Here is a 71545-nt window from a genome sequence, read left to right as displayed (position 1 = left end):
GCTGAGCACAGCTCACCCGTTCATCTGTCTCTTCTGTAGGTGGTGGCCATGATCCATTGCTTGTCTTGGATGGTTATGAGGATGATGGTGTTCGACTGAAATGTTTCTCAGAGAGGTTGTTTTCTGAAGTTCAGCTGTTGTGGACAGATGGTAGAGGACACAATGTCACTGGGACTCCTCTCACCACTGGCACCATAGCTGCTAATACTGGCAGCTCCATCATTCTAAAACCAGGATCTGGAAGCTCTGTGTCCTGCAAAATAATTGATAAACTGCTGAAAACATCAACAGAATCTTCAGTTGTCATTGCGGGTGAGTATGAGCTTGTGTCCTTGTGGCCTGGGAGGAAAAACAGTGAGCTGATGCCTGCAGAGCAGATTGCCGCAGGACCTCAGATTTCTCGTGGAATAGAATAATCAGTTGTCACAGAAGTTTTCTTCTGTGATACTTCTTGGTCTTTGCACTGAACCACCATTCAGTTCCATGGGCAACTCCCAAGCACTGCCAAAATATTAGTAATAAAAACACCCTTCCATGGGTGTAATGCCATCTGGGGGAGATGAAATCTTGTTATCGAGTGGTGCTTATTCTACTTGCAAGAATGGAGGATGGTGTTCCATCTCTCTCTTTCTCTCTCTCTCTGTGTCTCATATATTTTCTTCTACTTCTGTTTCTATTTATATAACATCTAATATTCTATTCTATTCTATTCTAATGCAGTGATTTACACAAATCTCTGATGGTGCTTTATAAAATAGTCCAGGGATGTAAAAGTCCCAGTGAACTGCTCCTACAGGTGTCTAGGAATGAAATCTAGATCCAAATTAGGTTTTTTCCCCTTTAGGCATGTAATCCAAGTATAAAGTTGATAGTTCAAGGAAGGTTATAACTGATCATCTGAAATAATTTGCAGATGTCTTCTTTCCTACCACCTCCCCTTGGCTGGCGGCTCTTGTTGTGATCCTGCTCTTGAACATATTCCTGGTTATCGCTTCAGTGTGTGCATTCAGAAGTAAGTTCCACTCTTAACACTAAAGTGATGAATGTTTCATACAACCCAGTTGAAAGACAACATCACCATGTGCAGAATTATCTGCAGAGGAGGGTACAGGTTTATGAGCAATCACCTCCGTGATTCTTCAACCTTGTTTTTTTACTGTATTTTTGCTTTCTTTCCATATTAATTTTAAAGCACCTCTTAACTGCTCCAGCATCTTGGGGTATAAACCTGTACAATCCCATTTGCCAATATGAATTGACATATTGCTATAGTGAAATTATTGTTGCATTTTTGAAATAACACAAGGCTTGCAAATAACTGAAATATGTTAGTGTACCCAAATGTATCCACTGGCTCAATTTATTTCCAAGTCATTTTACTGCTTTGTAAGCTGGTTTCTAGCTAAGACAGTTGTACAACAAAAATCTGTGCCGAGAGAGCATACTGTCTGACTTTTTTTCTGCCTTAAACATCACTAGGTTTATTCATGAAATTCTGTATGATTTCTCATTATGTTAATGGCAGAGATCAGCACATGCAAACCAAGATGTTTTGAAAATAAGTTGCTTCCCTGCAAGCATGACCACCATGAAATAAGAAATCTCATTAAGATAACATTTTCCTTCTCCTTGCCTCTCTTTTCTCTCTCTCTCTCAGACTGCTGGAAGACAATTACTCGTGAAAGTAAGTCCTATTAATACCATATGTAAAAGTCCTATTAATACTATATTTCATCATGAACATCTTGAAAGATATGTGCAAGAGTAGAAATGTTGCCCAGTGGTATAAACCGTGGGGCTAATTAGTTGTATTCCCAAGGTTGTTTTTAATGAGAGACTTCAAAAGACTGGGACCTTGGTCGACCCTATCTACCTGTGGGCTCCAGCTCTGGTGCCTTTGGGCAGTAAGTCACCTTACGCACAGCCAACACAGAAAGACTGGTCCACTGCTGATTCCTGATGAGAAATGAGGAAACTCTGCATGCCATTTGAGCGTGGCTTTTCTTTTTCTCTCCCCCATCCCACTGGAGGGGAGTGAGCGAGCAGCTGCGTGGTGCTTAGTTGCCAGCTGGGGTTAAACCACGACAGTAAATGATGTTAGAAACCTCACACTTAACCAGTTAATGATACATAGTATGAGTCCTACTACTTTTATCTTTTTGAGGTATGATATAGTCCCTTCCTATAGCCATGAAGAATGTGAGCTTTTGACACATTTTTTTAATTTGTTTTCATAGTTTCCTCTTGTTTTGAACACCATCTTCAGGACTTCCTCTGCTGCCAAAAAAAAAGGTTTTTCCAAGACCAAAGCTTTTGGTATGAGTCACCTTTTGTGCAAAAACATTCACAGGTTTTCTTCCCCCGACCCTCTATCTATCTAACAGTTTACCATTTCCATAAAAATGGCTTTTGGACAGTTCCCCAAGCTGTCCTGTCCAGGCTCCTCACAGCATTAGAACATTTCCCAGTGCCCTTATGCAAAGCTGTGCTAAAAAGACCCCTCAGACACCCCAAATCCCATGTCGGAGTGGGGTTAAAGCTGCCACATAGATGTGATTAAGCAGGGGATAGGAGTGGCAACATGTTCTGGCCAGAAGGTGTGTCCAGACCAACTTTTGCCTGCCAAGACCCACTTCACCTTTCGGTAGGTGCAAAATTTTCATTACAAACTTTTGTTTCATGTGAAAACCCTCGTGGTTTAGCCCCAGCCAGCAGCTCAGCACCACGCAGCTGCTCGCTCACTCCCCCTACCCCGATGGGATGGGGGAGAGAATTGGAGGAGTAAGAGTGAGAAACACTCCTGGGGTGAGATAAGAACAGTTTAATAATTGAAATAAAATAAAGTAAAATAGTAGTAGTAATAAGAACAATATAATAATAAAAGTACTAATAATAATATATAAAGCAAGTGATGCACAATGCCATTGCTCACCACCCGCCGACCGATACCCAGACAGTTCCCGAGCAGCGATCGCTGCTCCCCCCCCCCGCCCCCCCCAGTTTCTATACTGAGCACGATGTCATATGGTATGGAATAGCCCCTGGGTCAGTTTGGATCAACTGTTCTGGCTGTGCCCCCTCCCAGTTTCTTGTGCCCCTGGCAGAGCATGGGAAGCTGAAAAGTCCTTGACTGGCATAAGCAGCACTGAGCAACAACTAAACCATCAGTGTGTTATCAACATTCTTCTCCTACTAAATCCAAACCACAGCACTGTGCCTGCTACTAGGAAGAAAATTAACTCTACCCCAGCTGAAACCAGGACAGTTACGTATAAAATGTTTTTCTCTGGAAATACTTTTGTATTCAAAAAAAAAATATTTTTAGGAAAAAGAGAAAACTATATAGCTTCTTTTAGAGAGCTTGCATCTTTCACCAGCAATAAAGAAAATCAGGATGCAGTTCAGAGGAGGAACCCAACTTATTCCTCTGAATTGTACATGGAGGTTTTTGACTCTCCAATGACTACAGAAACAAGTTAAAAAAAAAATTAATCTTTCTGGGCTAAAGGTAGCCTTTGTAAACTTCTGGAGAATCCAACATATTCTGCTTGAAAAATACCACATGGTAGAAAGTTATTGTCACTTTTTAAAATTAAAACCTGATTGTTTGTCTGAATATTTACTTCAATTTCTGAACAGTTTAATCTTCAGGATGAGATTTATTGTTTTTTGACTTACACAAGAAAAGCAGAATATATCTAGTGGCTGTTTTATACTCTAAAGGAAAGAAAATACCCCTTTGCCCTAATTAAGGGAGTGAACTGCTGCCCAGGGACTAATCTCAGAAATTTGCATACAAACCAAAATGTTTTGTAATTAAAAAAAAAAAAAAAAGAGAATGTGGGAACAAATCTATGGGGACTTTTATTAAAATTTGCATCCAGTCATCCCTGAAACACTTCTCGTCCCTTTTGCAGCATTTTGCCACCTGTCAGGTGATAAGTCAGTATGACTTGTGAAATAAAACCGAGTATGTACTAAATTATCAGAGAACAGGAAAAAGCCTTTTTACTGTGAAGATGTTTGAATATTGGCACAGGTCGCTCTGGAGAGGTTGCAGAGTCTCCCTCCTTGGAGACATTCAAACCCAACCGGACACAGCCGTGGGCCTACCCTGCTTGAGCAGGGTGGGTGGACTAGATGGGTCTCCAGAGGTGCCCTTCCAACCATGACCTTAGCTGCTGCTCCCTGAATGGCTGTGACTTTGAAACAGCAGAGAAAACGAGGCTAGATGTGACAATATGTTTTGTGCTTGATCTCTAGTATTTTTGTTTCAAATGTTGCGACAAACTGGCTTAACTTGAGGAAACAAAGATTTTATTTTTGTTTTGGTCAATGCCTGTACTGTACTTTTTTAAACCTAGTCTATAAAAAAATAACTTACTTTTGAAGTCTACTTACCTAGTATGCAAATGAACCCAATAATTTATGTGTATGTATATACACATTCAAATACATACACGGAACTATATATACATATATATAGGCCAATAGTATCCTGGTGTGTATCAGAAATAGTGTGACCAACACGACCAGGGAACTGATCGTCCCCCTGTACTCGGCACTGGTGAGGCCGCACCTCGAATACTGTGTTCAGTTTTGGGCCCCTCACTACAAGACACTGAGGTGCGGGAGCACATCCAAAGAAGAGCAATGGAGCTGGTGAAGGCTCTAGAGGACAAGTCCTTTGAGGAGTGGCTGAGGGAACTGGGGGTGTTCAGCCTGGAGGAAAGGAGGCTCGGGGGAGACCCTATCGCTCTCTACAACTGCCTGAAAGGAGGCTGTAGTGAGGTGGTGGTGGTCTCTTTTCCCAAGTAACAAGTGACAGGGTGAGAGGAAATGGCCTCAAGTTGCACCAGAGGAGGTTTAGATTGGATATTAGGAAAAAATTCTTTACTGAAAGGCTTCTCAAACATTAGAACAGGCTGCCCAGGGAAGTGGCTGAGTCCCCATCCCTGGACGTATTTGAAAGACTGGTAGACATGGCACTTAGGGACACGATTTAGTGGTGGGCTTGGCAGTGTTAGGTTAACAGTTCAACTTGATGATCTTAAAGGTCTTTTCCAAACTAAATGATTCTATGATTCTGTACAAATCGTTGTGACTTAATCACTTCTGAGTAGTCTTCAAAATGGAATTTTAAGTGCTTGAAGCATGATTTTTAGGATATAAAAATATTTCTCTGCTCACAGGAAATGCAAAAAAGGAAATTCAAAGAGGTAAGTGTAGCAGCTTTTCTTCAGTTTTTTCTGTCTATAAAACTCTCTGGTCCTTTAGAACAAGTTAAGCTGAGCTCAGGAAATATTAGTGACTGTTTTGGTTTTGTAAAATAAAATTTTAAAAAGTCATTGCAATACCTTTTATATTGAGCGTTAAAGATAATCGGTGCCCACTGCAAAGAAGTGGACTAATGCCATGGAGAAGTTTGATCTATGGCTGGTATTTTTTGCTGAGTATTTGAGCTTGCAAATTGCTCTGTTGGTTAATTTTTGTAAGTTAATGTGTTCTTAATGATATAGTTCATCTGATCTGCACCATGTTCTTTTTTTTTGCAGTACAGGTTAAGGCTTGGTGTTGGTTTGTGCACTTTGCCATGCTCTGCAGTGATAAATGATATTTTTATAAAGTCATGTTTATGATTATCTGGACATGGTTCAGTTGTTTCAACATAAGCACTAAGAACCGAAGAACCATCTGCAGGTGGGTGTGCCAATGCCATTCAATCACATCCTCGTTAAAGGACTAGATCTGGTTTTTCCCCTCTAGTTCCGTCATCGGAAGTACTTCAGTGTACCGAGGTGAATTTCTTGACCAGTCTTTTTGTTACCACCTTAAGGGAAGGTGCCATAATGAAGACAATAACTCCGACTGCCTTATAGCCTGGGAAAATCTGGTTGTTTTTATGAAGCTCAGATCATTTCATTTTATTTTACCTCTTGCTATACAGAACACAGTGGAACACATAGAAAAATTCAATGTATTTGGGTTTAAAAAAAAAGAGAGGAAAGGAAACGGTGGTTTAATATTTAAACATTATCTCTTTCAGAGATAGATCAACTCAACAATAAACTAGGTAAGAACATATTTTGACTTTTTTGTTATGTTGGTTTTGAGTAGGTCCTGTGTGTACCCGCAGGTGATTCAGCTCACCTAAGTAGTTATCTAAATTTTGGGCACTGAGGCTAAGGCAGTATTCTTGGCTCCCTCATTGAGAGATGAAGGCATCCAAGAGTAGTTTCAGATAGGTGGTTGAAACAGCAGAGAAGAAAAACTTTCTGATATGCCATTCTCTTTCTCCTGACTCTACACAGTGCCCAGGTGACTAGCTTGGTTTAGATAAACTCTAGCCCTCCAAAGTTAAGTTAGCATCAGTTCCCAAATGCTAGACCAGGTCATACTTAAGTAATGAAGTATGGGAAATACTCCTATTAGCAGAGAAACCCTACAGAAGAGTCCTGTCATGCATGAGGGTAATAGAACTTTCTCTACTTTTCACAAAAAGTCCAGAATGAACTGGGTAAGTGGAAGCTGAATACTAATTTTAACAAACCTACATGCCTCCAAGCCCATACTGTAATACAATGAGGTATATTAACATTCTACAATACTTTTAATTCATCACTCATTTCATCTCCACGACAGCTGCTGCTCCCTGGCTTGGGCTTGTGACGGCTCTGTGTTATTTTGCCCTTCAGTCAAGGGGAGAAGTGGTGGCCCGAGAAAGAGAGAATGGACCCCCGGGGAAAGGGAATAGCGTCCCCTGGGAAGTAGGAAACTGCCAGGGTGAATTCCCTTCTGTGCCACAAGGTGGGGCGGGAAGGGATGCCGAGAAATGGGACTGCGTGCAGTGCGGTGCCACTGTGGGTCTGTGCTGAGGGGAGCCCTGGCTGGGGACAGGTGCTGATGGAGGGTGAGTCTGCCTTGCCAAATGAGACCCAGGCTTTTGGACCTGTCTTCCTTGGAGTCGGGTGCTAAGCAACGTGTTCTCCCTTCCCCCCTCTCTTCTTGCAGAGAACCAGGAGAAGGAGATTGGTGAGTGTTGCTGTCTCCCTGGGGGTCGTGTGTGCAAGGAGATCGTGGGGTGTTGTGCCAGGGTGGGACAGTGGTGGGCAAGTCACTCCTGACTCCACAAGATAGCCAGGAGAGCCCGCAGTGTGAGCGTGAGGGCTGTGAGGAATGCTGAGAGACAGCTGGCTTGGAGGCAATCTCTGCCCACTTTGCCTCTGTTTCCTTGCACCAGACGTTCCCCGGGGAAAGGGCCTCTAGTGGCAGCCATGGCCCTTGCCACAAGTGAGGTTTGGGGTTGCCATGGCGGGGGTCTGGTGTTGTCCAGGCTGGTGGAGGCTTTGGTGCAGGCAGGAGCATGAGGGCAGGAGCTGTTGAGGCAAGAGCGTGGTGTGGCTGATGGGGTGGAAAGCCTGGGTCCGTGAGCAACCCTGGCTTGTGGTCGGGAAGTGGGTGTTTGTGGCTGGTGGCAAGAATGCCAAGGTGGAGGCCCGTGACGGTTAACTCCAAGGAGCACGAACCATCCCCCATGCCGGAGGAGTTTTTCATGCCTGCCTGGGGTGGGTGGTCCCACGGTGGACTGGCGTGCAAGGACCCCATGCCAGAGGAACCAGCCCCCATGCCCCCATCTCTTCTTGCAGAGATCTAGAAGAAGGAGTTTGGTGAGTGTCACTGTCTCCCTGGAGGCCTTATGTGCCAGCTAATAATGAGGTTTAGGGGACTTCATAGTGTGTTGCTTGTGGTGTTCTGGCTGGTGGAGTCTTTCATGTTGGTAGGAGAGTGAGCGAAGGGTGTGTTGAGGGAAGGCCATGATGGGGCTGGCAGGGCTGGAGAGCCTGTTACACCAACCAGCCATGGGACCTGGTGGGAAAGTGGTGATGATGGGGTACTGAAGAGCTCCCTGCTAGAGTCAGAAGTATGTGAGATGCAGCTCTAAGGAGCATGAGTCATCCGCCATGCCATTGTTTTTGTCGCTTCCTTGGGCAGAATGTCCCAGAGTGGACTGATTTGTAAGTTGTTGTTCTTGTCCCGACTTGGTGCCTTCTTCTCTTGCTGCCCCCGGTAACTTGGCAGAGAAACTGTGTGCAAAGGATAGTGAGTCTTTCTGGTTGCCTACAAGCTTTTGTGTTTAGTGTCACTGAAATTTGTATGTCCTTTCCTGTCCACTTTACTTGGATATATAGAATCATAGAATGGTTTGGGTTGGAAGGGATGTTAAAGATCATCTAGTTCCAACCCCCAAATGACACCTGAATCTTGAGGAAGCTGTTTCCCTTATGAAGGCAAACCTAATCCATGGGAATAACTCACAGTAGCTCAAATGGTCCTGTTTATAAATGCTGTACTCTTCCCATGCCCTTTAGTTACCTCCAGCTTTAACAACCTGGCTATACTTAGATGTCTGTTGCTCTCTGATGTGCAAAAGATTACCTCACATCACTTGTGCCTCTCAGCCTTTCCAGTTGGAAAAGGTCCTCCTTGTATACATAGGAAGAACAAGAGCTCCTTTAGGAATGACTGTGAATGTCACGTAGATCTGACTGCATGGAAACCTACGGTGACTTCAGAAATAGTGGGTTAAAGTATGGCATTTCAGGATATGGCTGAACTTTGGTGTTAATAGAGTTGTCTGTGTCCAGAGTCATCCTGTAGTGCTCCCAAGTACTGATGTCTAATCCATAGCAACGTTTTCTTTCTGTGCATTTATCTTATTTGCAGTGGATTGGAGGAAAGAAATTGGTAATTCTTGTCTCTGAAGTCCCTCAAACCTAGTGAAAGGGAAAGTCTGAAGAGAGGAAGGGATGGTTCTTGTATTAGAGGACAGTGGATTTAGAGCTTGTAACTTGACCTCCTGGGGCTTCAAAGCCTTTCCTGCATGCAGTTCCAGGTGCACATCTCACACCTGTCTGTTCACATGCTCAGACACTCAGCTAAAACTTGATGTTTTTCACATACAGACGCTTACCTTTGAGCTAATCCTTTCAGCTCACATCTCAGGACTTCATGATCCTACCTGCTGGGTGATCTTTTCATCCCTCACACATAAAAGCACACGCTCAGCTGATTCTGCCCTGGCAAATATTTACTCGTCTGTCTTGACTTCTCAGCAGCTTGGTTTGTATAGCAGACTCTCAGCCTGCCACATCTTCTCCACTCTCCTTCCCTGCCTCGCCACTATTGCATAAAGCTGTCATGGTTGCATGGACCCAGAAACTCACCAGAAAGAGCATTCCCCACTTCCTTTGGAGGACTAGGGAAAATTTACCCAGCCTGTTCCTTTGTATCCACCCCGCCTGAGAAATTCACAAAATGTGGCTGAAACTGATTTCCCTGAGTGTCACAAAGGGGACCGTCTCTTTTTGTGTCCCTGGAAATGCTGGGGTGCTGACCAGGGACCTCACATGGATTGAAATGTGGAGTGTGGCTGGCAGGGCATCCATGTAAAATGCTGGCAAGGCAGCGAACTGGGACCTGAGAGGGGAAGTAGTTCCCAAGCAGGAAACTCATCCCAGCTTCAGATCCTTCTTCAGCCCTCACAGGTAATCACAGGGCTTGAGAGAGCAAGGGGGAATTTGAGTATCAGTTGACCTGCATGGTTTAACCTTAGACTCAGTCTGAGATTTCCCAACTTGGAGTTGGAAACGTTTTTCAGTCAATGCTTGGAGTTTGCTTTTTCTTACCTTTTCTTCTTTTTCCCTCCCCCCTCCGACCCTCCCATTTTCTTTCAGAATTCAGAAAGGCTCGTGGCAATGCAGGTAAAATAATGTATTTACTTATGTCTGTACTTAATGGCTTAAAATCTGTGAATCTTCCAGAAGCAGTGCTGAGCATGGACTGCATTGTGAGTCTACAAATGCCTTTTATTCCAGTGATATGGAGATATTTCACTTGGCAGTGAAATATTTGAAAGTTAAAGTGTAATTTCTATGTCTGAGTGTAGTCCTCCTTCACTGCAGGCTTAGAGATCTTTCTAGGCCTGTTGTAGGGGGATATTTAGAACAAATGCAATACAGTACAGTTCCCTTCTCTTCTTGCATATTTGCTTTAGAGGCGTGTGTATAAAGCCCCAAATATCTCTCTGTTGTAGATGACATCAAACTTGATGGGGACACAGCGCATCCAAGTTTGTCTATTGCTGCCAACAAGAAGAGTTTTATGCATAAATCACAGGCCCAGAAAGTGACTCAAAATGAAGGGCGTTTTGATTCATCTGTCTGTGTGCTGGGCTCAGAAGGTTTCTCCTCTGGGAAGCATTACTGGGAGGTGGACATTGAAAAAAACAATGACTGGGACCTGGGAGTAGCCAGAAAATCGGCTCCAAGGAAAGGAATAATATCTCTGTCACCTAAAGAAGGATTCTGGGCTCTGGGCTTCAGTTCCAAACGTTACTGGGCAAGAACTGATCCATGGGCACGGTTAGAGGTGCAGAAAAGTCCCAGGAAAGTTGGAGTTTACCTTAATTGTGAAAAGAAAAGTTTGGCTTTTTTCAACGTTACTGACATGTGCGTGATGTTCACGTTTAAAGACTGTGCATTCTCAGAAGAGGTTTATCCGTTCTTTAAAAGCTCACATGAAGAATCAACTGTGAGAATTTCTTCAGTCAAGGAAGACTAATTTTTTTTTTTAAGTATGGTAATTTTGTTGTGACATGAAAGATCATATAATTTTCTTAGGGAAATTTCAGGCTTAATTGCAATGTATGTGATAACATGTTCTTGATCACATTCTGTGTTACACGTAGTTCGATACTTTGCTTAAAGTGTTTTCCTTTCCCCCAGCATTTTCTGCGTGTATTTTTGTCCAAGACTTGCAGCGTGCATGCAGGAGTGAGCTGTCCTATGCCATGATTTCATAAATGATCTCTTTATCTCAAGAAGAATGTCTGTGGAGTCTTTTTTCTGAAAGTAGTTTCAGTCCTTACGAGGCATGTCAGCGATCATCATTCTCTGAGGTTTTGATCATCTGGACTGCCGCACTGTGTACTTATGTACAAAGCCCAGATTCACATCAAATTCAAATACACCCCAACAAATGCACAGCGCCCCAAGAAGGCAACCTCTCTCCATCAATTTTCTGGGTGGAATTATCAGAATTTTGGAGGAAAAGGGAAAAAAAAATTAAACCAGAATAATTTAAAACATAGTAATGTGTCTACACTTCACTTCTTGGCTGGAGAGCATGTCATCTGTGCTCAAAGAGTCTGGGAGACAACAACTTCATGCAGTGCTGCATCTCTCTGTCATGCTTTGAACGCTTGTGGTAGAGTAATGTGCTCTTCTAGTGCACAAGTAGCCCCGACAGAGCTGTCTGCTCCACAATATCTTTTGAATCCTGACCTTTTGCCAGGTCAAATGCAATTTAGTTGCCCAAATGTAGACACCTGTTGTTCTTTAAGATTCTTCAGGGCATCCAACATGCCTACATGTCGCTGGTCATACAAGGGTTGTGGGAGATGTGCACCTTTCTGAAGTGGCAGCTGGAGACCTCCTGAGACAGAAATGACAGTGGATGCTGAAGGATCCTTGTTTCCAGGCTGTCATGGTTATTTTCTGGGAACAGTCCTTTCTTCCATGGAATTTAAGCTTACCAGTTTTTGTCTGGTGCATCATGGAGATGGAAGATAATTTATTCCTTTGTTTTTGCATCAGTGATCTCAGGGTTATAGCTACATTCATACAGGAGTGTAGACCTCAGTGGAGCCTGATTTAATACCCACCCTGTTTTTCAATGAGTGTCACTAGCAAATTGTGAGTCAATTTTTAAGCAGGATTTGGCTTGCATTAATATTACATCTCCACCATCTCTTCACACAAATGTCTCATGATCCAAGTCCACAGTCTTTTCATAAGGTGAGATTCAGTCTGAGACAAAGATCTGAATGTTGGTGTCCACATATGAACTAGGTGTCTGTGCTTAATTACAGTGAATGGAGTTCTAAGCTGCCTCAACACAGATGTCTAGGGCCAGTTCAGACCTGTCAATCTATCTGAGACTGGCAGAGGTGACATAAGACTCATGGAAGACCCATGTCCTTTTGGGTCCCTCTGGCATCATTTCCTGCAAATCTGTTTTTAGCTGAAGTAAGTTTGTAGTTTTATTCCTACTGAACAGAACTGAACTTTGACACACAAAATAGCTGTTGGACACAAAATCCAGATGACGAATGAGCAGACTGTTATCTAAGGAACACAGAACATGCCAATGCCCTTGAATCGACAGAGAACTCACTCAAAACCCATGGCATAAGAGACAGAGGAAAAGCAGCCTGATACCCAGCTAGGCTGAGTCTTTGTTCCACTCTCTAGTTATGGGAATGCCTCCAACTTCTTATTCTTTATCATAAATTCTATAACATTGTTTAGGGACGGGAGGCAGGCAGTGCTATAGTATCCAAGATCCTTTCTAGGATCTTCCAAGGTCTTTTCCTCTTTACAAATATGATTTACAATGCCAGCCTGCCACTTCTCCAGCGATGTAGTCCTTTGCAGTGACAGGTCACACTGCTCTTCTCCCTGTGACAATGTACCTTAATCCACCTCAAAAACAGCAAATACAGTTGGCCAGATTCTGGTAAAAACAAAGCTACCAAATTCATGGAGTGACAGAGTAAATGATCTTAGAAGAGATCTCTGGAGCACTCTACTGCAGTCCCTCACACAGAGAAAGACCAGATTGCATGGGGGCTGGACTGAACTAGCAGCAAATCTGAGTGCTCTGAACTGCCCTTCTAGTAAGCCCCCATGAAGCATCTGGTGATTTTGTAGGTGCTGTTGTACATCCGGCTGGCAGGCAACAGCCACGCCAGAAGTGGAGAGGTCTCCATCGGTCCTGTACCACATGTCAGGCTTGAATAGGCATTTCCAGCTCCCTAGGACATCTGGAATGCCTGTAGGTATCTACGGTTAGGCAGCTAAATTCTGCTAGATTCAACACAGTCAGCTGAGAGTAGGGAGTGATTCCCGACTGGCTTTATCTGTCTAAACCAAGGCATCACATTCTTGTGTTTGACATCACATACGGTGCCTCATCTCATCCCAAAGACAGACACAGCAGCCTGAGAGAACAGATGGAGACAGCAGCCTCATCATAGCCTGAGAAAACCAATCTTCCTCAGCTCCTTAATATTATATGTTCCTGAAGTCTACAGAGATGTGTCCAAGGGGTCACTCAGAACAAGCAACCAGCCTAACACTAGCAAATGCCTCTCTCGTTTCAGAGGCATATAGACCCGCCCCCCCCCATTGTGTCCCTCCCTGTTACATCCAGATGTTTCAATGAAAAATATTAATGAGATAGCCAAGTATCATGCTTTAACCCCAGGAGGCAGCTCAGCACCGCTCAGCTGCTCACTCACTCCTCCATGGTAGCATGGGGGAGAGAATCGGAAGGGTAAAAGTGAGAAAACTCGTGGGCTGAGATAAAGACAGCTTAAGAGGCAAAGCAAAAGTCGCACACACAAGCAAAGCAAAATAAGGAATTCATTCACTACATCCCATCGGCAGGCAGGTGTTCAGCCATCTCCAGGAAAGCAGGGCTCCATCACATGTAATGGTAACTTGGGAAGACAAATGCCATAGCTCTGAATGTCCCCCCTTCCTTCTTCTTGCCCCGGCTTTATATGCTGAGCATGATGTCATATGGTAGGGCATATCCCTTTGGTCAGTTGGGGTCAGCTCTCCCAGCTGTGTCCCCTTCCACCTTCTTGTGCACCCTCAGCCTACTCGCTGGTGGGGTGGGGTGAGAAGCAGAAAAGGCCTTGGCTCTGTGTAAGCACTGCTCAGCAGTAATGAAAACATGCCTGCGTCATCAACCCTGTTTTCATCGCAAATCCAAACCACAGCCCCATACAGGCTACTGTGAAGAAATTTCACTCTTATCCCAGCCCAGACGAGGACACTGAGTGAACAGAGACCCTGGAAATGGAGATGCCACAGATCACAGCTGTGCACAAGAGCTCCATAGCCCTGTTACCATGGGTTCCCATGACTTTGCAGGCCACTTCAGCTCTGTCCATTGTCCCAATCCTACGGAAGCAAAAGAATGAATGACTTAATGCAGTCACCACCCACAAAGTTGATCTAAACAGACCTTCCAGTGAACTCTCATGCTGACTGTGCTCAACTACTGTTTAGTGTTGATAGAGATACATTTTATTCAGCTCGCTGAAAAACAAATGAGCTTGTGCAGAGTATTTCTGGTTTGATTCACCTTGCAGGCATCCCTAAAGAAAACCTTGTCTCCTCTTCCTCAACACTCTTCTTCTCTTGGTGGGTATTTACTTGTGGTCTTGGCTGTTCTCTACTTTTCAGAGGTTTTTTTACTGCTCAGTGGTCCTTTCCTGTAACTATCAGGAGGGTGGCAATGACCCTTAAAACTGATTTAGTCACATACCCTAAATTGGCGGTGCTTCTCTTGTGCATTTGAATCTAGGAAAGCTGGAGATAGCTGGTCTTAGAACATAGAACACAGAATATAGAATGATTTGAGTTGGAAGGGACCTTAAAGACCATCTCATTCCAACCCCACTCATCATGGGGGCAGGGATAAAGGGATATGTGCTTGGAAAAGAAAAGCAGGATGTACCAAGTTGAAATCAACACTTAGAACAGCAAGGTGCTGATCTTAGCTGAGCTGCCTCTCAAGGTATTAAGCTACAGAAAATAACTTGGTATTTCAAAGAAGGTAATAACAGCATCCAAGGGAAACAAACAGTCATGTAACTGTTACCTCTGTGGCTAGCTGGAGGTCAGGCAGAAGCAAGCAACAGCCTTTACATCTTCTGTTTTCTGCAGATGAGGAACATGAGAGCTTATTTGAGACGCAAGAACTAAGCAATGAGAACTGACAAGACAATTTCATATCACATCCAGGTCAAAGGCTTCCTCGTGTGGTCTTTTCCTGAACATGCCAGACACATATAAATTCCAACATCAGAGACTTGGAAGTCTTTTAGCAGTAAAGACAAGGCCCCTCTGCTTGGTACCCATTGAAGAAGCTTTTGTTGAGCCCACTTCCTTTTGTTTTGAATCTTTTCCCCAGTGCTTCCATTGTAGGAGATGATCTGTATCGGTTCTGAAGGTCCGGAAAGCAACCATTCAGTAGAAATGTTTGCCAGAATGCCAGTGGCTGGTGGCCTGCATTCCAAAAGCACATCATTTCCAACAGCTCCCACAACACATGTGGGAGTGAGAGTGCTTGGAATAGCAACTGCACACAAAATATACATTGAGACATGTCAAGCCACAGTGATCCTGAGGGATACATGAAGCTGTACGGGGAATGAATTCATTTCATGCTTAGAAAAGTCTCAGGTTCTGACAGTACAAACACATTACCACAAGAGAAATTATAATGTCACCTGGTCAGGCTTTGGTTATTGTCAGGACTTGGATTCAAGTCAGAGAGACCTCAGTTGTCCCCCTCCTTTGCCAATCCAATGTATGGTTTTGTATCTTGGCCAATACCATGTAGTTACATTTCTCTCTGGAAAGTGGATAAACCTTCAGGCAAGGAAGTTGTCCAGCTAAATTTGTGCTTCCTGACCGCTGGCTCATGGAAACTGCCTATGGGCATGCTCTTACTTCAAGACTGATACTGTATGGATAGTTAAAGTACCCTGGCCTTCCTACTCCTCCATGTTGGTATCCTCCTCCTGTTTGCAGCTATCGTTCTTAACGGGTGTGTAACCAAGGGCAATGTAGCTCTGAATGAGCAGAGATGATTGTTCTCCCCAGCCATGTCATAGCAACACACTTGCCTTAAAGTGTCTAACTCTGTAAGCAGGTGCTGTGAGTGACACCTTTTCCCCCTCAAAATCCCCTCCCATCGCCAGTCCATCACCTGTGGGCATCTCTACCAACCCTTGCACTCCTGATGAAAGAAGAGATGACACTGACCTGTCACTTCTGGTTCAATGGCCACCTGATGGTGCCATTTTCCTGCTGTGACACTGCAAATGTATTTATTTCCCTTTGTCAGGGACCTGGACGTTCTTCACTTTTAGGGACAAGTTGCCTGTGCTCCACTGGCTGAGGAAGGGCTCTGTGCCTCCCCAGCGTCACTCCTCTAGCCAGCTATCTTTGATGGCTTCATTACAGATCTCCTTCGGTGTCTTGAAAGGCTGTAGAGCAGCCCACTGAACCGTGATGCTCCTGGGAAAAACAGTGAGTGACAACCGGGAAGGCAGAATGCCATCTTCCCCAGTGAGGCTGATGATTGGGTTGTTCAGAGGAAGGCTGTGGAACTGGCCTAATTTGAAGACAGCAACATTTAGAGGAGCTGCTCAAGAAGGCGGGAGAAGGCATCTGAGTGACTACAATGTGAGAGAAACAACTCTGCAGGCACCAAGGTCATTGAAGAAAGAGGAGGAAGAGGTGCTTCACGCACCAGAGCAGAGATTCTCCTGCAGCCCATGGAGGTCCATGGTGGAGCAGATATCCAGCTGCAGCCCGGAGAGGATCCCACACCAGAGCAAGTGGATGCGCCCAAAGAAGGCTATGACCCCATGGAGAGCCCACACTGGAGCAGGCTCCTGGCAGGATCTGTGACCCCGTGAAGAGAAGCCCACACTGGAGCAGGTTTTCTGGCAGGACTTGTGACCCTGTGGGGGACCCACGCTGGACCAGTCCATTCCTGCAGGACTGCACCCTGTGGAAAGAACCTATGTGTACCCACCATTTCATTGAAGCCACCAAAGTGAAGGGGTCTGGAGCGGAGGATCACGATGGGGGACCCTTCCTAAAGTGACAAATCGGTGGCAAAAAACACAAAGGCAAAAGCGCAGGGAGAGAGAGTCTACCCCATCCCCCCAACACCCAGAGTGGGAAAGAGTGTGCTCCTGGGGAGCAACAGCTCTGACTCAGTGTGGGCAGGGACAAGAGTGGCAGTGGCCAAACCCCCTCACATACAAGAGGAGCCCCCAGGGAGTGCAAGTGACCAGGAGCATGGCAAACAGGGTGGAAAACAGGGCATGGTGCATCAGAAGGGCATGGCACGGCAGTTCACGTGGCAGTTCGCATGGGTAGGGCATGCGGGCAGGGCACAGTCCCCCTCCTGGCTCTAAAGGGAAACTCAACTGGTGGTCATCGCCCTCCCAGGAGAGGACCTAGCTATGGTTTCCACTCGCCCAAAAGCCATCGCCAGAAGAAATGTGGTGACCCAGATGGAGCTCCTGCACAAACATACAGCCATCCAGGTCTCCGGCTGCAGGGAGTGCCTGAGCCTGTCACTCATACTGGAGGGCAGCACAGACAACAGCTGATTTCGGTGTGACCACACGAATGATCTGCTCAGCCTGGTGGCAGAGCTGAAAGAGGAAGTGGAAAGGCTAAGGAGCATCAGGGAGTGCGAGAGGGACATAGATTAGTGGAGCCACACCCGACCGTCCCTGGGGCCAAGGCAGCAGATGGAAGCTCCACAAGAAGCAGAGCATCCCCTACCCTCTTGCCAGCAAGCAGAAGGAGAGGACCTAAGAGACGGGGTGGAATGGAAACAGGTCCCTGCTTGGGGTGGCAGGCGAATCCCCTCCCGGCCTCCCTCACCTTCCCAGTTGCCCTTACACAACAGATAGGGTCTCTGGAACTTGAGGGCCAGGCACATGAGCATGCAGGTGAAGGTCAATCCAGGGGGTTGCCTCAGGTGAGTCAGTCAGCCCCAGGCATTATGACTGCCTCTGTTAAGAAAAAAAGGAGGGTAATTGTCATAGGCACTGCAATGGATGGCTATAAACTCTTCAGAAGGGATAAGCAAGGAAGGAGAGGCGGTGGGGTGGCTCTGTGTGTTAGAGAGTGTTTTGATTGTATAGAGCTCAATGATTGTGACGATAAGGTCAGGCGCTTATAGGTAAGGATGAGGGGGAAGGCCAACAAGGCAGACATCCTGCTGGGAGTCTGTTACAGACCACCCAACCAGGGTGCAGAGGTAGATGAATCATTCTGTAAGCGGCTGGCAAGAAGTTTCACAATTGCTAGCCCTTGTTCTCATGGGGGACTTCAACTTACAGGATGTCTGCTGGAAATACCACACAACAAACAGTCTAGGAGGTCCCTGGAGTGTGTGGAAGGTAACTTCCTGATGCAGCTGGTAAGTCAGCCTACCAGGGGAGGTGCTTTGCTTGACCTGCTCTTTGCAGACAGAGAAGGACTCGTGGGAGATGTCGTGGTCGGAGGCCATCTTGGACTTAGTGACTATGATATGATAGATGTCCTGATTCTTGGCAAATAAAGGAGGGGGGTCAGCAAAACCACTACCAGGAAAAGATTCTTTACTGAAAGACTAGTCAAGCATTGGAACAGGCTTCCCAGAGAGGTGGTGGAGTCACTGTCCTTGGAAGTGTTCAAAAAACGGGTAGATGTGGCACTTTGGGCATGGTTTAGTAGGCATGATGGTGTTGTGTTGACAGTTGGACTAGAAGACCTTAGAAGTCTTTTCCAACCTTAATGATTCTATTCTAGTTTTAGTTTCATTAAAAAATAATCCAGTCACCAAGCCAGGAAACATGAAGTTAATTATTACTCTACACTTAATTGTTTTAGTGGTGGACTTGGTAGTGTTAGCTTAATGGTTGGATTTGACGATCTTAAATGTCTTTTCCAACCTAAAAGATTCATTATGTAATTCTGTGCTGGAACAGTTCATGAAGAACTGCAGCCTGTAGGAAGGATAAGGACCCACGATGGAGAAGTTCATGAAGGACAGTCTCCCGTGGGAGGGACCCCACACTGGAGCAGGAGAAGAGTGTGAGGAGGAAGGAGTGGCTGAGACAATGCGTTATGAACTGACCGCAACCCCCATTCCCCATCCCCCTGCGTTGCTTGGGGGCAGGAGGTAGAGAAGTCAGGAGTGAAGCTGAGCCCAGGAAGAAGGGAGCGTTGGGGGAAGGTGTTTTAAGATTTGGTTTTATTTCTCGTTATCCTACTCTTATTTGATTGGTAATAAATTCAATTAATTTCCCCAAGCTGAGCCTGTTTTGCCCATGACAATAATTGCTGTGTGATCTCCCTGTCCTTGTCTCAACCCACGAGCCTTTGTCATATTTTCTCCCCCTGTCCATATGAGGAAGGAGAGTGATCGAGCAGCTTTGGTGGACACATGGCATCTAGCCAAGGTCAACCCACCACATCCAATCCAATTCATTCTCTTCTCTTCTCTTCTCTTCTCTTCTCTTCTCTTCTCTTCTCTTCTCTTCTCTTCTCTTCTCTTCTCTTCTCTTCTCTTCTCTTCTCTTCTCTTCTCTTCTATTCCATTCCATTCCATTCCATTCCATTCCATTCCATTCCATTCCAATCCATTCCATTCCAATCCATTCCAATCCATTCCATTCTGTACCTAGGCACGTATAGGCATCTATACTTAGGTATTTTAACCAGAAGCAGAGTGAAATTGTGTCAAGCTTACTGCATACACTCTTGTTCACAGGTTCAGTCCCTGCTTACTGCAGGGGGGTTGGGCTCGATGATCTCTCAAGGTCCCTTCCAACCCAAAGCATTCTATGATTCTATGATTCTATGATTCTCATTCTTACCACAGATGCATGGGATATCCAACATGCTCTGTGCTTACAAGCTGCGGACACATCCCATTTGGCCATATGTGCTCAACTCCTGGATACACTGAAAGTGAGATTAAGGGCTTTTTGGTTTGATTTGGGTTTGTCTGGATCAAGGGATATCTCTCTCTTGATAATCTCATGACAAATAAGTAACAATTTTTAACAAATACATAGATGTATGTGTATAAATCTGGATGAATATTTCCATATGGACACCTTACATAGCCCAGAGCATCTCACTCACATGGTGCCAGATGTGTCCTCAGGCAAACAAATCTTACACTTAGGCAGAGATTTAGCTCAAAGATTAAGTTCCCTACCTGTAGGTGCTGATATGCAAATGTCTCCACCTGAACTAACTGGCTTGGTGAAGTTAAAATTCTAAACCCTGGAGATCTGGAGTACAGCTCAGTAGCTGTACCACAGAAGCCTCCTGCCATTCAAGATGCCCGAGGGAATGTGAGCTATGCGTAGTGGGCCAGCAACAGGACATAGGGAATAGCCTTGCCCTTATGCAAAGGCAGCTGGAGGCCAGCTATGATCTCCTGAGACCTCTGAGGTGGCTCGAGATAACAACATTCGGAACTAAATCTCTTCTCTCTTTACTGTAAGGGGAGCATACCAAGGGGAGTCAGGGAGCTTAGATACCTTAGACACTTACTTGACTACATTTAGTTGTATCCAGTACGCTGTGAGCTAGTCTAGGTCATGCTTCCTTTCAGAGGGTTCCCTGAGGTCTTCCTTCCTCAGGGCCTGGGGTGTTTATGCCTGTCCTCTGATGATGCCTGAAATTCTCTAGGCTTTCTCAAACAGAAGTAGTGTCTAGGTGGGTACCTTTATCAAGCCCACCTCATCAATGCAAGTATCTCAAGTGATACATCTCACCCTATGGTAAGAAATACAGAATATGGAATCTAGTAGAATATAGTATATGTCTTCCTTAGAGACTTCATCAATAAACTTACTTCTGAGCTTAATGAGGCAGGTAACTTCCCATACAGTAAGCTCTATCTTCCAGAATTTGGAAGTCTACAATTTCTGCTGTGTATATTTATATGCATCTATATGCATATCAAAATCCAAAAATCTTTGCTGGTTACTTGGCTTTTTATAACTGTATGGCATAAATTCAGCTTACAACTAATCTTCTGAAGTATGTGCAGAACAATCAGGATATGTATGATTGCGTGCCACATGAAGAGGAAGGCCATTGCTCGAGAGTGGCAGAAGTTCAGACTCTCCAGACAACTGCACAACAGCCAAGCAAAGATCTCAAAGCACTTTCCAAAATGAAAAACAGAAGGTGAAAGCAGGAAGTTTAGATATTAGCTTAGATTATTAGAAACACAAAGGTAACTTCCAAAATGGGTTATCTGAAATGCTGCAAGGCCAGAGACCAGAAACAAGCTGTCTTTACAAGATGACTCACTGTGTGTAGCAGGGCAAACTTCCAGTCAGTGAGCATTAATGGTACTTAAACCACCAAAATGCCTGGGGATAGGAACCCCTTCAGTGAGTTAAATTACTTGCAAAGGAATCTAGATGTTGCATATCTTTTCCCCTCAAGTCTTGTCCTTTTGAAAATCTTTACATCTGTTTGCTTTTATCTAATGTCCACCAGGGAGCTTTAGAAATAATTTTCCAGGGAGAGAAGGATGGGGGAAGGGAAGTGATTTGTTCAAAGTACAATGGCATTAACTCAGGAAACCGTTTTATGGCACGGGATATTTAACAAAAAGCTCAGCTCTTTCAGGCATGGGTATATCACACCCATTCCTAGGGGTTATTGAGCTTCGGCAGGAGTCTGTTCTTCCATTTTAGAGAGTTCATTTAAGAGGAGCAGACCAAGCATGCCTAAGCTAAAGAAACGGAGGTTATGAGATCATTCATTTTTCAGATATGCATAAATACTCCCATCATGGTGAAAAAAGAAACAGAGGAATGGCCAGCACTGAGAGGTTTTATCTTACAAGTATATAAGTGGCTACTTATGGCATTCAAACTACAAGATAGCAGTGAAACAGTGAAAATAAAATGCAATACGTATTCCTAATACTGGCATTCCCCAAATTATTGGCAGATAGAAAAAAGAGAATTAAAAAAAAATCCCAACTCAAACAATTATTTCAGATGGCCTAAGACTTTTGGACCAGAAAATTGCGTGTTTCCCACCCAAAGTTGTTAGATCTTGCTGGTTTGTGTTTACCACATCAAACATGCAGAGAAGACAAGGTGGCCTCATGGCTACAGGCCAGGCCAGGCTGGAGAGCTTTAGTAGCTCAGGAACAGCAATAAGGTTTTCAGGCACTGACTGGGATCAGAAGCAATAAAACCCCTTTTGCATGATATGGCCTGTAAAGGAAACAGGTTCTGCAAAGACCTCGGGTGGATTTCACTGGACCTGTTTCAGACAAATGTGATGAATGTTATCGTTTAAGTATGTTTTTTCTTGCCATTCACTGTAAAGAAAAGCAAAATTACTCCCCATCATTGTGCCTGTCTAAGAATAGGGAAGATTGAAAAGGGGCTTTAGGGCGTAACTATAAAAGCGTGACTACGCTTATCTAACTATTGTGCAAGATGATTGAAGTGAGGAGTCTTGTAATCTCTCAACAAAGGACAGTTCCTGATAAGAACAGAAATTTATCTCAAGAACCAGCTAAAACCGACCCTGCTGAGTCAAGGAGCAACTGAGTCTGCGTCAGAACAAGGAGTTACTAGCAGTGACGGAAGAAGGAGTCATCCGCCTTCATCCCCCACGACCCCCGCGACCACCACCAGGAGACACTGTGCAAGCGCAGTTGGGAGGAGTTTATGGAAGCGACTTCTTGGGGCTAATTGTAATATGAAGCGGGGACAGGTCATGCATGTGTATAGGCGTATTGGGAAACCTCATGTATATGTAACACTCTGTTGTATAAATCCAAGACAAGCTACCATGTGGGCACGCACAACTTTGGTGGGTGGAATGACCCCCCCGTGCTGCCCAGCGCTGAATAAACATACCTACTTTACAACCTTACAGGTTGTGGAGTCTGTTTCCGCACGTCAAGATGACTCCTCTGTCCCTGGTCCCTGGTGGCACTGGTGTCAAGAAACAATTTGTGGTTTAGCTTCTCTCCAGAGTTCTGGGAAGTCCCAAACCAGCTCTCATTCCCTGATGATGATGAGCAGACAACTCCAAAATCAAAAAGCCTCAGTGGACATTGCAAAGCCTTGCCAGAAGCTGTTCTCTACACCAGCTCTGCTGCTATAACAGCTTTTGAGGAGACAACACGTGTGCAGCTCCCAACTGGGTACAGATTTCTCTTCATGGTCTGCAGTTTCCAGCCATACTGATTCTCGAGCCTCACTTAAACTTAAGAATCTTCGGACAGGAAAGTTACATTAAGAGCTTGTGGCATGCATGAGATGGATCCGGCTGTTCCTGGGGGTTAGTACTGATAACTTAACATAGTGGAGAAGCATTTTCACATTCTTGCATGACAGCAAACATTTTCCCTTCTCCAAAAAGAAAGAACTCATTCTGTGAGCATTTTTTAAAATGGTCAATATTATTGATGAAACAGTAGCAATTCAACTCAGGGCAGTACGTTAAATAGGCATAATGCCACTAAGTGTTCCCAAGGAGCAAATAGGCATAGCTATGACTTTTGGATATTTAAAAACAACCATTAACACAAAACGCGCTCTCAGCTAGAGGAAATCCTCATTGTTTTTTACACTTTTCTACTGAAGGCATGGCCTTGTGAGAGAAGACAACATCTCTTTCTATGTGCTGTAAACTCAAAACAGTTTCAAGGCAACATTGGTAGAGAAGAAGAAAGGAAGGAAATTCTCCCTTGTTCTCTTTCAGATGAGGCAGAATAATATAAAATTATCATACTTGCAGACCAGAGGTCTGTTCGTATCTTGCTGAAAATATGATCATTTGAATTTCTTAGCTTGAAGGTCGATTCTTATCTGGACAGCAGGAAGGAAAACAGCTACCACAAGCTTTCCTTGGGTTTGGGAGACCTGGACTTTTGTACTGAGAAATAGATTGGCATCATGACTCTTTGCTTATCTTGCTCTCATACCTTGCACAGTCATAGAGCAGTTGATTAACAGGAACTTGGGTAAGCAGGCATTACTGCAATAAAAGCAATACCTTCGTTGTCATAACCGTGACACAGGGCTCCATTCATCCCAGCTGAAATCTCAAGCTACAAGGGAACACAATCGCATGCTTTCGTATGATGCTCTTCCCCTGTACCTCAAGAGGTGGATTATTTGCTGTGTGAACATGTGGCTTCAACCAGAGCAAACAATACCACACTTTGTGTGAAAGGCACGTTATGAAAGGCAAGCACAAAAATATGACCTTGAATTTGCTGGCTGGAGGGAGAACTAAACTTCATCTCCCCTGTCCAAGGCGTATGTCTTGACTGTTGAGCTACTGTCTAAAGTGTGTCAGCTAGTGTTTGAAGGACTTTTAGGTGAAGTGTGTCATCATCCACTCACCCCCATCTCTTTGATGATTTTCAAATAGCAGAAGGAACTTTTCTTGGTTCTTTGAAACAAAGGCAAAGGACACTGACAAAGGAGGATGGATTGTATATCCCCTTCTTTCCATGCTGAAGCTACGAGCCTGCTTTCCCCAGGCCCCTGCCTGTAGTACTTCCTGTGAAGGGTTGTGTGGAAAAGCTAGTTGTCTTGTTTCCCTCTGGAGCTGATGGAGAAAGACAGGCATCTCCAGGGCATGATTCATCCCAGCAGGCTGAAAAGGGAACTCTGGACTCACTTTGAACACAAAGAAGAAGTGTATGGCAGGTGGAGAATGGTCGGGCAAGCCAGGAGGAATGAAGAAGCATTGTCTTGGCCTGCACAGCTGGAACTCTGTGGAAGGTTGGAACTCACCTGAAGTTAAAACTTGTGAAGAACAGTGTACCTTGGCAGTGAAAGGAAGACTCAGAAAAGTGTAGGATCACTGCCAAAAGGGGTGGGAAATTTTCAGGCCCTCAAAGGACCTTTTTCCCCAGTTCTGAGACAATCTATGCCAGACTGTGGTGTGAACCTTGTCAATGGCTGGGGGTGGTGGTTTGTTTTTTGGGTTTTTTTAATCCAGGGGGCATTCTACCCACTGGATTCCTTTTATCTACATGCTTATTGACAGCTTCAGGAAACTCCAGGCACTGCAGAGAGGTATGATTTCCCTTTACAGGAGCTGAGCAACTCTTCTCCAATAGATTGGATTCATCCCTGTGCCAAGGGTTCTTGTTTTTAAAAGAGCCTCTATAACCTCTTTAAGGTGAGAGTCAGATGGCTCAATAGTTTCCAATATCCTTATTTGTAAACAGAAATTCTACAGACAGCCCACCAGTCCTCCAGTGCATGGTCGTTAAGTAAACACTTGGCTGGCAGTTCTGCAGTTTCCTTCAGGATTTGTGTGTGACACCATGTAATTCAAGTGACTTACTGATATCTTATTTGCCCGCGTCCATTCCCAGCTGATGGGATTTTCACTATAGTCTTGAACATCCTTTGCAAGATTATCTTGATATTACTGCATTTCTGGATCTCAATTTTTAATATATATTTGACCTTACGGACTTTCCACTTGTTCTGATTTTTCCATTTCTTTTATGCCAATCTTTTCTGTGTGACACGCTCTTAATTTTTCTACTGAATCAGGGACTTTTTTTGGACAAGGTTTCTTTCTGCCTGAGTTGAGGCACACACTTTACGACAGCTTCCAAAGCAATATATCTCTTAGAGTCTCTGGGCAGCTTGTGGGCTCCTTTCTTTCTGCCCTGTACCTTTAATGGTTTTTATTTGCTGCTTTTTCTCAAGACATATGACTCACTTTTACATAGCTCCCTTCCTTCAAATGGAATATCTGTGTGCTGAACTTACCCGACTTGCTTTTCAACTACAGCGTTAAATCTAATTGTTTTATGGTCACAACTTCAGGGCAGCTCACAGGGTAGCACTTCTCCAGTTAGGTCCTGTTCCTCAGACATCTGCAGTCCCTTTTTTTTTTTTTTTTTTTGTGGGTTCTTGTGATATCCATACTGACTCCAGTGACAGGGTAAACACCTCACTGAAATAGAGACACCCTCGGAGACAGTTGCTGAAGGGTCATAATTCAAAGCTGAATTTCCCTCTACGCAGCCTTCCAGGGTGAGTCGCTGTCTCTCCCCTTTCAGCTTGGTTGCTAAGAAGTCATCTCACCAAATTATTTTGAGATTTTCCATCTCCACCTCTCAGATCCACCTCCTTTACATGAAGAGTAAGGTCATTCAATTAACAGCGCTTTCTTCCCATAGGAACAGGTTTGTAAATCAGGTTTTAAGTGGAAGATTTTTACAGAAAATTTGTTATGGGTGTAGTTAATTGGCTGTTGCAGTCCACCCCTGATTTGTCCACAGAAATTCACTTTTATTAAATAAAATCGGGAAACTGGGCATCATGAATTAAGAAAACAAACCCAAAAAAATAAAGGTTGTTTTTTGGTTTTGGTTTTGGGTTTGGGTTTTTTTTAAGAATTCTAATCATCATCAAAATTCTTAGAATTTTCTCCAAGATTGCCTTTTCTGGCAGAGAAAGTTTCAGAGAAGACAACCAGATTGCAATGGAGAGTCCAGATACACAAATGAGCTAGAAGCTCATAGTGAAAGTCAATGACCCCCTTTTACTCACAGACCAAGGTTTCAGGTGCATGCAACTGAAGGTAAAGATCAAGATTCCTTTCTCTCTAAAAAGTACTCATCTAAGTTTAAACTAGCTGTCTGTAGCCAATGAATTTGTAAGTGCTCTCTCATTGCCAACCTCCATCCTTTGGGCTGTAACAAGCATGGAAAGATGCCAATCTACAGCAAAAGTACATGGAGAAAAGAGCAGATTTTTCAGCTGCTGCCACAGGGGAGAACTGATCTCAGGAAACTATGGCTCCCAAAGGGATGAGGAGGATCACAGGGCTAGCAAGCAGATGTTAAATGATCCTTTAATCTGCTTTTTGGACAATTGATGGAGAGGGATGATTGCCCAGTGTGCCACTCTGGAGATATCCCTGGAAATGTTCCCAGGGTCCTGTGGCAGGAGACTTCAGAGAAGGAATGCATCCCACAGATCTGCAGCTCCTCCATGCACATGGTCCCAGCCATGACTTACTGTCCCCAGCCATTCTTCCTTCTGTTATAGCGCTTCTCATGGCTGGGCTAAATCCACACCTTTGTGTCCTGGCATGCACCACCACTCTTGTATGGCCTCATTTCCAAAACTATGTCTTTGCACCATTACCTTGCATCTGCAATCTACCTTATCGCCAACAATCTTGTCCTCTCATCCTCTCTCAACAAACACACACTTTTCTTGCCCAGTGGCCGTTACCTAAGAAATGCAGAACACCTTGGGTCATCTGGGTTAACAGAGGGAGTATTACCACTGTAAATGAGCCATTATGGATTATGCCATGGCTTGAAAGGATCCAGTATTTACTCTAAATGCATAGAGTACAAGAGGGAGGCAATATAAGCCTAGTACTGCAAAGCACCACACTCCTCAAAGGCAGGTTAGAAGATAACACAGTCACAGGTTGGTCCCCTCCTTTTGCTTTACTGTACATCTCCCATTTTGCTGTTGGTCATTTTTCAAGGCATTTGCCACTTTGAGTAATTGACACATCTCATGGCATTGAACCAGTGCCCTGATTGTCCTTTCAGTTATTTAAGCAATTTTTATTCATGAGAGTTTTAAACTCAGCTAAAGTGGTGGGATTCAGCTAACTTCATTTTTAATGGTGGCTTCAGCTCACCCTGAATTACAGGTGCTATTTGGCTTGCCAATTAAGTCACTCAATTCTAGGCAACTCTATGGGGTTTATATGGCAAGCTTCTGGTAGCACCGTAGGTTGCAGGGTGGGCTACAGGGTTGGCTTCTGTGAGAAGATGCCAGAAGCTGCCTCCATGTCCAAGAGAGCCAGTTCCAGCCAGCTCCTCGATGGACCCACCGCTGGCCAAAGCTGAGCCCATCAACAACATTGGTAGCACCTCTGTGATGACATTTAAGAAAGGTTAAAAATGTGTTGTGCAACATCAGCTGGGAGAGAGAGTGAGAAAATGTGAGAAAGAACCCCGCAGACACCAAAGTCAGTGATGAAGGAGGGGGAGGAGATGCTCCACGTGCCAGAACAGAGATTCCCCTGCAGCCCATGGAGAAGACCATGGTGAGGCAGGCTGTCCCCTGGAGGTCCATGGTGGAGCAGATATCCACCTGCAGCCTGGGAAGGACCCCACACCAGAGCAGGTGGATGCACCTGCAGGAGGCTGTGACACTGCGAGAAGCCCGTGCTGGAGCCAGCTCCTGGCAGGACCTGTGGCCTCACAGGGGACCCATGCTGGAGCAGTCCATTCCTGAAGGACTGTAGCCTATGGAAAGGACCCATGCTGGAGCAGTCCATTCCTGAAGGACTGTAGCCTATGGAAAGGACCCATGCTGGAGAAGTCCATTCCTGAAGAACTGTAGCCCATGGAAAGGACCCATGCTGGAGCAGTTCCTGAAGAACTGCAGCCCATAGGAAGGACCCACATTGGAGAAGTTCATGAAGGACAGTCTCCTGTGGGAGGGACCCCACACTGGAGCAGGGGAAGAGTGTGAGGAGGAAGGAGCGGCAGAGACAATGCGTTATGAACTGACCGCAACCCCCATTCCCCATCCCCCTGCGTTGCTTGCGGGGAGAAGGTAGAGAAGTCAGGAGTGAAGCTGAGCCCGGGAAGAAGGGAGGGGTGGGGGGAAGGTGTTTTAAGATTTGGATTTATTTCTCATTATCCTACTCTGATTTGATTGGTAATAAATTCAATTAATTTCCCCAAGCTGAGCCTGTTGTGTCCATGACAATAATTGCTGCATGATCTCCCTGTCCTCACCTTGACCCACAAGCCTTTTGTCCTGTTTTCTCCCCCTGTCCAGATGAGGAGGGAGAGTGATCGAGCGGCTTTGGTGGGCACCTGGCAGCCAGCCAAGGCCAACCTGCCACACTGCCTACATGTGAGCATGGGTTTTACGCTCCAGTTACAGGCAGTAGAGAATAAGACACCATTCACTTGCCTGAAGACAGACATGGGATAACTTTCTAATGCAGCTGGTAAGCGAGCCTACCAGGGGAGGTGCCCCGCTTGACCTGCTGTTTACCAACAGAGAAGGGCTTGTGGGAAATGTCGAGGTCGGAGGCCGTCTCGGGCTTAGCGACCACGACATGATAAAGTTCTCAATTTTGGGTGATGCTAAGCGGAGGGGCACCAAAACTATTACCATGGACTTCCGGAGGGCAGACTTTGCCCTCTTCAGGACCCTGGTTGGGAAAGTCCCTTGGGAGGCGGTCCTGAAGGGCAAAGGGGTCCAGGAAGGCTGGGCCCTCTTCAAGAAGGAAGTCTTAAGGGCGCAGGAGCGGGCTGTCCCCGTGTGTCGTAAGACCAACCAGCGGGGAAATCGACCGGCCTGGCTGAACAGGGAGCTTTTGCGGGGACTCAGGGAAAAAAGGAGAGTCTACCGCCTTTGGCAGAAGGGGCGGGCAGCTCAGGAGGAGTACAGGGATCTTGTTAGGTCCTGCAGGAAGGAAATTAGAAAGGCAAAAGCCCAGCTAGAACTCAATCTGGCCAGTGCTGTAAAAGACAATAAAAAATGCTTTTATAAGTACATCAGCAATAAAAGGAGAGCCAAGGAGGATCTCCATTCTTTGCTGGATGTGGGGGGGAACATTGTCACCGAGGACAAGGAAAAGGCTGAAGTACTTAACGCCTTCTTTGCCTCTGTGTTCAACAGCCAGACCGGTCATCCCCAGGGTACTCAGGCCCCTGAGCTAGATGATAGGGATAGGGACCAGAATGGAGCCCTCATAGTCCAGGAGGAAGCAGTTAATGACCTGCTATGCCACCTGGACGCTCACAAGTCTATGGGGCCGGATGGGATCCACCCAAGAGTACTGAGGGAGCTGGCAGAGGAGCTTGCCAAGCCACTTTCCATCATCTATCAGCAGTCCTGGTTAACAGGGGAGGTCCCTGATGACTGGAGGCTTGCCAATGTGACGCCCATCTACAAGAAGGGCCGGCAGGAGGACCCGGGGAACTACAGGCCTGTCAGCCTGACCTCGGTGCCGGGGAAGATTATGGAGAGGTTCATCTTGAGCGAACTCCACAGGCAAGTACAGGTCAACCAGGGGATCAGGCCCAGCCAGCATGGGTTCACAAAGGGCAGGTCCTGCTTGACCAACCTGATCTCCTTCTATGACCTGGTGACCCGCCTGGTAGATGATGGAAAGGCTGTGGATGTCATCTACCTCGACTTTAGCAAAGCTTTTGACACCGTCTCGCATAATATCCTCCTCGGGAAGCTGGCAGCTCACGGCTTAGACAGGCATACTCTTCGCTGGGTAAAGAACTGGTTGGGTGGCCGAGCCCAGAGAGTAGTGATAAATGGTGTTAAGTCCAGTTGGCGGCCGGTCACGAGCGGTGTTCCCCAGGGCTCTGTTTTAAGGCCAGTCTTGTTCAATATCTTTATCAATGATCTGGATGAGGGGATCGAGTGCACCCTCAGTAAGTTTGCAGACGACACCAAATTGGGTGGGAGTGTCGATCTGCTGGAGGGTAGGATGGCCGTGCAGAGGGACCTGGACAGACTGGATCGATGGGCCGTGGCCAACTGTATGAGGTTCAACAAGGCCAAGTGCTGGGTCCTGCACTTCGGTCACAACAACCCCATGCAACGCTACAGGCTTGGGGAGGAGTGGCTGGAAAGCTGCCTGGCCGAAAAGGACCTGGGGGTGTTAGTAGATAGCCGGCTGAACATAGGCCAGCAGTGTGCCCAGGTGGCCAAGGCGGCCAACAGCATCCTGGCTTGTATCAGGAATGCTGTGGCCAGCAGGAGCAGGGAGGTGACTGTCCCCCTGTACTCGGCGCTGGTGAGGCCGCACCTGGAATACTGTGTCCAGTTTTGGGCCCCTCACTACAAGAAAGACATTGAGGTGCTGGAGCGTGTTCAGAGGCGGGCAACGAAGCTGGTGAAGGGTCTGGAGAACAAGTCTTATGAGGAGCGGCTGAGGGAACTGGGGTTGTTTAGCCTGGAAAAGAGGAGGCTGAGGGGAGACCTTATCGCTCTCTACAACTACCTGAAAGGAGGTTGTGGTGAGGTGGGTGTTGGTCTCTTCTCCCAAGTAGCTAGCGATAGGACAAGAGGAAATGGGCTTAAGCTGTGCCAGGGGAGGTTTAGACTGGAAATTAGGAAAAATTTCTTTACGGAAAGGGTGGTCAGGCATTGGAACAGGCTGCCCAGAGAGGTGGTGGAGTCACCATCCCTGGAGGCGTTTAAAAAACGGGTAGATGTGGCACTTCGGGATATGGTTTAGTCTGGTCTACCCTTGATTAGTCTAGAGTGGGCTTGGTAGTGTAGGTTAATGGTTGGACTGGATGATCTTAAAGGTCTTTTCCAACCTAGATGATTCTATGATTCTATGATTCTATCTATTGCCACTTGAGGTGCCATGTCACATCTTCCCTCATCTTCAGCTGCTGCTTCAGGAGGGTCTGAGATTCCCATCAGTCCCATGCTTTGATAGCCCTGGAGGAGCTCAAATTGCATTAGGCTTCCACATTTGGGCAGCTGAATCTAACTCTTGACTCCCATTCCTTAAGTCAAACTAACTTCACCAACTGCTCACATATAAGCAATTGCTCCTGAGTTTTTCACATCCAGCATGTGATCGGTGGATTTCACCACAGATTATCACTTAACACCTCTTATAAGCAGATCTCCAAGGACTACTTGCATTTCAAGGTTCACAACTGGATTGTTGTTAACATTTTTCTGACTTTCTACAAAATTTGAAATTTGCAGTCATACTCTTCCTGGCAAACTGTTCTCAAGGGTTTATTAGTTAAAAATGAATACACAACAAATGCAACAAATGCTGAAATGAATCCATGTTTCTATAGTCCAGGCAAAATGAAATACAATTGCAACATTTGACAAGTCTGGGTTTTTACAAGATTAGTTCTTAGTACAAGATGAATCCCTAAGAAGTACTTCAGAGACTCTTTCTTTTTTGACCATGGTTTTAAAAGCTGATCTTACTTTTTTCCTTCCTCTGCTTTCGCAACCTCTGTGATTTACTACATCATTAATTTATTCATCTCCTCCTGGCCCTGTGGAAGGATGTGACAGAGAGGGTGATGTGTTTAAAGTGTGTGCAGGGCGTACTCCCAGCCACTTGCCATCAGCGCCTGGACTGAAGAATGGGTACAGATTCCCAGAAAACTCAAAAGAGAGAGCCTGGAGAAGGCACTTTTCTTCAGCATCAAAGAATGAAAGCGTGCCAAGTTCCTTATTCAGGAAAACACCCACCACGCTGCATGGCTTGCAATTTCTTACACCCTCCCCACCAGTTGAGCTGTATTCTCCCTGAGAAAACCGCAGACTGAATAAATTCCCCTCCGGGAAAGTATTCATCGTCTTGCTCCTCAGTGTATTTCTAATTTCCTCACACACCACACCCAGCTCCCACTCTGATTTGTCCCCCACCTCCACTTCCCAGTAGTGTTGCTTTTCTGAAAACCCTTCGGTAGCTACCACCATCGCTTTGGGTGGGATCTCTTCCTGGGTGGAGGATTTGACCCTGGTTTTCTCCTTAATGATGAGGCTGGGATGTTTGCAGTTCTCATCCAGAGTGATATTAACTTGAAAAAGGAAGGAGAAAAAAAAGAAATACAGAGCACCAAGTTATTTCTGATTTTTCAGGAAAATAAACAGGAACCTCAGAGGAAGTGAATAAAGGAGAGAAACAATAAAATTCAAATAAACCCCCAAACTAAATACCCCAGGAATAGATGGTGTGCTTTTGTCAGACAAAACCTCGATAGCAGAAACAATATCCAGCAGGGCATGCCTGTTCTCTGGCTTCACTGTGTCTTTATTAATTCATCTCTGTGCTGACTGAGGGGATCCAGCCTTTCTGGCCAGACCCATCTGACAGCCAGGTTTTTTGGAATAAAACACAAAGCCAAATCTCTCAAAGCCACATAAGATGTAAAAAGGTCCTAGTTGGTACAGAAACCATTCACCCCGACTCGTGACACCAAGAACTGTGTAGATGGGAGATGCCTAAGAAAACCTGGGTGCCTGTTTCAACCAATGGGCCGCAAAATGTCCTCGAATCGTGACAGCCTGTGCGTTTTCCATAACACAAGGGACAGACTCTGGTATGTGCATGAAAGAGCATGCGGTTAATGGCAGGCGAGATTTGGCTTACCTGCATTTCTCTGAGCTCTCCTGAACTCTGCAAGAAAAGAAATGCACGATGAATTAAAATTACTGCAGAAAATACCTAATTTTAGTACAGTATGGGGCGGGAGGGGTGTAGATTTGATAACATTAGTTTTCAGCTGCAACTCACCCAGTTCGTTCTGGACTTTTTCTGAAAAGGACAGAAAGTTTTATTACCCTCATGCATGGCAAGGCTCTTCTGTAGGGTCGCTGTGCTAACAGGAGTATTTCCAATACTTCGTTACTTAAGTATGACCTGGCCTAGGATTTGGCAAATGATGCTAGCTCAACACTGGAGGGCTAGCGGTTATCTAAAGCCAAGCTCGTCACCTGGCTCTGTGCAGAGGCAGGAGAAAGAGAATGGCACACCAGAAAGTGTTTCTTCTCTGCTGTTTCAACCAGCTATCTGAAACTCCTCTTGGATGCCTTCATCTCTCAATGAGGGAGCCAAGCCTGCGCCTTAGCCTCAGTGCCCAAAACTTAGATAACTCCTTAGGGGAGCTGAATCTCCTGCAGGTACACACAGGACCTGTGGCCATGCTTCCAGACCCTCTCAGGTGACAGACAGGAGCTTCACACGGCCAACAGTTAAAAGGCGTGTACAAGTATCTATATTTTTTTCTTTCTTTCAGAAATTTCAGTTTGTTAGTAGGAAGGCCAAGCTGTTTTCTACTCAGCCACAGCAAAAATTAAAGCCTTAAAGAATGAAAATGGTGTTCCCTTGTTATGGAAACAGACATTCTGGAGTCCAAGATTGTGTCAGATAAACACTGTTTTTTAGGGACAACTAAGTCTAAGTGTGGAAGAGAATGTAGTGCTGCCGTAGCCCCCAAATGGTGGCACAGTTCAGTTCCAATATAGTATTTCTGATCACAAAGAATTTAATTATTTTTAAGGACCAATGTTAACTTAATATCCTTACCAATTTTGGATGACATATCCTCTTTTTCTACAAAGAACCAAAATTAAATTAAAAGTTAGGGCAACTAAATCACGCAAATTATGGTACACTCACTATGCATTTTGGAATACTAATATATAGGTAATCTCAATATACAGGATTAATATGCTTATTAATCTGTTTCTATATATATTAACATATATATAGGCAAAATCTGTTTATCTTCCTAGAATAATAGGCGTGCATTATATCAGTTTTCTCTGGTATTAAATCATGTGTTGCACAACTATTCCTGAACACAAGACATGACAAAATAAATAAAGGAAAACATCAGAAACAATCAGGGAGAGATTCAGAACAAAGCACTCCCAAGGACATTTACAGTGTCGTAAGAGAAGGAGAGTAAAACCTCTCTCAGTAACACAAAGCTTGAGATTACATTTGTCTCTTGCACACAACTAAAACCCAACGTTATCCTTTTATGGGTCTTAGCTTCACCTGGGGACACAGCTTGTCATAGCTGCTTTTTGAGCACTCTTTTCTTCTCCATGTTCAACAGGAATTGTGCTGGGAATTTTCCCATTGCAGTCTTTCTAATGCTGTGACCAGATGCTTTAGTCATCATTTTGTGCTGAGATGCAATAAATAAAATGTTCCCCTGAAATATTTTCTATCATCAAAAAATAACTTTAAATATATATGTATCTTTATATAATCTATATTATATTTTATATTTATTTTCTATTTATAGTTTATATTTTATATATATATATAATATAAATATCTATATATACTCTCTATCTATAGATATATAGATACATACCATACATAAAAAGAAAGAGACATACACATGTCTGTGTACACATACACATAACACACCTTTTCAATTCTCTTTTTGATCAGAGTAGGTGAGTTAATCTTTGCAAATGTGAAGTTCTGAGAGTGTTTTCCAACTCTAGTATTCAAAATTGCATAAAACACAACTTTTGTATTAGAATGGTCCCCTGCAAAGCATCTTTCAGGGTATGGTTAAAAGAATAGAGTGTGGTACTAAATGCAAAGTAGAAAAAAAATGTTATTTTACCCTTCCGATATCTGTCCTGCTCCTCAGCTGAAAAACAAAGCAACAAACCCAGAAGTAGCAGAGAAGGTTACATTTTTCAAGGCAAAAACACTCAAAATGTGGGTGAGAATTTCAGTGTTAAAGAATGTTTTCATGAAGGGAACTGAGGCTTGGCATTAAGTTCAGAATATAATTTCAAAATAGGTGGGGGATAAATTGTCTTCTAAAGATACCCATCCTGTAGGAGTCTAGATTATTAGCTTCGACTAGATACATAAAATTCGCAGGCTGAAACCAGGTGACACTGAAGATCGTAATACCAGATATCACTAATTTTGTTGAAAACCCTAGCTTTAGAATAGAAAGACATTTCCAATACAGGCCCTCTTTCATGATATTGTAACTTTTTTTAATACAGAGGATTCTTCTAGCCAAAGGATACTCAAAACCAACATAACAAAGAAGTCAAAATATGTTCTTACCTAGTTCATTGTTGAGTTGATCTATCTCTGAAAGAGATTATGGTTAAATATTAAAGCACCATTTCCTTTCCTCTTCCTTTTTTTTTTTTTTTTAACCGCAATACCTTGAATTTTCTATGTGTTCCACTGTGTTGTGTATAGCAGGAGCTAAGATAAAATGAAATGATCTGAGCTTCATAAAAACAACCAGATGTTCCCAAGCAGTTGGAGTTATTGTCTTCATTATGGGACCTTCCCTTAAGGTGGCAACAAAAAGAGTGGTCAAGAAATTCACCTCAGTACACTGAAGTACTTCAGATGACGGAACTAAGGGGAAAAAACAGAACTAGTCCTTTAACGAGGATGTGATTGACTGGCATTGGCACACCCACCTGCAGATGGTTCTTCGGTTCTTAGTGCTTATGTTGAAACTGAACCATGTCCAGATAATCTTAAACATGACTTTATAAAAGCTATCACTGATATTTCTCCATAAGGACTACTAACACATTTCAAAAAAGTTTACTGGATTAACTACATCTCTGGCACACTTTGCATACCCAGCTCACTTGCTCCTCACAGTAACAGCAATCTTCTTGTTCTACTTTTGTACAATGCACTCCTAACCAGGACTTTTAGAGAAAGATCAGAAAACTATTTTTTTGTTGTCTTTCAGACTCTAGAGCTTAATTCTGTCTTTTATTATAGATTGAAATTCAGCGAGAACCATGATCCCATATTAAGAACACATTAACTTACCCAAATTAACCAACAGAACAATTTGCAAGCTCAAATCCTGAGCAAAAAATACCAGCCATAGATCAAACTTGACATTAGCAATGACATTAGTCCACTTCTTTGCAGTAGGCATCCATTATCTTTAAATGCTCAATATAAAAGGTATTGCAATGATTTTTTAAAATTTTATTTTACAAAAGCTGAACAGTCACTAATATTTCCTGAGCTCAGCTTAGCTGGTTCTAAAGCACCAGAGAGCTTTATAGATAGAAATCACTGAAGAAAAGGTGTTACACTTACCTTTTTGAATGTCCTTTTGTGCGCTTCCTGTGAGCAGAGAAACATTTTTATATCCTAAAAACAAGGCTTCAAGCACTTAACATTCAATTTTGAAGACAGCACGGAAGTGATTTAGCCATAACGATTTGTACAGAATCATAGAATCATTTAGGCTGGAAAAGACCTTTAAGATCATCAGGTCCAACCGTTAACCTAACAGTGCCAAGCCAAGCCCACCACTAAATCGTGTCCCTAAGTGCCACGTCTACCAGTCTTTCAAATATGTCCAGGGATGGGGACTCAGCCACTTCCCTGGGCAGCCTGTTCCAATGTTTGAGAAGCCTTTCTGCAAACAAATTTTTCCTAATATCCAATCTAAACCTCCCCTGGTGTAACTTGAGGCCATTTCCTCTCACCCTGTCACTTGTTGCCTTGGGAAAAGAGACCACCACCACCTCGCTACAGCCTCCTTTCAGGCAGTTGTAGAGAGCGATAGGGTCTCCCCCGAGCCTCCTTTCCTCCAGACTGAACATCCCCAGTTCCCTCAGCCACTCCTCAAAGGACTTGTCCTCTAGAGCCTTCACCAGCTCCATTGCTCTTCTTTGGATGTGCTCCAGCACCTCAGTGTCTTGTAGTGAGGGGCCCAAAACTGAGCACAGTATTCGAGGTGCGGCCTCACCAGTGCCGAGTACAGGGGGACAATCAGTTCCCTGGTCGTGTTGGTCACACTATTTCTGATACACACCAGGATACTATTGGCCTGTGTGTGTGTATATATATGTGTGTGTGTATATAGAGTTGTATGTATGTATTTGAATGTGTATACACATACACACAAATTATTGGTTTTATTTGAATACTAGGTAACTAGATTTCAAAAGTAAATTATTTTTTATAGACTCAGTTTCAACAAGTACAGTACAGGCATTGAGCGAAACAAAAATAAAATCTTTGTTTCCTCAAGTTAAGCCAGTTTGTCGCAACATTTGAAACAAAAATACTAGAGATCAAGCACAAAACATATTGTCACATCTAGCCTCGTTTTCTCTGCTGTTTCAAAGTCACAGCCATTCAGGGAGCAGCAGCTAAGGTCATGGTTGGAAGGGCACCTCTGGAGACCCATCTAGTCCACCCACCCTGCTCAAGCAGGGTGGGCCCACGGCTGTGTCCGGTTGGGTTTGAATGTCTCCAAGGAGGGAGACTCTGCAACCTCTCCAGAGCGACCTGTGCCAGTATTCAAACATCTTCACAGTAAAAAGACTTCTTCCTGTTCCCTGATAATTTAGTACATGCTCGGTTTTATTTCACAAGTCATACTGACTTATCACCTGACAGGTGGCAAAATGCTGCAAAAGGGACGAGAAGTGTTTCAGGGATGACTGGATGCAGATTTAATAAAAGTCTCCATAGATTTGTTCCCACATACTCTTTTTTTTTTTTAAATTCCAAAACATTTCTTTTGTCTGCAAATTTCTGAGATTACTTCCTGGGCAGCAGTTCACTCCCTTAATTAGGGCAAAGGGGTATTTTCTTTCCTTTAGAGTATAAAACAGCCACTAGATATATTCTGCTTTTCTTGTGTAAGTCAAAAAACAATAAATCTCATCCTGAAGATTAAACTGTTCAGAAATGGAAATTAATATTCAGACAAACAATCAGGTTTTAATTTTAAAAAGTGACAATAACTTTCTACCATGTGGTATTTTTCAAGCAGAATATGTTGGATTCTCCAGAAGTTTACAAGGGCTATCTTTAGCCCAGGAAGATTTTTTTTTTTTTTTAACTTGTTTCTGTAGTCATTGGAGAGTCAAAAAACTCCCTGTACAGTTCAGAGGAACAAGTTGGGTTCCTCCTCTGAACTGCATCCTGATTTCCTTTATTGCTGGTGAAAGATGCAAGCTCTCCCAAAGAAGCGATATAGTTTTCTCCTTTTCCTAAAACTTTTTTTTTAATACAAAAGTATTTCTAGGGAGAAAAAAAAACATTTTAGAATTATCTCCAGTTTTCACATGAAACAAAATTTTGTGTTGAGAATGTTGCACCTACTGAAAGGTGAGGTGGGTCTTGGCAGGCAAAAATTGGTCTGGACAAACCTTCTGGCCAGAACATGTTGCCACTCCTATCCCCTGCTCAATCACATCTATGTGGCAGCTTTAACCCCACTCCGACATGGGATTTGGGGTGTCTGAGGGGTCTTTTTAGCACAGTTTTGCATCAGGGCACTAGGAAATGTTCCAATGCTCTGAGGAGCCTGGACAGGACAGCTTGGGGAACTGTCCAAAAGCCATTTTTGTGGACATGGTAAACTCTTAGAGAGTGGGTCAGGGGGAAGAAAACCTCTGAATGGTTTTGCACAAAAGGTGTCTCATAGCAAAAGCTTTTTGCCACTTGTTTCAACATCTGCAGGCAGAAAAGCCACGCTCAAATGGCATGCAGAGTTTCCTCATTTCTCATCAGGAATCAGCAGTGGACCAGTCTTTCTGTGTTGGCTGTGTGTAAGGTGACTTACTGCCCAAAGGCACCAGAGCTGGAGCCCACAGGTAGATAGGGTCGACCAAGGTCCCAGTCTTTTGAAGTCTCTCATTAAAAACAACCTTGGGAATACAACTAATTAGCCCCACGGTTTATACCACTGGCCAACATTTCTACTGTTGCACATATCTTTCCAGATGTTCATGATGAAATATAGTATTAATAGGACTTTTACATATGGTATTAATAGGACTTACTCTCACGAGTAGTTGTCTTGTTGTTCTCTGAGAGAGAGAGAAAAAAAAGAGAGAGGCAAGGAGAAGGAAAATGTTATCTTAATGAAACTTCTTATTTCATGGTGGTCATGCTTGGTAGGGAAGCAACTTATTTTCAAAACATCTTGGTTTGCATGTGCTTATCTCTGCCATTAACATAATGAGAAATCATACAGAATTTCATGAATAAAACTAGTGATGCTGAAGGCAGAAATAGATCAGGCTTAGCAGACTATCTTGACGCAGATTTTTTGTTGTACATCTGTCTTAGTTAGAAACCAGCTTATAAAGCAGTAAAATGACTTGGAAATAAATTGAGCCAGTGGATACATACAGTGGGTACACTAACATATTTCAGTTATTTGCAAGACTTGTGTTATTTCAAAAATGCAACAATAATTTCACTATAGCAATATGTCAATTCATATTGGCAAATGGGATTGTACAGGTTTATACCCCAAGATGCTGGAGCAGTTAAGAGGTGCTTTAAAATTAATATGGGAAGAAAGCAAAACTACAGTAAAAACCCATGGCTGAAGAACCATGAGGGTGATTTCTCATAATCCTGTACCCTCCTCCCCAGATAATTCTGCACATGGTGGTGTTGTCTTTCAACTGGGTTGTATGAAACATTCATCACTTTAGTGTTAAGAGTGGAACTTACTTCTGAGTGTATACATTGCAGCGATAACCAGGAATATGCTCAAGAGCAGGATCACAACAAAAGCCGCCAGCCAAGGGGAGGTGGTAGGAAAGAAGGCATCTGCAAATTATTTCAGATGATCAGTTATAACCTTCCTTGAACTATCAACTTTATACTTGGATTACATGCCTAAAGGGAAAAAAAACTAATTTGGATCTAGATTTCATTCCTAGACACCTGTGGGAGCAGTTCACTGGGACTTTCACATCCCTAGACCTTTATATAAAGCACCATCAGAGATTTGTGTAAATCATTGCATTAGAATACAATAGAATATTAGATGTTATAGAAAGAGAAGTAGAAGAAAATGAGAGAGAGAGAGAGAGAGAGAGAGAGAGATGGAACAACATCCTCCATCCTTGCAAGTGAGAATAAGCACCACTCGATAACAAGATTTCATCTCCCCCAGATGGCATTACACCCATGGAAGGGTGTTTTTATTACTAATATTTTGGCAGTGTTTGGGAGTTGCCCATGGAACCAAATGGTGGTTCAGTGCAAAGACCAAGAAGTATCACAGAAGAAAACTTCTGTGACAACTGATTATTCTATTCCACGAGAAATCTGAGGTCCTGTGGCAATCTCCTCTGCAGGCATCAGCTCACTGTTTTTCCTCCCAGGCCACAAGGACACAAGCTCATACTCACCCGCAATGACAACTGAAGATTCTGTTGATGTTTTCAGCAGTTTATCAATTATTTTGCAGGTCATAGAGTTTCCAGATCCTGGTTTTAGAATGATGGAGCTGCCAGTATTAGCAGCAGTGGTGCCAGTGGTGAGAGGAGTCCCAGTGACATTGTGTCCTCTACCATCTGTCCACAACAGCTGAACGTCAGAAAACAACCTCTCCGAGAAACATTTCAGTCGAATACCATCATCCTCATAACCATCCAAGACAAGCAATGGATCATGGCCACCACCTACAGAAGAGCCAGATGAATGGGTGAGCTGTGCTCAGCAATCACAGGGGTTTTAAAGGCTAAGGGGGAAGAAGTCTGTGAGAAGTTTTGCATTTATGATGCCCTATAAGTGCTTTCCCCACTGAAGTTGCAGTCCTTATCCTATGACATTAGCATATCCTCTCACAGCTCTGATCAGGAGCAGCAGCTGCCTATTTGAGGATGAAGAAAAGCACATAGATGCATTGGAAACACAAAGCCATCCATTTCAAATTACAAGCACCCAGTGCTGCCACGCATCACACAAGTCAAAATTTCCTGTCACCTCCCTTTGTAGTGTTGAGAACATTAGGGTATCTAGGTATGTTCATCTCACGAATGAGGCAATTGTCTTGTAGAGAAACCATGGAGAAATTGCCTTCCCTACAAAGTGATTCATTCCCTGGGAAGATGGGAGTCTGACATAAATCAGTTATGTTATGCCTGTCTTCTCCTATTGACCACACAAGTACCTTAGATCAATAGCTCTCAGGTGCTCAGTTTAATGCCTACAGTGGAGCACACTGCATCCCAGAACATACGTCTGTGTTCACATGAAAGCCAAAGAAATCATCTAAATCTGGACCTCCTTCAGTGGAGAAGAAAGTCATAGGGAGCATCAGTTCAAATCTATTCGTCATCTCTGAAATGGGTTTAGTACAGAGCAAAATTAATCCATGACAGAGCAAAACTACCTGCAGTGGGATGGTGCGTAGACACCAATACCAAGATGAAGATGACTACTGTCAGCTGGACCGAGAGCCCCATACCTGTGTGGAAGAGAAAAGTCTATGTTCGAATGCCAAATAAAGGATGTGGGGTGCTGCACAGCTGAGCTCCGTCATTCCCAGCTTCACTCCAATGCCTTGTTGTCTGCTTACGTGCACTACCCACATGCCTGGTTGCACCCCAGGTGAACCTGGGGAGTGATTCAGCAGCCAGAGAGCTCCTAGGATTGTTCTTATGCTCTGTATGGAGACACTGCAACACTGATAACAGTCAGTGGTTATGAAGTGAGCGATTCCTGAGCTGGGCAGACATGTGTCTCAGTAGTAGGACCAGTGACAGGACTGGAGGTGGCTCCTTGCAGTTAAAAGGCAAAGACAATACAGACACAAAAGCCCAGAACATAAATTCTGCCTTTAAAAACAAGCAAACAAACAAAACCACACAAAAACCAACCAACCAAACAAAACAAAGGACACATTGGTATTTTCTAAATTAAATACTTCACTTTGGAAATACTATAACTGTTTTTACCCCAAAATACTTTTAATGAAAGTAGAAATGACAGTTTCTAAATTAACTAGGATTTTAAAGCAGAAGTTTCTAAGACTTGTATAACCAAACCCACTCATTTTTCTCTCTCTAGACGTAGAGATATAAACCCATATACAAATATATATGTTATACTATAGCAAATATAACTCAAGTAGAAAAAAAAGGAAGATCTTCATTTGATTTTGACCTAGCAAAACATAATAAGCACTGCTTTGCAGTGCACCACATGTCCAGGTAGGTCATAGACTTGCTTCTCTCCTCCCCACCACACAGAGTTTTCACTGGTTATAACTACTAAGACGACTAAAAATTTCTCCACACATACTTTCAAAGGAGGAGAAAATATGTCATGATCCAGAGGTGGCTGTTTTTCTTCGTTGCTGGTAAAGGGTCACCAGGAAACTAAATGTGCTGGTCTGGGCTGGGACAGAGTTAATCTTAGTAGGCTATATGGGGCTATGGTTTGGATTTGTGATGAAAACAGGGTTGATGACGCAGGCATGTTTTCATTACTGCTGAGCAGTGCTTACACAGAGCCAAGGCCTTTTCTGCTTCTCACCCCACCCCACCAGCGAGTAGGCTGAGGGTGCACAAGAAGGTGGAAGGGGACACAGCTGGGAGAGCTGACCCCAACTGACCAAAGGGATATGCCGTACCATATGACATCATGCTCAGCATATAAAGCCGGGGCAAGAAGAAGGAAGGGGGGACATTCAGAGCTATGGCATTTGTCTTCCCAAGTTACCGTTACACATGATGGAGCCCTGCGTTGCTGGAGATGGCTGAACACCTGCCTGCCGATGGGACGGAGTGAATGAATTCCTTATTCTGCTTTGCTTGTGTGTGTTCAGGTTTTGCTTTACCTATTAAGCTGTCTTTATCTCAGCCCATGAGTTTTCTCACTTTTACCCTTCCGATTCTCTTCCCCATCCCACTGGAGGGGAGTGAGCGAGCGGCTGCATGGTGCTTAGTTGTCAGCTGGGGTTAAACCACAACAGTAAATGGTGTTAGAAACCTCACACTTAACCAGTTAATGATACATAGTATGAGTCCTACTACTTTTATCTTTTTTAGGCATGATCTAGTCCCTTCCTATAGCCACGAAGAATGTGAAGTTTTGACACATTCTTTATTTGTTTTCATAATTTCCTCTTGTTTTGAGCACCATCTTCAGGACTTCCTCTGCTGCCAAGATAACTAGAGAAATTGTTTCACTTTGGGTTTTGTATCATAGCTGAGTCTGATAGAGCTAGAAGAACTAAGATACTTGGGATTCAAGGAAATAGGAAAATTGGGAAAGGAAAGGAAATGAAAATTGGAAAAGGAAATGAAAATTGGAAAAGGAAAGGAAAATTGGAAAAGGAAAGGAAAATTGGAAAAAGAAAAGAAAATTGGAAAAGGAAAAGAAAATTGGAAAAGGAAAGGAAAATTGGAAAAGAAAAAGAAAATTGGAAAAGGAAAGGCAAGGCAAGGCAAGGCAAGGAGCACAACAAATTGCAAAACACATGGTGTGTGTGTGGGGGGGAGCCATGAAAACAAAGAGCAAGGCTTACAGTGCCTGGCAGGTTCTCTTCTGAGACTGCAATGCCACAACCACAGCAAATGCAAAGACTGCAACAAACACCTTGGATAGGAAGAATAATACTGCACACTGAGCACAGCAGCTACAAGCAGGAGCAAAGAGAAGGATGAACAACAAAAATGAAAGTAATGCCACAGGAAAAAAAAGGCACAAAATGGAGAAGTGCAGTAAGGGATCTGTGCCCACTACAGGATACTGATGCTTGTCTGGGGCTTTCCAAAGTGTCTGTACCTCCACATCTCACTGTCAGAGCATGGATTTCTCTCCACTAAATCCAACCCTATGTGACCCCAAAGCCAAATCTGACAGTAAGCACGGTTTCAGGATAGATAGATGTGAAGGTATGTTTGAGGTTTTTCTCTCGCTCCCAAGCAGCACTTCACCATGCACAAATACACACAAAACAGAGCTCAGCAGAGATAATCCCCAGAGTTTCAGGACAATGCCCAAAACATCTGGCAACCAACAGCACACAAAGCCTGCAGGAAACAGAGGGCTAAGAAAGAGTTCCGAGCTTTTCCCTACAGAAGCAGCCAAATAAACCATTGCTTCAACAGAGAGAAACACAAACCTGGATTTCCAGAAACACAAACCTGGATTTCCAGAAACACAGCTGCTCCTTACAGAAATCCACAGGCAGGTGCTTACATCTCTTGGCAATGCTCGGAAGGCTGCTGGGACCTTTGGACCCTGTCGGCCACTGCAGTCCTGACCATAAAATGAACCCTTTTATATTCCAAAGGTTACCTATTAACCTTTGCAATGCAGTACAGTGAGAGTGAAAGAAAATAAAAACAGGTGGGGCTGGGGTTTTATACTGTCTGTGGTCAAATACTCTACAATGGGTAAAAAGAAGTGTCAGGAGCCCTTAGAAAACTTCAGAGAGCAGAAGCTTTCTATAATGCTGTGGAAAACAGACCACAAGAAACTAGTAGGGCTGGCTGATAAATTACAGTTAATCTAGAAGCAGACTAGTCACTGGAAAAGGAATGACTGTTACTGACCGTGCTGTAAAACATGCATGGTTTTACCATCCTAGCAGTTACCTGCTGTTTGCCTTAGCCATGCTCCAAAGTGCTTGTGCAGGAAGAGGGTTAGAAGACCTGGAAGTAAAGCGGGGACGGTGGGGGTGGGGGGTTGGACTGTCTCAGTGTTGGATTTGGAAACCAAGAAGAGCCTCCTTTTCCTTCTACAGGTCATGGGAAGCTTTTGGATTATCTCTCACAAATGGCTTCTTTTCCCCAGAGATGTGCACTTCCCTTTACGAACTGTTCCCTTTCATCCCCCAGGCGCTGCACATCCCTGATGACTGAGACAGTAAATACAACTCTCTATAAAGCATGAATTTTGCATAGTGTCTATGGCTTTGCGATCAAATGTGCTTTTGGAATTCAGTCACCTGCCCTCAAAAAGCCCTTACTACCAAAAATTATGACACCGTTACTTGCCTCACCATTAATTTCTTTTTTTAATTTTAATGCTACAAAACACATACATGTGTCAATATGCTGACCAGGGAACTTGGAAAAATGAGCTGTACCTGGACATCTGTCAGAATACCTGGTGATGATGTGCAGTGAAGTGAAGGTCCTGAGCTTGAACACCTCCACCTCTCTGCTCCAACAGGATTTGGAGCTTGTGTCTGTAGCCACTCACCCCTGGGTTTCTGCCCTGCCCAGGCTGAGCCCTGCCTGCCAGAGCGTCCCACTGAGGTCCCTGTCAGCCTCTGACCATAAAGCCATGCTCTATAAATCAGCAAAAGCCACAAAGAGGCTGAATTTATACACAGAAAAAGTATTTCAGCAAATGGTCAGGGTGGCCTCAGCAAGAGAAAAGCAGGCTAAGCCAAGCCTGAGCAGCCACCTCAAGTTTGGCTGAAAGGTTGGGAAGCAAAAGGCACAAGCAGCAATCCAAGACACAAAAGTTGAGGAAAAGCAACAGCTGCCCTGAAAGTCTGGCATTCCCAAGGAGCCAGGAGGGACAGCTAAAATGGGAAGGGGTGGGCAAGGCTTTCTGAATGCTCCGGTCACCCTGAGCTGTGCACAAGTAGCCGTGCATGGAGGCACAGTCTAGGCACTTGCCCAGCTAGAGGAGTTTAGAAGAGAGGCAGAAGAGATCTCAGGCAGTGTTGACAGCATTCCCAGATGGGAGCAAGGAAGTCCAGACCTCCAGGAAAAGAGAAGAGATCATGGACCTGTAGGAACAGCAGGTGTCAGAGAAGATCCTTACAGATTCCATGAAAGGAAAACAAAGCAGATAGGATAGCTCAGACAATAAAAATCAAGGGTGCGGTATCCCCCTAACGTCAAGTGCCTAGGTGTCTCTGTTTTTTTATAAAAATAAGAAAGAGATGTTCTCTCCTTTGATGATGAAGAATACTATAAAGAAAAGATGTGATTGGAAAAGCCTCCTGCAGCAACAAAGCTACAGAACCCCAACCCCACCCCCCCAAGCTCCACCCTGCAAAACACAAATACCCACTGGGATGACCACTGGTGCTACTAGAACATCCCCTCCACTTTCCAAGCCAAGAATGGGAGCTCTTCAAATACAGAAGACATGTCCAAGATGCACATGCATGGTCAGCTGAGGGCCAGGGGTGCTGTACAGGAGTTTAGGAAAGGCTGTGCAGACAAGACAGCGTGCCATCGCACCTCTCTTGGTCCAGCCTGATAGAGCCTAAACCAGGTGATGGGTTTCAATGAGGCAAGGCCAGTTGTGCAAGATGCAGTGGGATTTAGAAGCACAGCCTTGTCCTTGTGCTGAAAGAGGTGTAGTGCAGGACGGGCTGTCCCTGGGGACCACAGCCAAAAGCATGCCACATAACCAGACTTCTACAAGATTTAGATGATTGTCCCCACAGAGTGGCTTTGGGGAATCCAAGAAAGGGAAAGACCTTTGTGGACCTTGCCCAAGAGATGGCTCTGTGGTTTGCATACGCCCAAGCCTCCCCAGAGCCTGCAGGGAAGCCCAGCTCCTTGCAGTGGTGCAGCTGCCAAGTACTGCTTGTAATTACTGACAGCCTAACTTCCTGCTAGAGGCAGCCGGGGACAGCAGGGGCTGGCTCCAGGCTTGGCAAGACACTGTCCAGAGAGGGAAAGTTGTCCTGGGGCAGGTGGCAATGCCTTCCCTCCTTGTCAGTGGGGCTGACACATCCGTGTTGAAGTCTTGAGTGATGTCACAGCCAGAAGATGACCTGACTAAAAGGAAGTCTACTAGCCCTGTTAGCTGTGAAGGCTAGGCCACCTTTCTTGCACACCTGCTCATGGCCAACACATTCTGCCCAATGACCACCAGGTCAGGAGTTAAGACAGAAAGAGTAAGAGAGAGATAAAACTGCAAAATATTCTCTAAGGTCATGAAAGTTAGGACCATTTTTTTCCTCTTTTTTATTGTCAGGATGCTGAGTGCATTAATAGGCCTTAATTGCCCAAGCCTGGAGCCTCCAGCCACACCCTCTGGCCAGGGGCTCCACTTCAGCTCAGGGTTGGAAATTCAATCCTCACTGGAGCTCTGATGTGGGTGTGCCTGTTCCCAGCCTTGTTCCGGAGTTGTTGCTTGTCTTTCCTGGATTGACCTTGCTGCTGGCTCATTACCTGGTCTTCACCTGATGATTATTGTACTGTTGGTAAGTCCCATTGCTCTCATTATCCTTCTGTGCTCTTCTGGTGCAGTGGGACTGTTCCCTGTGGGTGAGGTCATTGGTTTGTCTGTGTGGTGGTGGCCCTCTGCTCCTGCCTTGTCTTCCTTTAGAGAACAGCTCTGTTCTTCCATACTCTAGTCAAATGCCTTCACTCACGTGCCGTGCTCCAAATGTTGGTGTGCCCTGTTCAAACACTTATGTTCAAGCCGCATGTGGCTCATCCTGTGCCTAGCACAATGTTCCTTTCCTTCCCACCCTGTTAATGCTGCAGATTGACATCAGTGCTGCAGCATGGCTTTGCATTGTTGTGGTTTAACCCAAGTCAGCAGCTGAGCACCACACAGCTGCTCACTCACCCTCACCCCTCCTGCCCCAGTGGGATGGGGGAGAGAATCAGGAAAAAAGAGGTAAAACCTGTGGGTTGAGATAAAGGCAGTGTAATAGGACAGCAGAGGAAGAGAAAGTAATAATAAATGAATATAGAAAACAAGTGATGCACAATGCAATTGCTCACCACCTGCTGACCAGCCAATACCTGAGGAGCAGTTGCTGTCTCCCAGCCAACTCTCCCCAGTTTCGATACTGAGCATGATGTCATATGGTATGGAATAGCCCTTTAGTCAGCTTGGGCCAGCTGTCCTGGCTCTGCCCCTTCCCAGCTTCCTGTGCACCTGGCAGAGCATGGGAAGCTGAAAAGTCCTTGAATAGCTGTCACAAATGCAGGTTTGTGAATCCTGCTGATTATATCAATTTACCATTAATGAGTGACTTTACACAGTTTGATTTAGTGAAAGTTAGAATTTACTTGTAGCAAATTGCAGAAGTTGATTGTAATATTTTTAATAGCACTCAATCATCAATGATTAATAAAGTGATTAGACAAAATTGATCAAAACAGTGACTTAATTACAGATTCAAAGATGGCAAGATTCACTCTATTACTACATGGAAGCGCATAAAGGAAAATTGAATTACACTGAATTGGAATGATTCATAAAGGGATTGCGTATATAGGGGATAAGGGGGGCCCTCCCGTTGAGTCCCGAGGTTCAGAATGGACCCCCTTGCTTTCTCAACTCCTTCTCAGAGAGGAGCCCAGGTGCGGCTGGGCCCACTCTTAGTCTCAGACTTGGTCAGCGGTTTAGGAGAGTAATGCTATAAGAATAGTACAACAGTATGAGAATCCCTTTGAAATTAAATCATACATCTACAGACTACTTAAATTGATTCACACAGGCATACACACAAACATGAATGCATATATGAAAATAGTATACCTGTTAAAAATTCCCCTCAAGTTTAGTGAAATACTCACGTCAAATGCCTTGGCATTTCTCAACAGGCGAGAGTAGAGCCTCAAGGAGTGAAGAATTTCAGCCCAGGCTCCGTTGTCAATCTTCAACAATGGAGTTCTGGTGGCAGCAGACTTTCGGAGTCTGCTAGTTTCGCTGACTCTGAGAGGCGTTTTGATCAGAGGGAGATCACAGAATCATAGAATCGTTTAGGTTGGAAAAGACCTTTAAGATCATCCAGTCCAACCATTAACCTACACTACCAAGTCCACACTAAACCAATCAAGGGTAGACTAGACTAAACCATGTCCCAGAGTGCCACATCTACCCGTTTTTTGAACACTTCCAGGGATGGGGACTCCACCACCTCTCTGGGAAGCCTGTTCCAATGCTTGACTACCCTTTCCATAAAGAAATTTTTCCTTATATCCAACCTAAACCTCCCCTGGTGCAGCTTGAGGCCATTTCCTCTCGTCCTATTGCTAACTACATGGGAGAAGAGACCAACACCCACCTCACTACAACCTCCTTTCAGGGAGTTGTAGAGAGCGATCAGGTCTCCCCTCAGCCTCCTCTTCTCTAAGCTAAACAACCCCAGTTCCCTCAGCCGCTCCCCACCAGCCCTGTGCTCCAGACCCTTCACCAGCTTCCTTGCCCTTCTCTGAACATGCTCCAGCACCTCAGTGTCCTTCTTGTATTGAGGGGCCCAAAAATGGACACAATTATTCCAGGTGCCGCCTCACCAGCGCCGAGTACAGGGGGACAATCACCTCCCTGCTCCTGCTGGCCACACTATTCCTCATACAGGCCAGGATGCTGTTGGCCTTCTTGGCCACCTGGGCACACTGCTGGCTCATGTTCAGACGGCTATGTACCAACACCCCCAGATCCTTTTCGGCCAGACAGCTTTCCAGCCACTCCTCCCCAAGCCTGGAGCGCTGCATGGGGTTGTTGTGACCGAAGTGCAGGACCCAGCACTTGGCCTTGTTGAACCTCATACAGCTGGCCTCGGCCCATTGGTCCAGCCTGTCCAGGTCCCTCTGCACGGCCATCCTACCCTCCAGCAGATGGACACTCCCACCCAGTTTGGTGTCATCTGCGAATTTACTGAGGGTGCACTCAATCCCCTCATCCAGATCATTGATAAAGATATTAAACAAGGCTGGCCCCAAAACATAGCCCTGGGGAACACCGCTCGTGACCGGCTGCCAACTGGACTTAACTCCATTCACCACTACTCTCTGGGCTCGGCCACCCAACCAGTTTTTTACCCAGCAAAGACTACACCCGTCCAAGCCATGAGCTGCCAGCTTCCTTAGGAGAATATTATGGGAGACTGTGTCAAAGGTTTTGCTAAAGTCCAAGTAAATGGCATCCACAGCCTTTCCTTCATCCACCAGGCGGGTCACCAGGTCATAAAAGGAGATCAGGTATACACTACTAATTAGCCAGCAAGCTTTTCTTATAAAGTTCCTGCTGGAAAAAAAAAAAAAAAAAGTGGTGAGCATTTCAGCTCTTCTTCCCTAGACAGACCCAAAATGGCATTATTCCTACAAGAACAAGGTATTATGTTCTCCACTATCAGCCAAAACCTGGCTCTTGGCCATTTGCTACCTTGGCTTGTTTTGGGATTCAGGTGTTACCTACTCAGCTCCCATCAGACTTGTGAATGGCTCCAGCCACTGCATGGGGCGGCTCGAGGTGTTTTGGGAACAGCAGGGGGGAACTGTGTGTGATGATAGCTGGGATCTGTCCGATGCCATGGTTGTATGCAAGCAGTTGGACTGTGGGGAAGCACTGTCAGCCCCTGGCTCGGCTTTCTTCAGTCAAGGAACTGGTCAGATCTGGCTGGATGACATGAACTGCACCAGTACAGAAGCTGACCTTTGTGCCTGCAGGACCAGACCCTGGGGAAAGCGTAACTGCAATCATGGAGAAGACACAGGCGTTGTGTGCTCAGGTAACTCATGTTTACACCCCTCCCTGCGTGACCCCAAGAGGCTGTGCTGTGTAAAGGGAGGTTTTTAAGCCTGTTTGCAACATTTTATTTCCCTATCAGTGCTACCCTTAGGGCTCAGGATGGGGTTGGCTGCTTCAGGTACTGACCTGTACCATGCCAAGGACAACATTATCCAGCTCAGTTCTACCAGTTAAACACTGTGTGTGAGGGGTTGTGGTGGTGTTTGTGCTTGTTCTGTTACTGGGACAGATCAGAGATCATGGTTTTTTTTCCCCTGATGCACATTATTCTCGCCTCTTATGCCATCACCATGAAGCTAATGGGCAAGGAGACTGAAGGATCTCCACCTGGATGCACATATTCTCCATGCACGTATTTCACAGCTGAAATGTGCCAGGGGAGTTGAGCATTTACGTGGCCTCTTTGCATTTGTATTTTGTGACAATCCTCTCTCCTGGTGGATGTGTTTATTCTCCAGACTGGGGCTGGGATGAGAAATCCAATTGTGGGTCATGTGTCTGTCAGCCAGTCCTAACTTGGACATCACAGCATGATGCTAATGAATGCTGAGCTCCAGAAATTGTGTGGGGAAGGCTTGAAGGTGTGCCCTACCCCTCTGCATCAGTGTTAACTGGGGAGTAAATCTTCATCAATTGGGCCATGGACCCCAGAAGGTAGAAAGGGGATTGGGATGTTCACAGGCTGCCCATTGCCCTCTTTCAGGTCAGTATTTCCCAAACACTGCTCCACTCAGCACTGAACAACAAACCAAATTTCCAAGTGCACATCCCCCTAGTTGGATCTGGAATGGGATTCAGCTCCATGTTAAGACCCAGACCAATATATGTCTAAATGCAAGTGTCACCAGTTAGGCTGGGTTGGGTGTCTTCCTGTTGCAAGCAATGGAGATCTAGGGTAGAGTCAGTTCCCTACACAGACTTGCCAAATGCAATTAGAGATGCCCTGGGGCATTTGACACAACCTGGCAGATGCAATACAGGCCCTAAGGGAGACCTTACAGAGAAGGAGTCTGGGAGAATACCTATGGCATCACATATGCTGCTGAATTGCTGAATACTTACTTGGGCAACAGAATCAAATGCCAGTATTTCACCAGCTGAGCAGCTCCACAGATGCCATTGACTAACTAGAATTTCAACACCCACCTCACATGAAGTCACCAGCAAGTCTATATATGGGTGTCTTGATCTGTGGCCAGTCCCCACCCCTGGAGTAACATCACAGGGGGAATTGCACAGTCCTATTTCATAAGGGATTCCCAATCTATGCTGTTTGTCTCTCAGATTCTGAGCTCTGAAACCACAAAGGAAGATACAGAACTTCATACTCATCAGCCTTCACCTTGTCAAGTCCTGGGCAGTGCCAGTGGAGATCTTTCCTTGCCTTTGATCTCTAGGCAATCTTTCCACATGCAATCCCTGATCCTGTTTTTGTTGTTGTTTGGTTGGTTTTTTTTCTTTTTTTTTTTAATGCAGAAATTAAAAAAACATTTAAGCTGCAATTAGTGAATGGTTCGAGTCACTGTGCTGGGAGAGTGGAGGTGCTTTACAGCCAGCAATGGGGAACTGTCTGTGATGACAACTGGGATATAATTGATGCTGAAGTTGTATGTTGGCAGCTGGGCTGCAGAACTGCTCTATCTGCTCCTTCCTCAGCTTACTTTGGGTGAGGGCCTGACCCCATTTGGCTTGATGATGTGACCTGCAAAGGAACTGAAGCTACCTTCTCTGAATGCAGTGCAAAACCTTGGGGAAGCCATAACTGTGCACATGGAGAAGATGCTGGCATTGTGTGCTCAGGTAAATCACACTCCACATGACACAAGTAGGTTTTGTGGGGTGTGGAGAGATGCTGGAGGTGCTGTAGGAGGCCCTGTTCCCTTTGGAGCAGCGCTGACCTCAACCACCAAGAGAACTGTAAGATAAAAAGTGATTCATACTGTTAAGCCCTAAAGTGGTCTTGCCTCTTCTCCTTAATTAAAACGCAGCACGACATGAGCCACTGGTAAAAGACAGAGGTGCTGCAGGAATTATTTGCAGGGCTCCCCATGCTATAGCACATGGCCAGTAGATGCCTGGGTAGAGCATCCTCTCTCATTGCAGGGAGCAGTGGCTTTGGCAGCCCTGCCATCCCACCCTCATGCCAGTAGACATAGTTCCTTCTGAAGTTCCCCCAAAACTCTTGCATTAAGTGAGGTTCTTCCCTTCACCTGCATTGTCCCACCCAGTCTATTAGTATCAGGTCCTCCCATGTAACTGGAGCCCCAAGGGTACACCTCCAAGTCTCCTTTCATGAGAGAAGGTCCTCTCCTTCCCAGAGCCACCAACTCCTTCCCAGTTTACCAGCTGTCTGGTCAAGCAAGAGGCAGCATATGTCACAGCTGGTTTACCATGAGGCATTTGCTGGTGGGCCAGTTATGAATATATTGATTGCTTGGACCACACCGGAAGGAGAAGAGTTGGTTTCCACCCGTCTTTCCTGTAACAAGGTGCTAATTAGTGCCTTTCCTCTGTAACCACATACAGACTTTTGCAAAGTTTGTAGGGTCTTAATATATTGAGAAATCCACATTTTGTTCATTGACTTGTAGGTAAAAACAGCATTAGCATGGAACTGAGAGCGCATAGAGATAGACAGTATGAGAGTGATTCTGGCACCTCTAGGTATCTAGCACCTTCTGGTGGGTGTTAAGGGACCTGGGACACCTATAAGGGGCTGGCAGCAAGACACACAGCAGACCTGAGACCCCTTGCAATGGCAGACAGAGGCTAGAGGATCTTAAAAGCACTAGACATCCATATTTAAACAAGACTGGGGCTTGCCGTCTGCCATCCCAAGTATATTTTAGTCTGTAAAAGCCATTGTTGAGCAGCTACTGTTGTGATGGTGGAGGAAGTGCTTGTGTTGCCTCTTATTGCAATGTTTTCCCAGGCAAAAACTGCGAGAGATGCAATGTTCATTGCCAGGAAGAGGACAGATACACCAGACTCTGCACCAGATACTTTCTTGAATTTTTTTTTTCTTTTTTTTCCCCTGTAGGCTTTGCAGAACCTGCCCTGCTTCAATTAGTGGGTGGATTGACCCATTGCTCTGGGAGAGTCGAGGTGTTTTATGGCCAGCACTGGGGAACGGTGTGTGATGATGACTGGGACTTGGCTGAGGCAGAAATGGTGTGCACACAGATGGGCTGTGGGAAGGCCTTGTCGGCTACCCATGCGGCTTACTTTGGGCAAAGATCTGGATCCATTTGGCTTGATGATGTCAGCTGCACAGGGACAGAAGCTGCTCTCTCCCAATGCAGAAGCACTCCTTGGGGAAGCCATAACTGCGGGCACAGAGAAGATGCTGGCGTGGTTTGTACAGGTACCCATCACTCATGGCATGTCATGGGAGAAGCTGTTTGGGGTGATCCTTTCAGACAGGTCCTGAGGCCCAGGTCCTTCATCACAAATAGGTCTTCCAAAGAAAGTGACACAGAGTGCTTCAAAAGTGCTTCGGAAAAAGATGGGTTTAAACCTATAGACAATTCTGACCTCTCTTTTCTCACTTAAGTCTTTTTCATGGATTGCTTCTGGAGGCCAGTTTGCTATAGCAGACAGAGGAAACACTCCTTTTGGAGTGTTTTCTCAGCTCAGCTACTCTTCAACACAGTAATTTTGCACTTCTTATAGTGCAACAGTATATAGTGTAGAATGTGAAGTAGGAAGGACCTTCTTGCTGATTAAGTCAGCTACTGCCCAGTCCACCCATGGCTGCCAGCTCTGGGTCTCTCTCTTCTTTCTCTTGTTCCTCTTCCTTCACACAGATTCACAAAGCCACATGTCAGGGATGCCTGTACATCTTCCAGTCCACTGCTCTGCCCAGCCAGTCCTGAGCAGTTCCCATCGGCAGTTGCGTAGTCTGAGGAGGAGGTATATATCTCAGACTGTAGATGTGAAAAATGCAGATGTTAAATCTAAGTGTGGGTTGACTTCACACCCCTGAAGGAAATAGGCACCTCCAGTGAGATTTATCTGGCCTGTCTCACAGTCCCCAGAACCAGATACCTGATGTTCACTAACACCAGAGCTAGAAAACCTCAACACTTCTTAGCAGTCCTCAACCAACTCTTCCTGCTTTACCAAAATTCTGATCCCAGATGCTAAGACTCCTTAACACAGCCTAGACCATAAGGCAACGTGGTGCTTCTGGACCAGTGTTAGTCCACAGGTCCCTGTCCCTTCCCAGCTCAGCTGGCCAGCCCAGTGCTACTGCCCCTAGTCTGGTCCACCACAATAAGAGGCTGCAGGCATAACTGTCATCTTCTGGTGAGACGAATGTTCAAACGGAGCTGGCTGATTTTAGTAGGGGCTAGTCAACAAGAGAGGTCAGCTGAAGACCACCACTAAGGGACTGAAATTGCTGCAAGGGTCTGCTGAGCTGATATGAAAAAGTGAGCAATGTCTGTCTTTGCCAGACCGATGCAATCCAGGAGTGAGCAGCACAATGCTCTATCCTATCAACACAGACCAAAATACAACAGATAACTGAGGTCTTCATTCTTTCTCAACATAGGATTTGCTGAGCTGCTTCCAGTCCAGCTGGTGAATGGTTCAAGCCAATGCTCTGGGAGAGTCGAGGTTTCATGAGCAGCAGTGGGGGACCGTCTGTGATGACAGCTGGGAACTGACAGATGCTCAAGTGGTGTGCAGGCAGCTGGGCTGTGGCACAGTGGTCTCAGCCCCTGGCTCTGCTCAGTTTGGACGAGGAACTGAACTGGATGATGTGAACTGTGCAGGGGCTGAAACCATCCTCACTGATTGCTGGGCACGGTCTTGGGGAGACCACAACTGTAACCACGGAGAGGATGCTGGTGTGGAGTGCTCAGGTACCACTAATGCATGTCATGAAGTCTGGGGTACGAGGGATGGCCTGTATTTGTAGGAAGGGTGCCAGTGGCCCTGGACTTCTGGTGGGGACTGGGGTACTGATGACTTTGTTGGCCAGTCCTGATGGCCAGGCTTGTAGAGTCTCACAAGTGGGGACTCAGCAGTCTCAAATGCAGAGTTTCCACCAGTGCTCTGTTCCCTCCTCCCCATTTTGGTGCTCCGCTGTTAGGGAAGTAAGCTGGGTGGTCATCTACAATCACCCTGCAGGTGACTGATTTATTGCAAAAGCTCCAGCCAAGGATGTGGGATCAAGCTGTGAGGCCATAGGCATCTAGTGCCACTTTACACATCATGGACCCAAGCCCTGTTGGCTTCCAGACCCCTGCAAGGAGGGGTTTTGCCCTCTCCACAGAGCTCTGAAGCATGCAAAGCTCCTCAAACGCTTTGCAATTGTGTTTTGGTCCAGGTGTTGCAGAACCAGCTCCCATCCGGCTCGTGAATGGTCCAAATCGTTGCACCGGCAGAGTTGAGGTGTTCCATGAGCAGCAGTGGGGAACTGTGTGTGATGATGGTTGGGATACAGCTGAAGCCAGTGTTGTGTGCAGGCAGCTGGGCTGCGGGGCAGCACTGTCAGCCCTGAGTTCAGCTCATTTTGGGCAAGGGCCTGACCCCATCTGGCTGGATGATGTGAATTGCTCAGGGAATGAATGAAGCTGCCCTCTCTGAGTGTAGGGCCCAGTCTTGGGGGTCCCATAACTGCAAGCATGGAGAAGATGCCGGTGTGGTGTGCTCAGGTAACCCCTCTCTGTGTCCATCTGTATGACAGGGAACATTTTCTGTTTCCAAGAGGGGTATTCAAGTACCACCTCAGCAGCAAGATCTGTCTTGAAGGGTCCTGAATCTGGCCTGTGAGCTCTCTTTCATCATAGTGGAGACCTGTTACAAATTACCCGGGGGTTTTTTGGTGCGTGTGTAGCTGTTTCTGCAAATAGAAGCTGTGCGCTTTCCTTGGCTTGGATTTCTAACTTATATTCTGCAGAATACAGTACACTGTCTGTTGTCCACTTATCTCTGAATACAAGAACTAGGAAAGATATCCCAACATTATGCAACTTGATAAATGCATCCTGGATGTCACTAAGCTCACATACATTCTATATTATTTTTAATCATGCAAATGGCAACATAATGTATATTCGTGACCTTGTTTTTTTCTTCAGATATACAAGAATAGCTCCACTGTGGTTGATGGACGGACCAAATCATTGCAGTGGGAGAGTTGAAGTCTTTTATGGCCAGCAGTGGGGAACAGTATGTGATGACAGCTGGGATATAAGTGATGCTGAAGTCGTTTGCCGACAGCTGGGCTGTGGGAAAGCACTATCCACTCTGGTCTCTGCTTATTTTGGAGAAGGATCTGGCCCTATCTGGTTGGATGACGTGAACTGCACAGGGACTGAAACTGCCCTCTCCAAATGTGAGACCACTCTGTGGGGAGTCCATAACTGCAGGCATGGAGAAGATGCTGGTGTTCTGTGCTTGGGTAAGTCTCATGTGTGTCACCAGCTGTTCAACTTTTGGGGTATGTGCAGGGATGTTTGAAATGCCATAGGGTACCCTCTTCCCATCTTATGACTCTAAAACCATAGTACTGTGCAGAGGAAGTGCTTTAAACAAGGATGTGGGTAAATCATCTCTGTTCCTCCCTGCTTCCTATTCAAAAGCTCATCACGATGCTGTGATGCTGCAGTCCAGCCCGCTGCTGGCTGTGCAGAAGAATTTAAATTTACGACTCTTTCCCACGTGAGGTACCAGTAAACCTGGTGGCATTGCAGGACTGGTGTGATTCATCCTGTTACAGAGGGTGTAGAGTCACTTGGACTCTTCTACTGCAGCCAGTGACAACCCCAATGAACATATCACACTTGAAATATGAAGATACACTCTCCATTTTTCTCTCTCTTTTCTCTTCCAGGCAAGAATATTAAAAAAACTTGCAGAAATCCACTTAATCTACCTGTCCTCCTCCCTCACTTGTTAGAACCATCTTCATGAAACCTTGTTTCACCAATGTTTTTCCAGTGTCTTCTCTGAAACCTCCACAGTTGAGACAAACTTCCTGTATTGCAGCACTGCACTTTGTTGCCACTAGAAGGAAACCCTGAGCTCACTACCATTACCTGGAACTTATTCTACAGCCTCTTGTCTCTTTGCAGTGCGCAATGCTACCATTTATTCTTTGCATCTACCATACTGTTATGTCCCTTTTCCATTTCCTCGGCCTCTTCCCATTTCCCTCGAGACACATTTTTAAGCCTCTTCTCATTCCTGTCATTCTTCTCTGGTTTCTCCTTAACTGTTGGGCATATTTCTTTCCACCTGTCATGCCAGCTGAGGCTTTGCCAGTGCTGAGCAGCTCTGCAGGCTTGGTTTGCATACCTTGTAGTCAGCACTCCCATTTACACATGTCGGTGCCTTTCTCAGAACAGCATGACACCGCAGAGTGTCACTCTCAATCCTTTATATCCCTTAAATCCGTTTGTGAAGACTTGTCACTTAATTCATTCGTCTTCATCCTCTATATGACCATTTTACCTCTGTCGCAGATGAATGGAATGCACCTCACTCAAAAGAGAGAAGAAGCAATATGTTTTATTGAGGTAAAATAAGTTCAATATGTTTGATGGAATTTAACAAAGTTTAACAGTGTTTTGACAAGATTCAATGAGTTTGATGGCAAGGTTCACCTTATTAATTACTGCATGGAAGAAACATACAAAGGAAAATCGAGTTAGGATTGAGTTAGAATGAGACACAAAGAGGAAGGAGGACCCTCCCACTGAGTCACAGTGTTCAGAGTGGACCCCTTGCTTCCTAAACTCCTTCTGGAGGCTACGTGTGGCTGGGCCCAGTCTTAGTCTCAGACTTGCACAATGGTTTATGTCTAAGGGAATTATCCATACAATGTTTATAATAATATTGAGTAGCTACATGGATTAGTAATGTTTCATTAGTATTAATTCAATGTGCTATCCGTCATTTCCCAAGAAACTGTCACAGGTAAGGGATCTCCCTGCCTTAGGTAAGGAAGGATCTCTTAGTTTCAGGTAAGGAATCTCAAACCTTGGGAGGAGGCCCCGCTCAAGGGGAGAGTCACCTGGCACGCAGTCCAGCTGCAGTTCAGGGAGAGCTCAAATTGGGCCCACCCTGATGGTAACGTTTATAGAGTGAAGTAGTTGGCTGCTAGTCAATAGTATAGACAAGATAGAAGTCTTTGTTTTAGCTCTGGTATCCTGTTCTGTACTTTGGTTACCTTGCATTTTGGGGTTTTGAAACCACCTTTTGGAATATTTTTTCAAGGCACCTTCACTTCCTTGTATGTGAGCCAGGGGCTTTCCAGCTCACAAGTTCACCACAAGGACATGAGGCCTGTTGCTTCTTAGGCAGCCTGAATCAAAGTACAGCTAGGAGTCAAGTGCATCCATCTGTCGTGGTTCAGCCCCAGCAGCTCAGCACCATGCAGCCGCTCGCTCACTCCCCCTGGCCTGGTGGGATGGGGGAGAGAATCGGAGGAGTAAGAGTGAGAAACACTCCTGGGTTAAGAACAGTTTAATAATTGAAATAAAGTAAAATAGTAATGATAATAGTAACAATAAAATAATAATAATAATAATCAAAGCAAGTGATGCACAATGCAATTGCTCACCACCCACCGACCGATACCCAGACAGTTCCCGAGCAGTGATCGCTGCTCCATGGCCAACCCCCCCCCCCCCAGTTTCTATACTGAGCATGACGTCACATGGTATGGAATAGCCCTTGGGGCAGTTTGGATCAACTATTCTGGCTATATATTAACCTACTATATTATTATATTAACATTATTACTATATTAACATAGAGTTAAGAGATAACATACAGTATTATATAGCAATTAATATAATACAATTCAGTTCGTTGACTATTTTCACCCAAAATCAAATTCCTTTGAGGTACACATTGGACTTCCCCATCCTTTCGCATCCCCCACCAAGTGCACCCAGGTTCTTGAGCAAAAGCAATCCCACAAATGGGTCTGCCTTTGCCTGAGGGGGAGGTCACCCAGACTGTCTTCCCCAGCATATTTTTTATGTGCACTACAGGAACTTTATCTCCTTCTACAGTACGTAGAAGTTTTGATTGGGCAGGGCCAGCTCGATTGGCAGATCCCCTGGTGTTGACTAACCAGGTGGCTTTAGCTAAATGCGTATCCCAATGTTTGAATGTCCCACCACCCATTGCTCTCAGGGGAGTCTTTAACAGCCCATTGTATCGCTCGATTTTCCCGGAGGCTGGTGCATGACAGGGGATGTGATACAGCCGCTCAGTGCCGTGCTCTTTGGCCCAGGTGTCTAGGAGGTTGTTTTGGAAATGAGTCCCGTTGTCTGGCTCGATTCTTTCTGGGGTGCCATGTCGCCACAGGACTTGCTTTTCAAGGCCCAGGATGGTGTTCCAGGCAGTGGCATGGGGCACGGGATATGTTTCCAGCCATCCGGTGGTTGCTTCCACCATGGTGAGCACACGGCGCTTGCCTTGGCGGGTCTGTGGGAGTGTGATAGAATCAATCTGCCAGGCCTCCCCATATTTATATTTTAGCCATCGTTCACTGTACCCGAGGGGCTTGAACTGCTTGGCTTGCTTGATTGCAGTGCATGTTTCACGCTCATGAATAACCTGTGCAATACTGTCCATAGTTAAGTCCACCCCTCGGTCACGAGCCCATCTATATGTTGCATCCCTTCCTTGATGGCCTGAGGCGTCATGGGCCCACCCAGCTATAAATAATTCACCCTTCTGTTGCCAGTCCAGATCCACCTGAGCCACTTCAATCTCAGCAGCCTGACCCACCTGCTGGTTGTTTTGATGTTCTTCAGTGGCCCGACTCTTGGGTATGTGAGCATCTACATGACGAACTTTTACAACCAGGTTCTCTACCTGGGCAGCAATACCTTGTCATAATGCGGCAGCCCAGATGGGTTTGCCTCCGCATTGCCAGTTGCTCTGCTTCCATTGCTGCAGCCACCCCCACAGGGCCTTTGCCACCATCCATGTATCAGTATAGAGATAAAGGACTGGCCACTTTTCTCATTTAGCAATCTCTAAAGCCAGCTGGATGGCTTTCACCTCTGCAAACTGACTCGACTCCCCTTCTCCTTCAGCAGCTTCTGCAACTTGTCGTATAGGACTCCATACAGCAGCGTTCCACCTCCGATGCTTTCCCACAAGACGACAGGACCCATCAGTGAACAGGGCACATTGCTTTTCATTTTCTGGCAATTTATTATACAGTGGGGCCTCTTCAGCACGTGTCACCGCCTCCTGTGGTGATATTCTAATGTTTTTTCCTTCTGGCCAGTCCATGATCACTTCCAAGATTTCTGGGCGACTGGGGTTTCCTATTCAAGCCCGTTGTGTGATCAATGCAACCCACTTACTCCACGTAGCATCAGTTGCATGATGTGTAGAGGGCACCCTCCCTTTGAACATCCAGCCCAGCACCGGCAGTCGGGGTGCCAGCAGGAGCTGTGCTTCAGTACCAACCACTTCCCAAGCAGCTCAAACCCCTTCATACGCTGCCAATATCTCTTTCTAAGTTGGAGTAAAGAGGGCTTTGGCTCCTCTGTATGCCCAACTCCAAAACCCTCGGGGTCAACCTCGAGTCTCCCCTGGTGCTTTCTGCCAGAGGCTCCAGGTAGGGCCATTCTCCCCGGCTGCGGTGTAGAGCACATTTGTAATATCCTGCCCTGCCCGGACTGGCCCAAGGGCTACTGCATGAACTACCTCCCGTTTAATTTGTTCAAAGGCTTGTTGTTGCTAAGGGCCCCATTTGAAATCGTTCTTCTTCCGGGTCACTTGATAGAGAGGGCTTACGATCTGGCTGTAATTTGGAATATGCATTCTCCAAAAACCCACAGCGCCTAAGAAAGCTTGTGTTTCCTTTTTTCTAGTTGGTGGGGACATAGCTGTTATTTTGTTGATCACCTCCATTGGGATCTGACGACGTCCATCTTGCCATTTTATTCCTAAAAACTGGATCTCCTGTGCAGGTCCCTTGACCTTACTTTGTTTGATGGCAAAGGCGGCCTTCAGAAGGATTTGGACTATTTTCTTTCCCTTCTCAAAAACTTCTTCTGCTGTATTGCCCCACACAATGATGTCATCAATGTACTGCAGATGTTCTGGAGCTTCACCCTGTTCCAGTGCTGTCTGGATCAGTCCATGGCAAATGGTGGGGCTGTGCTTCCACCCCTGGGGCAGTCGGTTCCAGGTGTACTGAACACCCCTCCAGGTAAAAGCAAACTGGGGCCTGCACTCTGCTGCCAAAGGGATGGAGAAAAACGCATTAGCAATGTCAATGGTGGCATACCACTTGGCTGCCTTTGACTCCAGTTCATATTGAAGTTCTAGCATGTCTGGCACGGCAGCACTCAGCGGCGGTGTAACTTTGTTCAGGCCACGATACTCCACTGTTAGTCTCCACTCCCCATTAGACTTTCGCACTGGCCATGTGGGACTGTTAAAGGGTGAACGAGTCTTGCTGATCACTCCCTGGCTCTCCAGTTGACGAATCAGGTTATGGATAGGAAGCAGGGAGTCTTGATTGGTGCGATATTGCTGCTGGTGCACTGTTGTCGTAGCGATCGGCACCAGTTGTTCTTCGACCCTCAGCAACTCCACAACAGAAGGGTCCTCTGAGAGACTGCGCAAGGTGGACAGCTGTTTAATTTCCTCTGTCTCCAAGGCAGCTATACCAAAAGCCCACCGGTATCCTTTTGGGTCCTTGAAATACCCTCTCCTGAGGTAATCTATGCCAAGGATGCACGGAGCATCTGGGCCAGTCACAATGGGGTGCTTCTGCCACTCATTCCCAGTTAGGCTCACTTCAGCCTCCAGTACAGTGAGCTGTTGGGATCCCCCTGTCACTCCAGAAATACAAATGGGTTCTGCCCCTCTATAGCTTGATGGCATTAGCGTGCACTGTGCACCGGTGTCCACTGGAGCCTTCTACTCCTGTGGGTGTGATGTGCCAGACCATCGAATCCACACAGTCCAGTAAACCCAGTTGTCCCTTTCCTCCACCTGGCTGGAGGCAGGGCCCCTCTAACTCTGGTCACAGTATTCGCTGTTCACTTCCTGTAAATGTGAATCAAAAGTCCCTTGATTAAGGTCGGAAGTAAAATTAGCCCTCTTACTCTGTCTGGGGAACTGCTCACTGGAAACTGGAGCTGCAATTTTCCTGGGAGAACCGCCTTTTGCAAAAGTTTTTCCTTGTAACTCATACCCCCGTGCCTCTAGGGTTGAGGTGGGTTTTCCATCCCACTTCCTCATGTCCTCTCCATGGTCACGCAGGTAAAACCACAGTGTGCCCCGTGGTGTGTATCCTCTATATCCTCTCTCTTGAGCATAAGGATGTTGACTCCTAATGGCTGAGACACTGGTCCGTGCAGGTGGGGAGTAGGACAGATCCTCTCTGAGTTGTTGGAATTCTCGGGACAGTTTTTCCACAGCCCAGACACAGGCCCATAGGGAGGAAGAGGTACTTTCTTCATATTCCCAGAGTTGTCTAGCCACTTCATCCACCTTTGGTGCCCCATCATCTTTCCAGGCCAGTATTGCCAATGAGTTGGCATACGATGCTGGTGCACTCTGTACCACCTTCCTCCACATGGGTCGTGTGCACCTGACTTCATCTGGATCTTTGGGGAACTGCTTATCATTCAGGTCACTATAAATCACCTCCAGCAGGCTTAATTCCCTCAGGTACTGGATACCTTTCTCTACGGTGGTCCATTTGCTTGGGTGGTATAAAACATCCTCCTTGAAGGGATACCTTTCCTTCACGCTTGACAGAAGTCGCCTCCAGAGGCTGAGCGTTTTTGCCCCTCTTCCAATTGCTTTGTCAATGCCCCCTTCCCTGGAAAGGGATCCCAGCTGCTTGGCTTCCTTACCCTCTAAATGCAGGCTACTGGCCCCGTTATCCCAGCATCGGAGCAGCCAGGTGATGATGTGCTCTCCTGGATGACGACTGAAATCCTTTCGCATATCTCGCAGCTCACTCAGGGATAGGGATCGGGTGGTTACCATCTCATTTATGGGTTCTTCCTCCTCTGGTTCTCGTGATGCCCTGGTTCATCTTCATCCCTTACTAAACAAGCTGATTTTCTTGTGTTTTTTTTCTTCTGTATAGGGGCAACTGATACCGGCGCAGGTTGGTTCTCTGGTTTAGCCACAGTGCCTGTTACTGGGGTTGGAGTAGTCGCAGTGCCTGTGGCTGTGGTTGGAGTGGCCGTGGTGCCTGTTGTCATCAGATTCCTACACCTTCTCTTTCCCTTGAGGGTTCTGAATAGTGTTGACCACGGCTCGATAGGCATGGGCCAGTCCCCAGCATGTTGCAAGAATTTGTGTCTCTCTGGAGTTGCCAGGGTGACAACATACCTTTTCCAAATACTTTACTAGTTCCTCAGGATTCTGCACTTGTTCAGGGGTGAAGTTCCAAAACACTGGAGCTGCCCACTGCCCTAGGTACTTGCCCATACTATCCCCCACACCTTGCCACTCATAACTCTGCAGCCTTGGGGCAGATCTCTGGATGATATTCTTAAATTGCTTACTGACCTTCATCAAAACCGAAACAGTATTCCCAAGAAATAGCAATAGATGTATCTTGACTACCCAAGGATATTCAAGATACTGAAAAGTTATTGTAATGAAGGAGGAAACTTCATACAAGAAGGTAGCGAAGGTGCCATTCTGTATTTCCTCCACAAAAAACCTCTCAGAGGAAGAGGTATAATTGCTAATCCTCTCCATAAGGTGATACCTGAAGTACAGTCATGGCTTCAGTACAAACCCAAGATACCAAATAGTGCTCAAGGTCAGTGTTTTAATAACAAATCTCCCAGGCAAAACATCACTAATCACTGCAGAGCACAACAAACTGCAAAAACCAACACCGATCTTTAACATGTACAGCAAAAAAAGGAGCATGGTGCAGATCAGATGAACTAATATTGTGACCGGCAACTGTTAACGGATTCCTTAACACACTCTGGTTAATCTGTTGTTATCTCAAACCCTTCGTGCCCCACGTTGGGCAACAAAAAGGACTGTCGTGGTTTAGCCCCAGCCAGCAACTCAGCACCACGCAGCCGCTCGCTCACTCCCCCTGCCCCGGTGGGATGGGGGAGAGAATCGGAGGAGTAAGAGTGAGAAACACTCCTGGCTTGAGAGAAGAACAGTTTAATAATTGAAATAAAGTAAAATAGTAATGATAATAATAACAATATAATAATAATAACAATATAATAATAATGACAATAATAATAATAATATACAAAGCAAGTGATGCACAATGTAATTGCTCACCACCTGCCAACCAATACCCAGACAGTTCCCGAGCAGCGATCGCTGCTCCCCGGCCAACCCCCCCCAGTTTCTATATTGCCCATGACGTCACATGGTATGGAATGGCCCTTGGGTCAGTTTGGATCAACTCTTCTGGCTGTGCCCCCTCCCAGTTTCTTGTGTGCCTGGCAGAGCATGGGAAGCTGAGAAGTCCTTGACTGGCATAAGCAGTACTGAGCAACAACTAAACCATCAGTGTGTGATCAATATTCTTCTCCTACTAAATCCAAACCACAGCACTATGCCCGCTACTAGGAAGAAAATTAACTCTATCCCAGCCAAAACCAGGACACCATCACAGCCTCCCAGCAGAACCTTTGGCTTGCCCTTGCAGGAGATAAACTGCTTTCCTCTGGTTACTTGTCCACATCTTGAAAACACCCTGTGGATTCACTGACTAAACACACATGCCTGTCTCTGAATTAAACATCCTGCTGTCCCTTTGCAGCCAGTGAGGACTGAGTCAGTGTAGTCAATGGCTGGATTTGGCCCATCCTGGTGCAGATGCCCAAAGCACATTAAAGAAGTTGCAACCCAACAGTGCTCATTTCCTTCCATTGACTATAAAGGGTACCAAGGGTCCTCAGCAGAATTGTAAAAGTGGGTTCAGTTGCCTAAACATAGGTGTCTAGTGTCATCTGAGATGTCCCACTATATCTTACCCAGTCTCTAATTGCAGATCCAGAAGGGCACCAATCTCCCTCGAGTCCTGCATCAAGTCTGCTAACTCCATTGGGTTGTTTGGGATTCCCTGGGCATCTCAGATGGCACCAGGTACCAAAGCTCAGGAAAGCCAATTGGTCCCTGGAAGTTTATGCTTAAGGGCTCCAAGTCCTGCCAACATGAATCATACCCAGCTTTCTCACTGTTCTCCTGAAGAGTTCTCTCCTGCTAAAGTCCTTTCCCTTGGTCAGTAAAGTTACCCATGTTTGCTGTCTGGGCACAGGTATCTTTCTAGTCAAAGACAGAGAGGGAAAGAAGTCCTTGGGTTTGGACAGCACCTTTCCTTGACTCTTGGGAAAACAACCTCCTTGAACTTTCTTTCTCCATGCTTGTCCATGTAGGTTGTACTAAGCCAATGGATACACGCTGCTTTTGCTGACGTGGCTAGCAGGAACACGTTTGCCAGAATAAAACTTACCTGGTCTTACCTTTTTGGTTCAGGTGTTCCAGAACCAGCCCCGATTCGACTGGTGAGTGGTTTGAATTTCTGCTCCAGGACAGTTGAGGTGTTTCATGAGCAGCAGTGGGGGACCGTCTGTGATGACAGCTGGGAACTGACAGATGCTCAAGTGGTGTGCAGGCAGCTGGGCTGTGGCACAGTGGTTTCAGCCCCTGGCTCTGCTCAGTTTGGACGAGGAACTGGCCACATTTGGCTGGATGATGTGAACTGTGCAGGGGCTGAAACCATCCTCACTGATTGCTGGGCATGGTCTTGGGGAGACCACAACTGTAACCATGGAGAAGATGCTGGTGTGGAGTGCTCAGGTACTGTTATGCAATGTAATGTGGGATGCAATGGGGGCTATGTTTCAGGAAGAGTTGTCTGTGGCCCTGGGGCACACGTTTTACCATGATGTTGCTTTTAAATGAGATACAGGAGGAGTGAATCCAGTGGTATTTTAGATTCCATAGGGGATCCAAGACACCTGCACAGTGCTGAGGAATATGAGGAAAGACCCGGTGCTCCTCTGGAGCAGCAGCTGGAAACCAGGCAGAATAAACTGGCTCCCAAAACAGGCATGTGTATTTAGGTAGCTAAAATCCCATCTGCATATGGGCCAAGCGGGGAGAAGGCAGGCCCAGGTGCTGTGGGGTGATGTGCGGGAGGGTTGTGTTGAGTAATGAGGTAAAGGGCACTCTCCACTCTAAATCACAGTGGCACAGCATCATGACAGAGAGACCTGTGCCACAGTGGCTGGGGAATATTCCTGGGAAGGTGATTTGGGGAAGAAAACCAAGGGGGACAGGGTGCCCTGGCCATCCTTGACCGTTGCAGAAAATGGGAGCGTTGTGTAGCCAGTGATGGCCCTGGCAGCATCTGCAGCTTACCCTGGGGCCCTGAGCCAAGAGTTCAGGCCCTGAGTTCAGCTCCTTGAAGCTCTCTCCGGTAGTAATCTGCTGAAGGTACAAATTGGCTCATCGAGGTAACAAAGCTCACATGATCTGGTGATCAACATCCATGACCACAACTTTTTTTGGCACAAGACCCCTGTGAGGTGTTTTTGCCCTCTCCACAGAGCTCTGAAGCATGCAAAGCTCCTCAAACACTTTGCAATTGTGTTTTGGTCCAGGTGTTGCAGAACCAGCTCCCATCCGGCTCGTGAATGGTCTGAATCATTGTGCTGGCAGAGTTGAGGTGTTCCATGAGCAGCAGTGGGGAACCATGTGTGATGATCATGGGATACAGCTGAAGCCAGTGTTGTGTGCAGGCAGCTGGGCTGCGGGGCAGCACTGTCAGCCCTGAGTTCAGCTCATTTTGGGCAAGGGCCTGACCCCATCTGGCTGGATGATGTGAATTGCTCAGGGAATGAATGAAGCTGCCCTCTCTGAGTGTAGGGCCCAGTCTTGGGGGTCCCATAACTGCAAGCATGGAGAAGATGCTGGTGTGGTGTGCTCAGGTAAGCCCTCTCTGTGTCTCAGTCTCAATGCTGTTGGAAAACATAGAGGAAAGATTTTCATCCTTGGTGGAAGGTCTTCTCATGCTGCTTCTAGTGTGTGCTCTTAATCATAAACCTATTCTTGTGTAATTTATGCAATGCTCATGACCCTGGTCACCACTGGAAGCAGATCCAGAAGTATGGAGTTACCATTAGCAAGCCTCAGGCTGATAGCTGTATCAAGGTTTGTATCCTCAGCTCCTGAAGGCTCCAAGACTTTTCCAGGGCTGGACAGGCCCTGGAAATTGCCCATTCCTGCTGAGGTACAGGCTTGTTGTGTCATATAGACAAAGCCACCCCGAGTCTACACTTTTACATGAAGATCACAGGTAGAACTAAGTAGTGTTGTCAGCAAGTCGTGGTCTCTGGCTGATTGGGAAGTCCATTTCATTCTATCATGACCAGCAATAAAATGTCCCATTTCAGGATTCATAGAGAATTTTAGAAACCTGAAACCACTGAATGTGTCTTTGCAGTGCTTGTATCTAAGTGCTTTTTCAGTTTTCTCTTCAGTCTCTCTTGCAATCTGCAGTCCTGAAGAAACCTCTTGCTTTGTTAAAGCAAGGCTCGTAGGACAATTCAGGTTGAAGGGACTACAGGACGTCTCTACACCAGTCTCCTGCTCACAGTGAGGTCAGCTATGAGGTCAGACCAGCAGACTTTTATCCAGGCTTGAAAACCTAGTCTAATAGTCTTTCAGGGCAATCCTAAACAATCCCAATATTTTCTTTAAAATCAGGCATCCTGTTTTCTCAACTTTTAGCCATTCTTGTCTACATTTCTGAGATGTCAGAGTGAGAAGCTAGCAGAGATCTCCTGGAGTCCCTCCTTCCTTTCATGAAGAGCTTTGGGAAACTTCAGGAGAACTCAATGCTCTTTCAAGAGGAGTCATCTCTCCCTACATCAAGAGGAGTACATGCCTGCAGCTGAGCTGGTTGAAATGCTGCCACCCAGTGCTGGGTTCTCACCTATGGGCAGGGCAGATCCTTTGTTAAAAAAAATTATTTTAACCTCTCCTTTTGACTGGTTCTATTTGGTACACTGCTTCAGTGCAGGAAAGGGTTGGCTGATGCTTTTTAAGACTATTTATTGTCCAATTCAGCTGGCTTTACCAGCCATGAGAATTTTCAAGGAAGATTAAGTGTCTATTAATATACATTGCCATTCCTCTAGCAAATTATCTGGCATACATACAGTGAATATTGCAGTAACTGGAGTGAAATGTGTAAGGCCAAAAGAAAGTTTCAGGAAGATGGGCATTGGCCAGTCTGTTCACTGATGGATGCTATGAAGCTTCACATATGTGACTCAGTTTATTTGGGCATGCATCATGTTCCCAGACATAGGTACCTAACACTATATAAGACACCTAACAGTATGCAGACATCTATGTGGGGCTGGCTGATATGAGCCTGGAGCCATGAGACCCACACCCTTCTGACATGACAGCTGGAGGATGGCAAGGATGCCCCAGCACATCAGAAATGAGAAAAGACACCTAATTGGAGGCTCCTGAAGTGCTCCTGTTGTACAGGTTGTGTCTGTAGATAACATTATATTTTTATTTCAAAGCTCAGCCCAGCAGATTGCTATTTATACAGAGTAGGCACAGGGTCCTGTGTCACTATAGCGTTGGCAGCGATTCAAACAAACTATCTGAAACATGCCTGCTTGGAAGGGATGCATTAGCATGTCTTACTGGCAGGGAGACTGAAATACCACTCCCAGTCCTAACTGGGACAGTTCTGCCAGTCTGTGGGCAGTGCAGAGCCACACAGACTTTGGGGTAACCCTGAATGGACACACAAAATGTCCTCTTTAGCCATCCAGTTTTCATCCATGGGACACCCTGCTTGGCACTCGCCCCCTACACTGTGTCAGCAGGGTTCAGGTGCAGTGTATTTGTGTGCATTTATCTTTATTGGTTGCTTTTTGTGCAGGTTCTCTAGAAGTGCCTCGTCTCCGGCTGGTGAATGGCCCCACTCGTGCCGGGAGAGTTGAGGTGCTTCACAGCCAACAGTGGGGGACAATCTGTGATGACAGCTGGGACTTGAGCGATGCTGCAGTGGTGTGCCAGAAGCTAAGCTGTGGGACGGCCATGTCTGCCCCAGGTTCAGCTTGTTTTGGGCAAGGTTTTGGCCATATCTGGTTGGACGATGTGAAATGCTCCAGTAGGGAGTCAACCCTTTCTGAGTGTGCAGCGAGGCTGTGGGGAGTCCATAACTGTAATCATGGAGAAGATGCAGGCATCGTATGCTCAGGTAACCTTCATCCATGTCCTGTCCTACCAGGCATTAGTCGATACTAAGCTTCTAGGCTGGATGTTAGGGCTCATGCCTCTGTCCTTTCCCAGTCTAACCTCCTTGTCTTAGGCAAGTACCACAGGGTGACATTGGAGGTGTGGAGTTGGAGCTTGGTGTTTTAAGGGATGATTCCCCTCTCTCCATGTGGCAGCACATTTTTCCTATTTGCATTTTTTAATTATCACTAAATATTATATGCACGCTAGTAACTTTCAGTGGCTTGTCAGGCTAAAGCAAGCTGCTTTTACAGGTCTGGATTGCATACATTTCCTTCCAGGTGGGATCTAAACCTCACAAATGTTCCTGACTGGAGAAGAGAGGTGCTATTGCCAGCCAACATGAGTATGGCATTCATTTAACCCAAAATAAAGTGATTTCTGAAGTCCAAAGAGCATGCAATACAGAAGCAAACAACTGAGACTCAGATCTGTCAGACTCAAATGCAAGCACCCAACTGACGTGCCTAAATCAGGGCCGTCTTTGCCCTGGGAACCTATTCAGTTAATGAAGAGAGAGAATCTCCCTGAATCTCTCTCTTCAGAGAGAGAACCCTCTGACTCACCTCAGATGACTCTCGCTCCCATGGCTGTACAAGGAGCTTTGGGTGATTTTGTGTCTAATTTGGGTACCTCTGTGGATGCCTGCACACGGTCCCACTGGCCACAATTCCTGCCACAAGACAAGTTTCCAGGCATCTTTTCTGAGGGGTGGAGGGAATATTTGGAGAACACCGTTGGCCACTTGAAGGCAACTTGAATCCTTGCAACATCTCACAGTAGCATGCCTTCCCTGCCCAATAGGTGATACAGTTTCCATTCCAGTTCATCCTCTCCTGCTGATACTGCCTCTAATCCATAAAAGCTGTCTTGTGCTGATGGTAAAGATATAATATGTAACATTTGTCTCTTGCTGTATGGGCTTGGACAGCCTTGAGTAGCCAGTACCCTCCCCCCAAGAAGTGTTCAGTTACTGCAGTGAAGTCCTCACATAGCTTGCCCTCTCATAAGTTAGGCAGACTGAACCTCATGGCCCTCTTAGGATTTCCCTTCAAGCCTTAAAGAATTTCTGTGCCTCTTCTCACCTTCTGTTAAAAAAAAAAAAAAAAAGTAGACATGTACCTGAACTTCCTGTTCCTGTGAGTCTGTGTGATGCTCTGCGTCATGGTCAGATCAGGACCAGCTTTCCCTCATTTCTGCTCTCTCCAGAGCCACACTGAACTAGGACACCTCCCAAAAGCATAATGATATGAGCTGCTTTTGATCTGCTTTGGAGTGGGGTGAACTGGTCTGGGGGCAGGTGGGGGAGAGGACCCAGTCACATCTGTCCTTTCCATAAAGTTGAGTTGGCCAACTACCTTGGAGATACCCAATGCCAATATTCAGCTAAAGACCTTTGCTCTTTGCTTCATTGGGATTAAAGCATTTGTGTTGTGCTGAGAGGCACAAAGCACATTGCTTTTTGGAAAACAACAAATCACAAAATAATTCTGTGTTGGAGGCCAAGTCTTGATTGGACATCCCTGAAATGGGAAGTTAGACCCTTGTCAAGTACCAGCTCTGGTCTGTGGGAAAAGTGAAGGAGGAAAAGGGGTGAATTGTTCCCTATGTGGGGCAGTTCCCCGCTAAGGAGGGACAGACAAACCTTCAGAGATAAGCTGGTGGTGTGCAATGTTCAATACCCTTCCCAAGGCTCTTATGGCTTCCCTTGTTATTGGTCTGAATGTTAGTGGAGGCAAATGTTTCTCTGCAGACCTGAGAAATGGTATGCTGTCATACCATTGGTATAAATATTCATTGTGTTCCTTCATCACATA

The 71545-nt window shown here is 45.6% G+C and overlaps 2 protein-coding genes across 2 annotated transcripts; one reads left to right on the top strand and one right to left on the bottom strand.

Annotated features, from left to right (window-relative positions):
* Positions 1–31711: 31711 nt before the first annotated feature.
* On the bottom strand, positions 31712–41446 carry LOC142596358 (butyrophilin subfamily 2 member A1-like). Its single transcript, XM_075725480.1, has 10 exons — positions 41374–41446; positions 40388–40660; positions 39020–39046; positions 36312–36338; positions 35295–35321; positions 34834–34860; positions 33771–33797; positions 32979–32999; positions 32835–32861; positions 31712–32262 (listed from the first exon to the last, which is right to left on the bottom strand). Exons 1-10 carry the CDS (start codon positions 41444–41446, stop codon positions 31712–31714), a joined length of 1080 nt encoding a protein of 359 aa, XP_075581595.1.
* A 10780-nt stretch (positions 41447–52226) lies between these two features.
* LOC104033923 (scavenger receptor cysteine-rich domain-containing protein DMBT1-like) lies at positions 52227–68002 on the top strand. Its single transcript, XM_075725479.1, is given in 14 exon segments — positions 52227–52281; positions 53497–53840; positions 55038–55075; positions 55077–55339; positions 55807–56030; positions 56032–56134; positions 56560–56868; positions 62797–62802; positions 65934–66257; positions 66670–66675; positions 67064–67165; positions 67168–67301; positions 67303–67390; positions 67962–68002. Coding segments are annotated over 14 exon segments (2037 nt in total).
* Positions 68003–71545: the final 3543 nt, after the last annotated feature.

Source organism: Pelecanus crispus, chromosome 31 (genome assembly GCF_030463565.1).
Source record: "Pelecanus crispus isolate bPelCri1 chromosome 31, bPelCri1.pri, whole genome shotgun sequence".
NCBI classification, from domain to species: Eukaryota; Metazoa; Chordata; class Aves; order Pelecaniformes; family Pelecanidae; genus Pelecanus; species Pelecanus crispus.
This window is presented reverse-complemented; position numbering and strand designations above follow the sequence as displayed.

What these genes read in the sequence shown, in the direction of transcription:
- LOC142596358 (XM_075725480.1), bottom strand. Translation starts at nt 41,446, where the DNA reads ATGGGGCTCTCGGTCCAGCTGACAGTAGTCATCTTCATCTTGGTATTG. An exon ending in CAAGACAACTACTCGTGAGA is followed by an intron (nt 36,339 to 39,019) that starts GTAAGTCCTATT and finishes CTCTGCTCACAG; the next exon opens with GAAGCGCACAAAAGGACATT. An exon ending in GGATATGTCATCCAAAATTG is followed by an intron (nt 33,000 to 33,770) that starts GTAAGGATATTA and finishes TGTCCTTTTCAG; the next exon opens with AAAAAGTCCAGAACGAACTG.